This window comes from Limanda limanda, chromosome 17 (assembly GCF_963576545.1).
Source record: "Limanda limanda chromosome 17, fLimLim1.1, whole genome shotgun sequence".
Taxonomy (NCBI): Eukaryota; Metazoa; Chordata; class Actinopteri; order Pleuronectiformes; family Pleuronectidae; genus Limanda; species Limanda limanda.
Window position 1 is genome coordinate 14,968,477 of NC_083652.1, and position 62,253 is coordinate 15,030,729.

The 62,253-nt window shown below is 43.8% G+C and overlaps 5 protein-coding genes across 7 annotated transcripts in view; 2 read left to right on the top strand and 3 right to left on the bottom strand.

The window, feature by feature from the left end:
• Positions 1 to 994, bottom strand: part of usp7 (ubiquitin specific peptidase 7 (herpes virus-associated)) — a 20,947-nt gene extending 19,953 nt beyond the window's left edge. Inside the window, exon 1 of one of the 2 annotated variants that reach the window (XM_061089487.1) lies at positions 572 to 994. In XM_061089487.1, coding sequence (XP_060945470.1) covers positions 572 to 653 — 82 coding nt within the window. In that variant the 5' untranslated portion in view covers positions 654 to 994. The remainder of the gene's footprint in view (positions 1 to 571) is intronic. The other variant, XM_061089486.1, reaches the window with a different exon arrangement.
• Positions 995 to 4,084: 3,090 nt separating this feature from the next.
• hapstr1a (HUWE1 associated protein modifying stress responses a) lies at positions 4,085 to 11,317 on the top strand. Its single transcript, XM_061089500.1, has 5 exons — positions 4,085 to 4,446; positions 5,642 to 5,722; positions 6,221 to 6,288; positions 6,393 to 6,603; positions 7,873 to 11,317. The coding sequence occupies exons 1-5, from the start codon at positions 4,251 to 4,253 to the stop codon at positions 8,187 to 8,189; spliced, it is 873 nt and encodes a 290-aa protein (XP_060945483.1). The 5' UTR covers positions 4,085 to 4,250; the 3' UTR covers positions 8,190 to 11,317.
• Positions 11,318 to 12,394: 1,077 nt separating this feature from the next.
• dctn5 (dynactin 5) lies at positions 12,395 to 15,490 on the bottom strand. Its single transcript, XM_061089505.1, has 6 exons — positions 15,328 to 15,490; positions 15,053 to 15,121; positions 14,700 to 14,818; positions 14,351 to 14,462; positions 13,496 to 13,598; positions 12,395 to 13,414 (listed from the first exon to the last, which is right to left on the bottom strand). The coding sequence occupies exons 1-6, from the start codon at positions 15,373 to 15,375 to the stop codon at positions 13,317 to 13,319; spliced, it is 549 nt and encodes a 182-aa protein (XP_060945488.1). The 5' UTR covers positions 15,376 to 15,490; the 3' UTR covers positions 12,395 to 13,316.
• A 720-nt stretch (positions 15,491 to 16,210) lies between these two features.
• Positions 16,211 to 18,467, top strand: ndufab1b (NADH:ubiquinone oxidoreductase subunit AB1b). Its single transcript, XM_061089508.1, has 5 exons — positions 16,211 to 16,412; positions 17,295 to 17,414; positions 17,528 to 17,615; positions 17,992 to 18,108; positions 18,197 to 18,467. The coding sequence occupies exons 1-4, from the start codon at positions 16,239 to 16,241 to the stop codon at positions 18,081 to 18,083; spliced, it is 474 nt and encodes a 157-aa protein (XP_060945491.1). The 5' UTR covers positions 16,211 to 16,238; the 3' UTR covers positions 18,084 to 18,108; positions 18,197 to 18,467.
• A 5,738-nt stretch (positions 18,468 to 24,205) lies between these two features.
• On the bottom strand, positions 24,206 to 54,346 carry LOC133022634 (trinucleotide repeat-containing gene 6A protein-like). 2 transcript variants are annotated; one of them, XM_061089484.1, is made up of 26 exons: positions 54,117 to 54,346; positions 50,516 to 50,567; positions 45,921 to 46,019; positions 39,583 to 39,899; positions 38,921 to 38,968; positions 35,997 to 37,979; positions 35,665 to 35,863; positions 35,066 to 35,550; positions 34,820 to 34,951; positions 34,470 to 34,697; positions 31,977 to 32,168; positions 31,663 to 31,826; positions 30,983 to 31,060; positions 30,654 to 30,821; positions 29,482 to 29,598; positions 28,794 to 28,931; positions 28,480 to 28,587; positions 28,168 to 28,360; positions 27,910 to 28,056; positions 27,637 to 27,807; positions 27,407 to 27,547; positions 27,141 to 27,248; positions 26,792 to 27,022; positions 26,574 to 26,659; positions 26,324 to 26,463; positions 24,206 to 26,018 (listed from the first exon to the last, which is right to left on the bottom strand). In XM_061089484.1, exons 5-26 carry the CDS (start codon positions 38,964 to 38,966, stop codon positions 25,670 to 25,672), a joined length of 5,604 nt encoding a protein of 1,867 aa, XP_060945467.1. In that variant the 5' UTR covers positions 38,967 to 38,968; positions 39,583 to 39,899; positions 45,921 to 46,019; positions 50,516 to 50,567; positions 54,117 to 54,346; the 3' UTR covers positions 24,206 to 25,669. The 2 variants fall into 2 exon arrangements, with proteins under 2 accessions (XP_060945467.1, XP_060945466.1); XM_061089483.1 differs by lacking the exon at positions 54,117 to 54,346 and adding an exon at positions 52,116 to 52,311.
• Positions 54,347 to 62,253: the final 7,907 nt, after the last annotated feature.

Sequence of the window (62,253 nt, forward strand, 5' to 3'; positions counted from 1 at the left end):
CCGATAACTCCCTAAATCTACCCCAAAGCCTGCACTAAAGCCAGATTAATTAACCTAGTGATGGATCAATGTTAATTGCAGGAACCACCATGTTGTCTGCAAACATTCAGATCCTCGGCGATCCGCGGGCCTGCAGCCCACAGGGAGCATGTGCAAGCGGCGATGATTTGGCAAAGTGCATCTGATGCGTCTTGTTATTGAGTTAAATCCTGAGCCCTTTGCTCAGAAAGAAAAAGACAGTGACCGATGTGAATGAGTAGTTTCTGGGGTCTGATCTCCAGCCTGTGTGGATACATGTCGTCCCCGGGTTCGTGTGCAAGCAACGGGATAACATGGAGCAGAGGATACACAAGCTCCGATTGCTAATAACGCAAAATGAGGTCAGCTGCAAGTCTGCTGCATCGGACGCACAATCAGCAGAATGCAAGCCGGCTATCCTGCCTAGCTCCGGGCCTTCGTGTTTACTATAAAGTGCAACTCATCCTGCACACATAAAATATCGAGCTGCTTCATAATTTAACATGTGAACTGGATAAATTTCCCATTAGGTCTTCTTAGCACCAGGACTCACCTTCCATCTCCATGTCCTCCGGCTCACTGAGCTGCTGCTCGCCGGCTTTCTGCTGCTGCTGCTGCGTGTGGTGATGGTTCATGTCGGCAGCTGTTGTTGTTGTTGTGGTGCTCGTGGTGCGGGGCTCCCTGCTCTCTCGGTTCCCCTCGACCTGGTCCAGGCTCGGTTCGGCGGCGGCGGGGACCCGGGTTCTGGGCTGCTGGCGAGGAGGCGGGGTGGCGGACAGGTCGAGCCTCGGCGGCCGGGCCTGCTCTGCTGCGACCTCGGCCTTGTCCGCTGTCAGCGCCGGGGAGTGAGGCGGGGGAGCGGGTAGTGAAACGCGGACGTATTTGCTCGCTATTCGCCCAATCTCGGCGCCTGTGGTGGGGGCGAGTCGCTGGCTTGACGGCGGGGGGTGGGATGGATGGAACCGGGGCTCCGAGGACAAAACAAATTAGCTAAATCAATCCCGTCTTTACCCCGGGAAATGTGGGGCAGAAAGACGACCTGCAGCCCGACGAACAAATACCCTGGTGGTGGCTAGCGTGGAGGAGCTAGCTGAGTGGCTAGCGGGGAGCTAGCTGACCCTGGGCAGCCAGCGAGTGATAAAGCTGCAACAACAATGAAAACAAAGGCTCATTTGCAATAGGACACACAATCTCAACAACTTCCCTGGCGATGTCCCCAGTCCGTGTGCTCCTCCGATTGTCCCTCGTCTGGGGGGGAGCTGGGAGAGAAGCTATCCATTCAAACCAGTTTCCAATACTGGGGAATAGCACTGCTGTTTAATTTGTGTGGAAGTTAGCGGAGACAGAGCTGCCGCGGCCCCGACATGAACCGAGATATCCCCCGCAGAAAGAAACCGATCAACGACGCGACGCGGCCCCTCGGTGCATTCCCAGCTAAAGCCCCCGTGTGTGTGGAGAGGAACCCTAACCCTAACCCGGTCGTACGACGGTGGCCTGAGATGTGTGGCTCTCAACCCGCGTCTCCCGTGTGCCGTGATGTGCTGGCTTCTGAGGGAAATCTCAAAATGGCGGTCGCGCTCTTCTCTGAAATGTCACATCCGCATGGAGATCCAAACATGGGCCCATCCCCGGCCAGGTTCACATCCCGAGTGGAAGAGTACCACCGAGAAGAGGCTCCATGCATGAAAAGGACAGGGATTGATATCAGAGAAAATAAACTCATGCACTGGAATAAGTTCATTTCGTTTGTAAGAGCTCAGAGCCTTGAAGCAAAACATTAATGCGTTTATTTATTTATTCCATTGAAGTTTCCTGCAGCATGTTATTTATTTCCAACGTGTAAATATTATGGTATGAAAATACTGATTATTTTCTAGAACAGTTAAAAGAGGCCATTTAATATACCACTGCTGCCTATGTTTGTCTTTATTTGATTTTATATATGTTATATCTCTAGTCTTGTGTTTTAAGTTTTGCTCTTTCACTGTTCCACTTATTTTTTTGTACTTTAATTGTACAGGCTACGCTAGTATACACAACTTTGTATAGCTTCCGTTATTTATAATAAATCTGTATTTATATCTGGCTTCAGTACTCTGTGTTCTACTTGTGTCTTTCAATCTCCTTATACTTGATAAGATAAGATAAGCTTATATATTACCCATTAGATCAAATGAAAATACATATTTGTAACCATTAACATTGCAGCTTTTCACTGTATGATTTTACTTCTTCAAGTAAAACATTCATGCGTTTATTTCTTTATTCCATTCTAGTTCCCTTCAGCATTTTATTTATTTCCAACATGTAAATATAAATAAGAGGAATTATACAAAAAAGTAACAAAAGTAAGCGGAAAAAAGTAATATTTACAAACAGTGGCAAGGGGGAAAAACACTTAATGACTTAATCTACATATTCATAGTCTAGTGAGCTTTGAAGAGACTTAATAGCTTCAGCCATCCGCCTCTTTCTGGATCATTTGTAGCTATTAACACCAATTTATCTACACTTATTTTGTGTATTCGATATACAGCCTGTTCTGGTGAGGCTCATTAAATTAGTTCTCAAAGGTTTCCAGGGGGCTGCTTGTTTGTTTAGAAGTATTGTACTACTATAGGTTATTTTCAGATAACAGGCAACAAACTAGGCACTAATAGATGAAGCACATTCAAAGTACTTGAATTGTGGGTCCATCAAGTAAAACCTGCAATCCACAACATTTGAAGTGGGGTCTGTAATTGACAATGATGTCTAATTGTTTTTCCTTTGTGTAGGACAACAGACAACCAACATGATTTGTCCCCTCACCAAGACAGTGTCTCTCTGAAAGTTACTGGTCCAGCCTTTAGCTAATCCTCATCTGCAGTGAAGAAACCAGAACTGCGTGGAACTGCCTCCTCTTCACATCCTGTGGCAATGGCACCATCCAGTGGATGAATCCAGTCAGACGCTGTCGCAGTTGAATTCTTCATATTGTCTGGCTCACTCTGGTTTGTTTCATTTCACTGAGTGTTGTTCATTTCATACCAGGAAGTTATAGAGCTTTTCCAAATTTAGGATATGAAAATAATAATTATTTTCTAAAAGGTGAATCATCTCAATAGACTTCCAGACAGTTAAAGGATGTCATTAAATATACCACTACTGCCTATATTGATCTTTATTTGATTTTATATATGTTATATCTCTAGTTTAAGTTTTACTCTTGCACTGTTTTTCCCTTCTTTTTTTGTACTATAATTTTACAGGCTATGCTAGTCTACACAACTTTGTATAGCTTCCGTTATTTATAAATAAATCTGTATTTATATCTGGCTTCAGTACTCTGTGTCGGTTACTCGTGTCTTTCAATCACCCTGTACTTAAAATACTTGTAAAATCAACATCTCCATTAGCACCTACTTCTTTACAGTGACAGCTTTGTAGTAGTTCTGGTGGTGAGACTTTCCTCTTAGTACAGTGAACTTACTCTCGACTCACTCTGAACTTTTATTATTCATATGCTCTTGTGTTTGACTTTTTGGTGTGTTACTGGATGCCTCAATCAGAATCAGAATGTATTTATTGCCAAGTAGGTTTACAGGTGACCTACCTGGAATTTGTTTTGGTTGAATGTGCAAACAATGACCATAAAACATAAAAACGCAATAAGTACTACACATAAGAAAAAAACAATATATAAAAGATATAAAAACTAAAGTAAAAAGTAAAATAAAATGCAAAATGCAAAACAGGATCTATATATCTATCTATCTAACAACTATATTAGCTCAAAGAGGAAAATAATACAATTGTAATATTATATTATATTATTATCTGTGCTCTCTTGCAAGCTTTAGTTGTGGGTCATTTGTACCGAGCTTCTTTTGTGTCAATGCTGTGACAGACGAAGTGCAGCTCCAATCAAATTCAAAGAAAAGACCCAAAGCCCACCCTCACGGCCTCAATTGACCAATCCACGTTGGCATCTACAGGGAGGGGTGGGACTAGGCGCATAACAGGATAGTGTGCGTTGTATATATAAACCGACATCGGCAACTAGGAAAACCAGTGAGCTAAGCGTCTCCTCCCTGATGCCACCGCTAGCATAGAGGAAGCTTATGTTCCAGTGCGAACGAGTCAAAACTGTACTAATCGCCATTCTCCTCCCTCATTACTCTCATCACGGGCCCGATCCACACGATTCCACCCAGATTACACGAGCTCCTCCTCGGGTGCGGCTGCGCTAAATGGAGGAGAAGAAGGAAGAAGGGGACTCGGAGATCCAGGAGCACGGACCCGAGCACTGGTTCTCAAAATGGGAGCGGCAGTGCCTGGCCGAGGCGGAGCAGCGGGAGCCGAGCGAGGAGGAGGCCGACAACGACCAGGAGAAGCTGTGGCACCTCTTCCAGAACTCCGCTACCGCCGTGGCACAGTTATACAAAGGTCCAAAAAAACCAACCCCGTGTCTTTGTGTGTTAGTTGTGGGTCCGGGGAGCGGGGTCGGTACCGCTGGATCCGCCCGCGGGCTTTGGGGGTTAGCATCCGGGCAGTGGATCTCCCCGTACTGACCAGTAGCAAGTTAGCATCAAAGCTAGTTAGCATCCAGGCAGTATACCTCCCCGTTACCGTCCACTGCCACCAGTCAAGGCTGCCTGGATGCTAACTAGCTCGGATGCTAACTCGCTGCTGGTCAGTACGGGGGGTAGCGTTTACAGCTGATTTTGCAATACTAAATTTAGCTAGCTTTGTGCTATCTAGCGACAAAAAAAAACAGTGGGGGACTCGAACCTCCGCGGCGGACTCGAACCTCCACCAAACACAAAGCTGGACTCGCACAGCCGAGTGTCCCCGGGATCACAGGGGACATCTTTTGTCAGCGGAGTCCCCTTGTTGACACCAAGTTAAAAGAGACTCAAGCTAACGTAGCTATGCTAGTAACAAAATGGCGATGGTAACAACAACCGTAGCTACGCGACATTCCCCAGATGACAGTCTCTCGAAGGCTGTCACCGCCACGGTCCATTCCCCCTCCGCGAGCCGGTCCTAGAATAATGTCCCTTTTAAAGGGGGGACAGTCCCGCTGTGGGGGGGTTTGTGTGGATGTGCTTTTTAAAAAACACCCGAGCTGCTGAGTGAGCAGTTCTGCAACGCGTTATAAGCACAAAATGGCGAGTATATTATTGCTTCGATGTGGAAGTGTGTGTGTCTGTGTTGTGTTGTGGTGCTCGTGTCCTCGGACTGCAGCAGATCCAACACGCCAGCTCTTATTTTGGCGAGTCCTTTCCCCCCTCGTTTGGCATGTTTGACATGTCTTTGCAACTTTCCTGCTGAGGCCGCAGTTAAGTTGGCGTGTCAGTGCTTTCCCACCCAGCTAGCCATCTAATGTTAGCGCTAGCCCACAGTTATTTTAATGCCCCCCCAGAACCCTGTCCCTGCAAATGTAGGTGCAAGACAAAATGGCGAATGGAAATGATCTTCACCTCATCCTCCATAAGCACCGGACCCGTCGCCCCTTCTTCCGCTGTGTTGTTGTCTTCTAGCTCTCCAGTGTGCTTGCTTGCTTGCTTTATTTATTTTTGATTTTATTTGCTTCGTGTCACGTACAGAAACCAACCACATGTTCCCTTTCCTCCCACAGACAGAGTATGCCACCAGCAGGGCCTGTCACTGTGGGTGCCATTTCAGAACGCAGCTACAGCAGTTACCAACCTCTACAAAGGTATCTGCCCACGTCACCCTCCTCTTCTGCCTGCCCTTGTGCTCTTGAGCAGGATTCACTGATGTGCCAACAACTACTCCTTCTGTTTGCGTTTCGCTCCCATCAGAACAGGATCAAGGCTGTTACTTGTTAATTCACATCTCTTTCAAAGGGCCTGTTAGGGTTTTTTTGCCTGTCAGTAAAATATTTTTTCTTCTAATCAAGAACATTTTGATCTTTTTGTTAGATTTACAATTAACATGTCAGGATTTGAAGATCCAAGATTATAATTTGTTGAGCTAGTGAGGAGTTGATCATTCCCTCTGGAGGTTAATACACTATCTGTTGAAAATCTGATCTGTACAGAATTAAATAAACTATTAATTAAAACCCACAAAAGTCAAATTTAAAAGTGTCTGGATCCGACCCATTGACACTGGTAAAGGAACCATATGTTAGCACTTAATTTGGAATACATGATTTGACGCTGGTTATTTAACGTTGTCTCCCACCACGCAGAGAGTGTGGAGGCCCATCAGAGAAGCTTTGATCGGGGAATCCAAATAGGCCATCAACGCCGTAATAAGGTGGGTCTCATTCTCCCTCTGCATCTTGGAAGACACCTCAAGTTTTCGTAGATCTGAAACCGGCCTGCATTAGGTTTACAAAGAACTCTTGCATTGGATTTCAGGACATGCTGGCCTGGGTGAAAAAGCGCCGGAGAACCATTCGCAGGGAGGATCTCATCAGCTTTCTGTGCGGCAAAGCGCCCCCACACAGGAGCAGCAGGGCTAACTCCCGGCTGGCCATGGTGGCCCCGAGTCGAGCCAATTCACCATCGGAGACGGGCTCGTCTGTGGAGGCAGACCTCCAGCCCTTCAGGGAGGCCATAGCACTGCATGGTAAGTCTGATTTAAGTATAAGTTTCGCTCACAGCTTGGACACTAGTACACATTCTAGACACCTTAAAAAATAATCTTGATGACACTGGAGGGAGATACATTGTCGGACAGAAAACAAGTGGTACCACTGGTGTTGTTGTCTTGGTGTGAACTACAGGATGTGAGTTAGCATGAGAGTAAATTAGTTTGTTTGTCCTCCAGTCATCATATCTGCCACGTGTGGCTCAGAGATAAGGGCATGTGAGTGCTGACCAATGGTGAGAGAAGGCCTCACTTCTTTAGACCCTCCTGTGTGTATGTGTTTACGAGAGCAAACATCTCATAAAACCAAAAGCCAAGTGGGTTTGTACATGCAACTGTTTCCATTTGTGATTCAGCTGCTTTAAAAACTCTCTATGAATATTCAGTACATAATCTGAAGGACCTCACATTTAAAGGGGCCGGCTGAGTGTAGCTGGGGTTAGGGCAGGTTATGTCAGGCATTTGGTGGTTAAGGTTACAGACACACAAGTTCCATCTGTGTCAGGACATTTCAGTCTGTCTTTCTCTGTTATCAGATACCTTTTGCCTTTCACTCGTGATGTTTGTGTGTGTCAGGATTGACCAAATGATTTAAATTTACTCATGATCTTTAAAAACAAGCTTCACCGTGAACCCTTTACATACTTGAGGACAATCAGACGCCGGTTTCATTCCTCAGGTCAGGGATAGTAATGGTTTCTTGATCGGTTTACCATAGTGTGGTTGGAAGCTGCACCTGTCCCTTGTTAAGTCACAGGCACTGCAATCATGTGTGCTTTTATTGCCTTAGGAGTCATTTGGTTCAGCCAAGTGAGGACCTGTGTTTTTGTGAGATGGCAGCTCCAAGTGCTTTCCTAACAATGTCTCTCTGAAGAAACACGAACTTCATGACCCACGTTCTTGTCTAGGATCCAGAATAGAGAGTCTGAGCAAATGACGCTAACAAAGGCTAGATGATCAAAGCGCTGATTACTTGCTGTGAGCTCACTTAACTACACATTTTAACTTAATGAGTATTGGACCGATGAATCCCTGATGTGTTTGCTGGGTCGTGCTTCACAGTTGCTTTACTCAAACGAATCCACAAACATGGCTAAAGATATGAAACAAGACTTATCAGTGTAGCGATTTCCCTCAAACCTGTGACACAATGCTATGCTATCTTGAAATCGAACGCCCCATCTGTCTTATTTCTCCATCCAGCGTTGCTCTCGTCTCATTCTCCTCTTCGTCCCGTCCCCACTTTAGGTCTGAGTGGAGCCATGGCGAGCATCAGTGTGCGCTCCGGTGCTCCAGGTTCTCCCACACATGTGAGCGGGAGCAGCAGTAATGGAGGCGGTGCTGCTGGAGGTGGTTCTTCTGGCGCTGGGCCGGTGTGCCGCAGCAGGCGCAACGGGCTCCAGGACGTGGACCTGAACACTTTCATCTCAGAGGAGATGGCTCTGCATCTGGACTCTACAGGCTCCGCCTCCGCTGGAGGGGTAGGAACCAGGAAACGAAATTCCACCCAGTGTAGTGATGTCATCACAGACTCTCCTACTCACAAACGTAACAGGATGATCTGATCTTTTGCCTGCCGATGTGTATGAGAGGGTGGGGGGGAAGCTTTCACAGCCAAGGCAGGGAGAGGTGGGGTGGAGGGGCTGATGTGTGACAGATGCGCAGATGGACGGACTGACGCTTCGGATGCCTGGCTGTGGAAAAGAACCCGGGTTGAAAATGGGTTCAGTCTAATCAGATGTTGGATGCATTATTTTCCTTGTCTCCTTTTCCGACACTATTACTACAAATCACTGCTCTGCAATCGGGACACTGTGCGTGAGAGAGACTGGGAGGACTGGTCACCGTCACACACTCCCCAGACACTGCTACCCTGGAAAGGAGACAATGAAGGAACCAACACGTTCTGGGATGCAGACAGTTCTCAAAGGGTTGAAAATGCACTGTGCTGCTTTACAAGTAAAAGCCACTTGATCCTTGACACATTTGTGCCCTTCCCTCCCTTAACCTCACTCCTCCTCACCCACCACCTTAATAAGGAAGTGAGGGCCATGATCAAATCATCTCACTCAGTGAATCAAGTTGCTCGCCAAATGTTGGACCCAGCTCGATCAGAGACTCAGCTCTGTGTCAAACAACCCAACGGTTTCTTTCTGTTACTTCATCATCACAGCTCTTAGTTGACGTTGCCCGTCTGGTGGAGCTAATTCGCTAATTCGAGAACATCTGTGGCATCATCCTGCCTCATGTGCTCGTAGCCAGCCACATCTCTCTGGTTACCAGGCCGACGGCGCGGAACTACCAATAGCAGGCTATTGATGTTTGGACATTAAGATCTTATTTCCTGCTAACTACTCTGCTTCAACGGTGACTTGATTCAGTTAAGCCAGTCACCATTTTTGTTTTTAAACCACCAGTGTTAAACATTCTTTGCCACTGTTCTCTCCACCTTGTTTTCTCTCCTGTTTTACGTTGTTTTTGTTAAGGATAACAAAGGAAAAAGCTTCTTTGTGGTATAGCTTCACAGACGGCCTGTTTGTTGACTGTGACGCCCTCTTCCCCCTCGACCCTGAACTTATTATAAAAGCAGCTCATGTTTTATGTGATAGTGTTATTATTCTGATGAGTTGCAATAAGGATTTTCTGCACTTAGCTTTCACTTCCAACTCATGCAAATAAATCGGCTCTTCCTTTGTATCCAAGTTGTAGCCTTGTCCAGCCCTAACAGGTCCACACATTGATTATCTGTCGGTGCTCAGAAGAAGTCATAACGTGATGTGATTAGAAACAGAGCTGTCGCGCACCGTCCTCGTTCACTCTTTAAGAAAAGTGATCAGGATGTGGGCTCAACCTGTGCTCAGAGACTCTGGGGGTTTTCTTTCTCTGAATAATGATCGAACGTACTGGACGATAATCGGTGCTGTAACGGAAGCATAAATCACAGAAATGTTCTTAGGAAGGTAGCACTTCTCAACAGGGCAACCAAACACTGAAGTTGCTGGCTGATCGGGCTGCAGTGTTTGGTCGGCTGTTGGGGAAACGGTCTGCTTTTTGTACAAGGGGTGTGTGCATTAATAAGATGTGAATGGGTTTGTTGTTTATTGTTTTTGTTTAGTTTTTTTAAACTTGGTACAGGATGATGCAACTCGGGATTTAGTTCTTGAAATGGTCGTTGCCTTCTGTAAAGGAGCAGAGCCGGAGACACTGAGATCACACGAGTCAGACACGTGGGTATATATAGTTATTTGTAAAGTAATATAAACTGGTACTGTGTATGTGTGTATATATATATATATATAAATATAAATATTTTATTATTAACAAAATATAATTGGAGTTAAATCTTAAAAAACTTGTTTGTGAAGTTGGGATATGCTTTCATGTTGCATAGGAAGCTAACAAAGTGTAAACAATGACAGTGTTGACTAGATATTAAAATCAATGATGGATATTTCTAGCGATGCTCTGCTGTAGTAGTGATACAGTGACTTTCTGCCTGTAAATGCCCACTGGAGCCGACTCGTGTGATATCAATGATCTCTTCCCTCTTCTCCTGACTTTCGTTGACTTGCTCACTCCCCCTTCACTTTTATAACCTGGAAACGTAGGTTTTGTTAAGTTGTATAAAAAGCATGCCAGTTTTTAACTTCTGTTACATTTTGGTCACAGATTTCATTTTTATTTTCTTCTTGCATTTACTTTGGCTGTTTATACACGTACATGATCGCTGGCTAGTCGGTGAAAGAAAAAGAATCGGGCTGAGAGTTGTTGATTGTCAAATGAAGAGTTCTGCATATTTTTTATTTTTTCTGTTCTTGCATAGGAGTGTAAAAAAAAAAAGAAAACTGAATGAGACTGAAAATATAAACCTAATATTTGAAAAGTGAGATTTGATTTGTCTACACACAGAAAGCCTCTGATTGCTCTGAAGGGCAACAATAAACCAGGGTCTAAATTTAAATCAGGTTTTAGGCAGCGTCCGCCATCACAGGTCTAGTGACTAATGCAAAATAGGAAGGATCTTGAATAGGAATTAAACCCCAAACGTCACATTTAGAGTCGGTGAGTTTGGGATTCAGACTTGAGGAGGCATCATGGCAGCGAGAGTCTGACACGGTTAGAATCCTGAGCACTGACCTGACCGCCTGTCCCGCCCAGCTCTTCATTATATCAGAGGAATGCATTAAGAATATGTTTTATTTCCCTTCGACTCTTAACTCGCTCTCTGATTCTCCTCGGTAGCATCGCAGGCTGAAACCAAACCAGTAGCTGTGACCTCCCAGTGTCTGTTGTATGACAGCTTGCTGGTTTTAAAGGGACGAGGAGGAGGAGAGTGCCGATAGAAAAACAGGAATTCACTAGAGTCGGCTGTGAGCAGGGTGGTGCAGTCTTTCTGAGCCCACTGTCAACCCCCCCCCCCTTCCCAACCCACTGATTATTCTGGTTATGAGAGAAGGGGGGTGCACTTTGTGTTTTTTCTTTTCTTCCCCTGAGCCAATCACAGGCCTTCATTCACATTGTTTCAAGAAGTCTGACTCATGCCACGTGTCTCTGGAGCCAACACTATTATTAGCTGTTTCTTGATACTTATTTGTTTAAAAAGTAATAAATGGCTAATCTATATACTTAACATTTAATTGTTGGTATGATATGTGGTTCACATTGTAAAAGAAATAAAACCATTGAGTTGCAAGTGGATGGACTGTTTCATTAAAAAAAGGAAAATGTTATAAGTTTAGTTTTATCTGTTTTTTCTTCTCTGAACATGTGGGACAAGTTTCTTCTATTCATGAAACATCAGTATATTGAATTTGTGTGATCAAAAGACGTCTAGAGACTCAAATGAGACAAGTCTGAATATGTCCTTGTTATTTAGAGGAAACTTTAAGTTCTGGAGGTACAAATAATACCTCCCTGCACTGATCACTGTTGCAGTTGATATTTAGAAGTGAAATGAAATACCCGAGTTGTGCATTTGGGCTATCGAAGGTCAAAAGAAATGATCAGACGAGGATCAGCGTTCAGAGAGCAGCTCTGCTGCAGGCCACTAGGTGGCGCTAAAGGACAGCAGTAGAAAGTGTGATGACGTTGTCCCTGCAGGACTTTTGCAAATGTTTCATGGGGAAAAGAAGGAATTCAAGGAATAATAATAAAATAAAACTTATTATTGGTGAGAAACACTAAATATAAAACTATCAAGGTTATTTAAGTGGCTCAGAGGTGTTTTGTGACATCTTGTACACAAAGTTGTTTACATTCTTTTCTGACTTGGTGGTAGGATTCTGTCTGAATCAGGAAAGAACTTGTTAAATGAACCTGTAACTTTTTGATTCAGATCCAGGACTATTTCACTTTACTTATCATTAAGATATATTTTTCTACATTTTTAGGATTTACAAGGGAATAATTTATGGATCGGGATTTAAAAATCAGGCTTATTAATGTGACTGATATCTATGAGCCTGTGCAATTTGTTGCAGCTTGATTGAATTGAAGGGGAACTGCTGGGCCATGTCGCAGGTATGAGCTCTCCTGAGGGACATTCAAGTTAATTTTTAAATCTTTATCTCTGCCTTAAACAGTCTTTTCCACTTCACCAATCACCAATTTACAATATCCAGAATAATGTGATAGTCATAAGAGTTGCATGCTCGAGCACATAAACATTGCAAACACATAATAGAATCCACTCATGGAAACATTGCCAGGGGTCAATACCCCACATATTAAAAGAAGAAAATCTCAAGAACCGAGTCAGACTCACACAGGGCAGATTTTTAAAGCATTTCTATTTATTTATATGCTTCACTATTTGAGTTGTTGGCTCTGGCTCTGGTAATGCTCACAGGAAGTGAGAGAGGCAAAGCACAGAGGAGCCAGACTTCAACCGCAACACTTGATTTTTTGAAACACATTGAAGTAAAATCTCACGTCATATTAAGAATGACAAATTACTTGGGAGGTGAGAGCAAATAAACATGTTCTTCAACATTAAAAATAAAATGACAGTGACTTAAACAGTGTAGTGCTGATCTGTGGATATGAATAATGCACCTGTACAGTCGACCTCCTCAAATACAGCTGCTGCTGCTTTGGTCCATTGATGTTTTACAGTATCTTATAAGCTGTGTTCCCACATCCTTCAAACACCTCCACCCTTCACCTTCTATTCTCTCCAGCTCCTCCACCTCCACATCTTCACCCACTGCCGCTGACAAAGAGCGACAACTTCCCAGACAAGGGCGTGTCTCTTTCTCTGGGTTTCTGTGAGCACACCGACCAGGAGAAATATCATAAATAACCAAAAAATAACTTGTGAAGAGCAAAGCATTCATAGGAAACCAAAATATACTGAGGAGTTTTTATCTCAGACAAGCTGGGGAGGTAAACATGAGCGTGTTGTTTGCAGTTTGATAACAACCCATTGTCTTTCCAAATTTAACAGACTGTCAATCTGGAGCTGCAAACACACAAACCGCCTCCTGCAGCTTTACCAGATTCCTTTAATTACGAGCTTTCCACACACATCATATATCTTAACAGGACCAATTGTTTTTCCTTCATCGGAGAAGCTTGAGACCTCCGGGTGATGATGAGCAGAAGGTAAGCTCTCAAAGTCCTTTTCAGTCTGACAGTCAGGACCCAGCCCTGAGGGGAGGGGGGGACCCTGCTGAGGGTTTCCAGTGCGTGTCTCAGATCTGACTGAGAGGCAGGAACTTCTGGTAGTAGCTCTTGGTGACGTCAATCATCAGGTCCTGCGTGCACTCTGGGAGCTCTCCTGAAAAAAGACCTGAGAGAGACACAGATTAAAACAGGTGAAGACACACAGGAGGTGGAAGGGGACTTGTGTGTATGTTGGCTTCATGCTGACCAGGGCATCCAGAGAAAACTGTGAAAGGTGGCACCACGGTCTCAGGAGGAAGCACTGTGTTGTCTAGGATCTTGCAGCAGTCCTTCAGCACACAGCGACGGCCCTGAACGCAGCACACACAGTGGACAAACATCTACTGAGTCTATGTGTCATTTGTGCAGTGGAACATAACCAGTGGTGCTGGTGGTTCAGAACAATGTAGAGCAGCAGTTAAAAATGAAACGGAGCTGATTGGGTTTGTACACAAAGTTTGAATTTCGATACATGTACCAAGAAATAGTTTTTAAGATTACAAGATGTTATGACGTTGATAAGAATCATTTTTAGGATCTATACAGCAAGTGTCAATGTAAAGTGCTTGGACTTAAATTAACTTGTTTAAGACAGAAACTCATCCTTAACATTTGAGTGTTTGACACCCTTTGACATCTCTAATGAGCCTTTTTCCTTTTTTATACATATGCTATGGAGCACTCAAATGAAAAATAACTAATCAGACATTTAAAACATTTGTTAGTGAACAATTCACAGAGTTCTGCATCTGTTTCACCACTTTACATTCAGCTCTTCCTCATATTAGCAATTAGAATGAAATGTAATGTGACTGCTGGAGCCAGGCTGCTAGTCAGCTACACTTACATTAAAAATCTAATGATACGTGTTTCTTTTCATATTCCAACAGAGCTCTGTGTCTGCTCACTGAAGCTTGTCAGCAGTTTCTTGTGGCTCCGATTCATCTGAACATGACTAACATGTGACTGTTTCACCAGAGGCAAGAGACACTGAGCAGATTGTGTCTCTCTTCACGCTCTCCATTTTCTGTCCTGGTTGTATTTCTGTTTCTATCCCACTCACTATGACACAGTTCTTGCCGATGTGGACATAGGAACCGATCTGAGCTGCGTTGACCACACAGTCCTCCTCGATGAAGACGTGGTCTCCAATGTGCAGCGGGAAGAACGCCACTCTGAAGGGAGACACAGAGAGGTGACAGAGTTTGAGCAATCAGGAGTAAAACACACTATATACAATATGTACACAAACAGATCACTGGTTACTACATCTGCAACATACTTGGGTTGCAGCATGCGAATACTGCAACCAAGCAATATCACTAATGCACACGTGATGATTGAGGTTTGAATCATACAGACAATAAAACAACATGTTTGTATTATTTGTGTTAGGAAGCAGGTGTGTTTACCCTTTGCTGAACTTTTTGAACGGCGGTCGAATCACACTCCGGCTCTTCACCACGCAGTGTCTGCCCACCCGGACATTAGCCAGGTCTCCTCTGATGATGCAGTCGTTCATGACAATGGTCTGGAGGACACACACACACACAAACAGACACACAAGAATATCATGTTTACATCCCAATACAACTATAATCCAGCACTATTCGACTGATCAAATCTAAAACATCTATGTCTCTCTTATCTGATTTCACTCACTGCCTTGACTTGAATTGTATTATTGTGTTTATACATGCTGTGTTGCAAAGTGTATTATCACTATAAACCAATGGCAGCAATGTTCACTGTACTGGTCCCTTACTTTCCCATTGAGGACGATGTTTTGACTCCCGCACAGAACCGACTGTCTGCTCACTTTGTTCCCGGAAGCCTGAAACACAAACACACACACAAACATCGGTTAACACGTGTAGTTATATATGTCTCTGTGTGTGTTTTATTTCTGTCTCATCTGAGCACAATGAAGGTTCCAGTGAGTCCAATAACACGCCCTGTGCAGCCGCCGCTAGCCACACAGCTAGCGGCTAGCAGGCTAACACACAGCTAGCGGCTAAGAGGCTAACAACTAGTGATTACCGTCTCGATGTATTCCGCTTTGTTGTACAGAAGCTCGGACAACTCCATGGCTCCGAGTCGGGAGGAAAACACGAGCCAGCGACGATTAATCGATCAAAACAAAATCCTCTATGGCATCGATGTGTTCGGGATCTTTTCTGTGAGACGTCAACTGACTGCGATGGCTGCGTCCCCCCCCCAGACCCGAGGAGCCAAGTGCAGAGTAATCGATTAATAAACCCAAACTAAATAAACTACATTTGTTCTTTTTATTCTGAGGATGATAAACAGTTAAATACAGTATTAAACTATCCTGGTGCTCTAAGACATAAGGCTGCTTAAAACACAAGTTTATACACTTGCTTTCATTTGATGTGTTTTTACTGTGTATTTATATTACCTTTATTTTGCTCGTTCATTCATTTGTATTGTAATATTAATGCCTTTATGTGTTAACGTTTTCGTGTGACATTTTTATTCATATAATGTAAACACTACCTTATTGCAGATTACGTAAACGTGGTGTTCTTGCCTCCTGCATCGTAATAACGTTGTGATTTATCTTATATCTGCGTGTGTTACTTTGCTGTCAAACCACTTTGTAAACTCTATTTTTAAAAGGTGCTATATAAACTAAATGTGTTGCTATTATCATTAATCTGTAGAATTATTCTGCGCTCGATTGGTTTCCTCCAGCTATTTAGCACGTTCTTGTTTTACTTTTTATTAATTAAAAACAAGATAACTTTCTTTATTTGGAATAAATATATTTGCAGTAAATGACTTAAAGTGTAAAGAAAGTTAACCAAAAAAAATTAAAAAACACGGAAGGAGGATAAACACCTTGTGTTGTGCGCATGCGCGCCGCGGAGCCCTTGACTCTGCTTCTTCCCCGCGTTGCATGCCGGGAGCTCCAGTCACCTCTCTCCGTCATGGCGGCCCGTGTCCTGACGCAGTGTCTCCGCTCGCTGTCCCGGCCCTCGCTGCGGCTCTGCCCCGGAGCCCCGGCGCTCCGAGCCGCTGCTGCCGGCCCCGCGGCGGCCCCTCACCGGCCCGTCTCCTTCTCCGCCGCCGGCCGGAGGCCCCGGTGGCTCGGCTGCAGCCCGGTGAGTCCCCGGTCACCCTGAGCCTCCGTGGGCCTGTGACCTACCGACGCCTTTCAAATGTGTCCCGGTTCACCTCGTGTGTCCCGGTCCCGCGGCCCCGGGGGGACGGTCCGGTCGGTCCTCAGTGATCATCCACCGGGAGGTCGTTTAATCTACCGACCGGGAAACACGTCGTTCTAATGCGGGCACATTAGCCATGTTTTGTTGTTTGCTAACGAGCTAACGAGCTAGCGAAGTTGACTTGAGTCCATGGACACATGTGTTGTTTAATTTTGTGTCTGCTGCACTTTACAATCGTTCCGGATACAGACAGACAACCGTCACACAACAGACACACAACCGCGTGTAGACAGTGTGTGGGTCACTCTGCTCAGCTACGTGAAGCATGGAGCTCAGATTGTAAAACCGTGTAATCCTGAGAGGTTATTGTGTTGTGTTTAATGTCATTGGGAAACATGATCATTTGTGTTGTGTGTGTGTGTGTGAGTCAACGGAAGTCAGGCAAATAGTTAAAGGAAAACACCATCTCAGCTAAAGAGTAAAAACTACAGAAACACAACAGACACACACTCCTCTGCGATCAGATCCCTTCATTATGGAATTCACAGCTTCTTTTAAATTTCCTTCTAACAAAAATCTTCCAGCTTTTACAGATGATTGACATTGACTTTTTATTATTAACCTTGAGAAACCCTATTTATCAGATTGTTGTGTTTCCTCTGCACATAATGGATCATTTTATTATTAATCAAGTTCTTTGTCACGTCGTTAAGAATAGATCAATATAACTTAAGTGTATTATTATGAGCTAAGTTTCTTAACAGACCCTTAGAGCACAGTTTGGTGTTAGCTCTGTTTCTGACTCTCTCTCCCCCCCCCCAGGTCTCCTCATTGGGCGTCCTGTGCCGACAGTATGGTGACCTGCCCCCCCTCACCATAGAGACCATCAAGGGTCGCGTCATGTACGTGCTCAAGCTCTACGACAAGATCAACCCTGAGAGGGTGAGTGGGTCCTGACCCTAACCCAACACTTTGACCTCTAACAGGGACTGGATGGTTGAGTGTCACTATCGTTGTGTTTGCGTAATTTATGTGTTGATTTTCCTGCTCCTCAGCTGGTGACATCCTCCCACTTCATGAAAGACCTGGGTCTGGACAGCTTGGACCAGGTGGAGATCATCATGGCCATGGAGGACGAGTTCGGTGAGTGACTTGACTTTGACTCGTCTGTGCAGCAGCTGCTCGCTCAGGAATCTCCCGGTGGAATTCTACAAATTGACGGTTTAGGGAGGAGCTTTGAAAAGTAGAGATGTGCGAGTTACTGCTCTGAAAAAGGAAATTAAAAAGCAGGTTAATTTACTTCCGGGTCAAATGACTCAGGTTTTAATCAGCAGTGATGGAAACACGCTAATTTGGCAAAACAGCGAAGAGTCAATCACATCTTTAGCCGGTTTAACAGGACTCCATTTGTACATTTTATTTCGGGGTGTGCTGCCTTCAAGTGCAGTTCTAAACATTAAGAATAAGAGCCGTAGTTTGTTGGGTCTTTTCCTCACATTGTGTGTTTCTTCTTCCTCAGGCTTTGAAATCCCAGATGCAGAAGCAGAGAAGTTGATGACTCCTGAGGAGATTGTCCAGTACATCGCAGACAAGAAGGATGTTTATGAATAATCAGTTCCTATTGGTCACTACAGAGGTTCGTCTCTCTCGCTTTACAACACACACACTCTCCCTTCCCCCGTCTCTCCTCATTATTTAACAGTATACATTTCTTTCTCTTCCAGAGTTTGACCCCAACAGGATCCACGCAGGAAGTACTTGTGAAGCAGACGGACGCCACATTTCCCACTTCCTCCCTCGTCCGCTCTTCTGTCTGTTGCAGGCATCGTTGGCGTCAGCTGCCGTGTCTCGTGTTTAACTGTATTTAATGAACATGTGCTTTAGGAGAGAAAACAAAATAATACACAAGGTTATATCACACGTTGGATGATATTTGTTTTTTGGTTCCGATGTATAATTTCTCATGAATAGATCAATAAAGACACATGAGGTGTACGTTTGTGATGTGGCTATGATGTGTGAAATCTATTGTGCTGAAACAACTCCAGTGGGCAAAGTAACTTATGTACTTGCAAAGTGAGAATCAGAATTTGTATTTTATTAAGATGAAGAGAGTAACATGTTTAAAGAACGGTTAAGGCGGGTAATAAAAAGGCACACACGAGTGAACTTTCCCAACAAACAATAAATAAGATAAGTGTCTGGAAAGAAAGAAGTGAATACTACATTTGTCCAAATACATCACCTTTAATGATAAATCGCTCATTTACAATCAGCTAACGAACAATTAAACTGACAAGCTGAGCAAAATTAAATTATTGTGGACAAGAGGTAACAGTAAGACGGGGAATAATGTGTACAATCTCTTAAGTATGTTTGCAGAACTGTAGATGTGTAGTTTTGAGGAAGAGGCCATTTGCTGAAGGATGGGTGGGAGTTATGGTTAATGTAGGATGCAGTGTTCTTACAGACGGACCTTATTCAGGCCTCTGCTGCTTTCATTTGGATTCTTATATTTTATCTTTCTTATATATGGTTTTAACCAATACAATGTTTGCCCCCTGCTGTATCTATCAAACCCCTCCATCTTAGTTGATGGGATAAGCGAATAAACACATCTCTAAAAGATGGTTTCTAACATTTACGAAAGTTCGGATCTAATTAGTTTTTGATGATATAAAAACAAGTGGAGACGTCATGTTTGACAGCTGAGGGTCAAGCGTGTACATTGATAGGACCTGGATCCCACGGTTGCTTCTGCGAATGACGGAGCTCAAAATCCCCAAGATGGCAGTGTTCATAACCGGGATGTTTTCAGCATCACTCCTGGATATTTGGAGGACTTCATTCCATTTTATTTAGTCTATGCTAGAAACAAAATCCTGGAAGTTTAACCGGCAGAAGAAACGTTTGATTACCTTCACAGATTCAAGCTTCTCTTACAGTTTCACCAGGATGAGGAGAAATAAGGAGTCCAGGACGTGAGCACAGTCATTGTTAGTCTTTTATTGAGGGTTGTACCCAAGTTATACAGCTTTGTATGCTGGCTGCAGGAGCCAGAGGGTTACAAACAGTAATCAGTATACGAGTACAGCCAACAGAAGACCTACTACCTACTACTCTACACCTTAGTACAGATTCTCTTAAGAGCACTAAAATCCAGAAAAATAAGGAGAAAAAAAATACATAACAAACCAAGCAACAAAAGGAGAATAAAGAGTAAATGAAACCAAAAATAGACAGACAGCATCAGAGGAGACATTCATTATTAGAGCACACTGGAGTTGGTTTTCTATACCTTGTAATATCAGGCGTCTTCATTTTTGTCAATTCTTATACCCATACAAATAAAGATTGTCCTTCAAAAAGTGCAGTTTCCCCCCGAAAGTTTAAGATAAAATTCTTTGATGACCAGAGGAAGACGTTTGAAAATAAAAAGGTACTTCCTGTGTTGTTTGTACGAGAGGAAGACTTCGCCCTCTCATTGATTATAGACACTGTACGTTTATATTTCTCATATATTATATAGTTTCAACAGTCTCCCAAAGCAATGTGCATAATAGGTTTACAGGTGAATCCAACTACACACTGTGGATTGATAGAATCTCTATAAAAAACATTGTAGTTGTGTAAAATTTGCAGTTTCCACGGGCGCCGCCGCCCCTCAGCCTATCGAGGGGCCGGCGAGCTGTGGAAATAAAGACATGGACTTTGCAAATGTTAACCTGTCCTCCTCTCCTGCTACAACTGGCCCGGCGGTTGCTAGGTAATAAAGGTTTTTTTCAGCTTTTTATTATTATTAGTACGATTCAATGATGGCACAACATGTTTTTGAGGAATATTATTGGGAATCCCATCTCAGCTGTTTATTTTTAAAAGGTTTTTCTGGTTTTTATTTAAAGAAAGCAACAAAAAAAAAACAACCCAAGGTGGACATGGAAGCCTGGGTTCAACACTCCACTGCATAGTCTCTCTGAGCAACAACCCCCCCCCCCCCCCGTACTGTTCCCACCCGCCCTCCCACATATCACCCCGCCCGCCCCCCCACATCTTTGTGCTGGTTAGACTAAAGCTTTTCAGGGTTTGTTTGTGTGTTTTCATACTAAATGTAAAATGACAAACAGCAGATTCTCACAGTTTTTTTTCTCTTTTGTTTTTTGTGTTTTTTTTTTGTGTGTTACAAAAAAACAGCCTTCGCGCTTTTGTTCGACAGTAGGAGCCGTTGGGTGTGTGTTATGATGTAATGTAGCATTTGCTCACAGGATAGTTAAGTCAAGAGAAAAACAAAAATCACATTATTTTTCTTAAATATTAAAAAGTAGTAGAGTATCACCAGCCAGCTTCCCTCCTCTTTCCTCTATCCTAGCTTCCTTCCTTCCTTCCCTCCCTCCCTCGCCTGGCCCTGTCGGAAGCTGCTTGGCAGCCCTGGGGATTGTACATTGCTCGTGGTGGTTTTCACTTACTGAAAAGATTTTCCTCACATCATCCTTTTGCAAATGACATTTTCTTCAAGCATTTAACATTGTCCAGCTTTTTAAATACACACACACACACGCGCAAACACACAAAATAACAAAGAAAAACTCAATAAAATCATCGATCCCTTTCCTTCCCTCTTACCCTCCCTCCTCAATTTGGCATGATTCTGTGTTTGAACACAGTTTCTGTACGAGACTGGGTTTTCACTCCTCCCACACGCACACACTGAACAGTAGATTGGACGACAGCTACAGAGAAAGATCAAGCTGGGAACCAAAAGGTAACGTGAACATCAATGGGAGGCGGTTTACAGACATTGCTTGTCCCTTCTCTAACAGCAGAGCAGCCTCCTCACAGGAGGTTTCAACTTCTCCCAGATCAGCACTAGGAGAGGAGCGCTGCCAAAATCAGAATGAACGAAGTGTAAAAGAATTCCATCGAGAGTGGAAAGGGAATAAAGACCATATTAGAGTTCACTCCCCCTCCCGACCTCCTGTCAGTTTTGTTTCCCCTCTCCTGTAGTTAAGCTTAGGAGTCGGAGAGGGAGCAAAGAGGCAAAGTGCAACCCTGTGTCCCTGAAGCGCCCGGAGGAAGCAGCTGATCACAGGTCGCCTGAGTCACCGCGGGCAAACGAGAAGCCTTGTTTCAGTCGGCCTCAAGATGCGAGCATCTCCACGGCAGCGGCAACCGTCTGTCACCGTGACAACCAGGCACAGTCAGGACAGTAGCAGAATACTTATTCAAAATACAATGAGCAGTGGTTGCTTTATTTCACTTTTCCGCACAATGGCTCCATGTTTTGAGGCTGATCAGGGGCCGGAGATCCAGGCTCCGGTCGCCCTTTGTAATTAAAAACCGTTTGCAGCTACATTCTGGCTCAGCTCAGGCGGCGTGGTCACCGCTCTGACCGGCCCGCCCGGCCAACAGGGAGAGGTAAACCTGGAGAGGGGGACAACACCCCCCTCACCCTTCTCTCACTCCCTCACCGGGATAAACAAAGCACCATCGTCTCTTTAACAGCAGACACACAACTTAAGAACACTTAGCCACACACACACAAGTTGTGAGAACACTCCTCTACAGGGACCCTGCTCTTACCTGGTGTGGAAATACCCAGGATGCACTGATAACAAATTGGAGAAGTGAATTCTCTGAGTTCAATCCGAGCTGCTTTGAGCTACAGATGTTTCCTGGGCCACCGACTCATCTGACGTCCTCTTCAAGAGGACCAACACTCATTCAGTCTCAAATCAGCTGAATTTTGTCCATAAAGATTCACAAAGCCCACAGAGAAACGTTAGAGTCAAGGATTTGGGTGATTAGTCTGGAACATGCTGCTTCCTTCAGGCTTGAAGCAACATTCGTCTTTGCAAAGGTAAAATAATGTTTGTATTCATTTGCATATGGTGCAGTAAAGTGAGGTCCGATCACAGGCACTGTGACACTTGATGCACATGTGGAGACACATTCTGCAGATTGAGTTAGAGGCCAGGGAGTGAGCAGGGCCACAATGCATCCCCAGCCCCCCCCCCCCCAACCCTGACATTAACCATTACAAATAAATGTCTAGCCTTTGCCCAACAACAGTCTGAACCCTCAAACAGCCCTTTGAGGTTGTGAGGACTGACCAAAATGTGCTCACAACGATGGTTTCAAACCTAAAATTTGTCCACACAACCATAGAAAGACATGTACACACAACCAGACACACACTACCCTGTCACAACACTGATGCACCCTCTCCCTCAGACAGACCTGAAAATTCACACAACAGCGCCACCGTCTGTCCGACCGGCCTCTCCTCCAATCCACCAAGTGCAAAATCCAAGGCTCCTCAGTTCATTTTGTCAAATTAAGTTAACTCAAAACAACAAATGACAAACATGGTTCAGATGTTCCACTTGCTAACAGTCGTTAAACAAGACAAAAACACATAAGATATATTTATATATTCATATATAGTTTAAGCAAAAAAAAAAAAGATCTGGAATTAAGTAAACTAATCTTTTGTATAATTGAATTATTTGGTAGAGAGCAGTTCAATACTGGCACACAACACTGTCAAGTCTGGCTAATACTCAAGGTTCTGTCTCCCTACGTAAGCTTTGAAGTTGTTAAATATTCACGGCTAAACTTAAAAACACAACTAAAGCCAACATGTTTAGTATTTCTGAAATAAAAACCAATATTGAAGAGGGAAAACACACACGCACACACACAACAGGCTTAACACAGGATAATTACACGATGAAGAAAAAGAAATTAAGGTCCATGGCTTCGCTAATGCTGACTTCTCGTGCACGCACTCTCTGAAGCGTTTGTTTTTCCCCGAAAAAATTGTGCATCATAGTTACTAAACAATCACTGGTATATATGTAATTCTGTAATTCACACGTGTATTTCGTTGACAAACACTGATGGATCTACATTCACGCTAAATCGCACACATGACCACGACTCCCGCACGCACGCACGCCGACCCCTTCGCCCGCGGCGGGAGAACTCACGTCTGCCAGTACAGAGCATCCACACACACACACATCCACACACACATCCAAACACACACGATTCATCAGATCAGGAACTTCAGATGAGTACCCCCCCCTCCCATCCCCACACCCAAAAGGAAAAATAAACAAATAAAACATTTCAACAATACAATCATATTCTATTTGTAAACAGGTAGAAGCCACTTGACTTGTTGTTGCATCTTCGGACACAATTAGGATCAAGGCAATGAAATGTGGACGACTTTTGCACTGTTAAAAATATTATCTTCAACCAAAACAAGAGATTTTTTTGAGATTTTTTTCTTCTTCTTTCCTTTTTTCAAAACACCATTTGTGGCAATGAGAGCGATTCAAAAAAAAAAAAAAAAATTATAATAAAGGAAAAAGAAAAAGAAGCAAGTAATATTTGTCATTTTTGTTGTACTCGATGAAACATTTAAAACATTTTGAGACACGGGAAAAAAGGAAGAAACAAAAAAACAAACGCCTCTCAGTAGGCCATGTGAGAGGCTACAGTATGCATAGATACAGATTCGCCCTTCTCTTGGTTTTTAAATCCGACAAGAAAACATCTTCCACTGACAATCACACACTCACACAGTTAAACACTCCCCACTTTTGATTTTTTTTTAACATCAGTGGAGTGGAGGAGTGGCGGAAGAGGAGGAGAGAGGGAGCGTTGAGTTTTCTACAGCTCGCCCTCCACAACCCCCCCCAACATTAGGACCCCCCCCCCCCCCCAAAAGACAGCATATTGAAAGCAGTGTGTTGAGCTTCTCCAGCTTAAAGCAGTTATTTGGCAGAGAATTTTTTTTTTTTTTACAGACCTATACATCGTTTTCAGTGCTAGAAGTTGGATTTTCCTTTCCTACAAGGAGTAGTAGTTTTTCTTTTTATTCAACTACAAGGGGGGGAAAACTGGCTTGATTTCCTGAGAACCATTGCTGGTTATTTAGCAGACAAAGAGGAATAGTTCAAATAACCAACGCCATGGCCAAAAACACTGATCCGAATTCCCAGAGTTACAAAGCATCATCTTCATCCTCAGTAAGAGTGTAAATTTTTTCTTGTTTTTCTTATTTTTTTTTAAAGGTTTTTTTTCAAGTTTTTTTTAAAAAGGATTTTTGAATTTTTTTTGTGTATTTTTTTTATTTTTGTTTATTCCATCTTCTCTTTAAAATGAAGAATGAACACACGTTTCGCCTCCTAAGTCTTGTAAACAAGAGGTTGCGGTGTGGCACCTCCAAAACATTGAAAGCCTATTCTGAAAGTGCTGTTCCCCACCCTGCCCACTAGGGGGCTCGCGGGAGGGCTTGCTAGATAGACCCCGCCCCTATATTAAGGTGGGCGGGGTTTGCTAGTCCCAGCTGCGGCTACAGTCCTTTGCACTGCAGAGCTCAACGTTCTTTAGTTTTAAAACAAAATTGGTGCAATACTTTTTTTTTAATGTCACTTTTACTATCACCAGATAATCCTCCTAAGTCAGCTTTTACTCTTCTTCTACTATCTGTTGATCTTGAACTCCACGACAACGCAGTAAGGTAGGCGTGCCAAGGCAGAGAGGAGCGCACACATACTCATTCACACACGCAATCACACACACACACACACACAAAGTACTTCCACACACATGCGTGTGCACAGGTATACACACATACGGTAAGGACCTCAATGAGTAAACAGCTACACTGGAAAAACTGGCTGCTCCCTCTATATTGCAGATTATATATACTGAGAAAAAACCACATTCAGTGCAAAGTTAAAAAAGCTCATACTCCAACATTGTCAGCAAACAAATGCAAAAAAGAAAAAAAAAACAAATAAAAAGAATTGGAATTCAAATAAACATGATGAATGAAACAAAAAATATATATATATAATAATGAGCTCGATTGAAGCTTTTTTCGGTCTGAAAGAGCACTACCTGGAAGCAAATATCCATCTGTTCACATTATAGAATTGGCCTGCATGATTCAAGTATTCCGACTGATATGTTTTTGGGCTAAAACAAAGTGGACATATGTGCAGAGAGAGAAACGTAACTTGTATTCCACAGGGAGACCCCGTTTTGTTGAATATCTTGTAAGTGAGAAAGAGTCCAACTAGTGCCTTTGTGTTTTTAACTACTTTTTTTTTTTCATTTTCTACTGCTGATTATTGATAATTCTCTACTGACCCTTCCCCTAGCCAGTTTGATTGGCAGGCGGTTCACATGGAGTCCCCACCCCCTGTCAGGTGATCCACCGGGAGGAAGGAGCTGATTGGAGAAGGGCTGCTGATCCTCCCTGCCTCGGTGCCACTTGGGTTCCCCCACAGGCTACTGGAATAGTTGGGCCCGCCCCAGAGGGAGGAGCTGTGTAGATCGCTGCTGTTCCACTGGTTCGGTTCAGGAGCGCGGCTGGGAAAGGGGTGAGACTGATCCATTCTGGTCTGAGGGGAGCCGATGGCCTGCCAGCTGGAGGAGGGAGTGGCCAATGACTGCCCTTGTGCAAAGAAACGGTTGATTTCCTCCTCGCTGGCAAACTCAGCCAGAATAGTAGTGTTCCCCAAAACACACCTGCAGAGAGACGCCAGATGAGAGTGTGAGTGTTTGTCTGGAGTTTCTAACCATCATGTGGCCACGATTCACGATCAGTGAGTTTATGTACATAAGGAAACAAGTTAGTCACAGAAATCAGAGAAACACACTTTCCCTTGTTGAAGCAAATCTGTGTTTGCATGAAGTTAAACAATGAAACTTTCCTGCCGCTGATATCTTCAGTAGTTTTAGAATTTTAGAAATGTTCCTAAGTGGAGACCAACTGTGTTGACCTATCATTTGTTCTGCTGTCATATAAATATCTTCCTGTTTGTGGAACTTACATGTGCAGGCTCTTCTGGGCCTTGGCGGCCTCGTCCTTGGTGCTGTAGCATACCACAGCGTTACCATGTGGCAGGTTGAGGTGGAATGTGATCAGAGGGCCGTGCTGCATGCACAAGGTCCTCAGGGTAGAGCCGTCAATCTGAGGGGAAAAGAAACATCCAAGGTAAGTTTTCTAATAAATATCCTCACTTGAATTCTTGAAGTATAAAAAAGACACTCAGTGTAAGTGTTATATTCACGAGGAAGTACCTGAGGTGTGAGATTTTTCAGAACGAGCCATTGGGTTCTCGCTGAGCTGCTGCTGCTGCTGCTGCTGCTGTCACCCCAACTGGAACCTGCCAAAGCACATAGTGTGAAATTATTATCAGCTGAAGCAAGAAAAAGTATCTGCAAAGGCAGTTGACAACACTTATACAAACTGATGGTGTACAATATTTAAATGCAGATAGTTTTTCACAAGCTCTCACCAGGTGTGTATCTGGACTCAGTGGAGCCCCAACCCCCCATCCTCAGGGAAGAGGCATCCCAGTTAGAGGAAGCAGGACTGGGCTTCTGGCTGGTGAGGCCAGGTGGAGGTCTGGAGGGGGCTGCCACGGACATCGCCTTGGGGGGCAGGGGGACCTTCCACAGCTCATGGGCTAGGGAGGAGTTGGACACAGGACCGCCACCGGGAGACCACTTTGACTCGCTGGGTCTGGCTGCAAGGTGGAGAGCAAAATGAAACCGTTTTACACCTGTCCAGACTACTTTCACAGATCTGAGAGCAGTCTGTCTCAAACACGGTCAAAGGAAACAAGACGTCTCTGAACTACATACCTGAAGTGCTTTGTGCTGTACTGGTGAGGGAACCGCTGTGGCTGGAGGCACGAATGGATGACCAGGCACTGTTAGAAGGCATCGTGGTGTTCAGTGATGAGGATGGCCCTGGGAATGAGGAAGACGAGGGTTAGTGTTTAGGTTGCAGCAGCAATAGCATCCTCTAAAATCTAAATACTTAAATCTTCTGAGGAGGCACATTACATATCCCTTGATGAAATGTTGTATTGTAGAATAATATAAGGTTATTCTCATGAGTGAGCTACCGTTGTTCCTGTCCCTGAGGTGGTCTGTGTCACGGACGGTGTTGATGGAGAGGTTGTTGATGACACTACCGGGGGTCACATAGGGGTCAGTCTCAGGGTCAATGTTAGGGTAACCTTTCCAAGGCTCGCCGGGCCGGAACTCTGCACACAGACAAGCAAATACACAGCGATTAGCATAAGCTAAACACATTTTCTGCTCTTCATGTTTGAGCTTGTGAAAGCAAGTCTACCTGGGGGCCAGGCGACAGTGTTTCCAATGGGCGGGGGGGAGTTGGCACGGGGTGGCCAGCCATCGCCCACCGAGCCCATTGATTGGCCGGGAGGACTCAGGGCAGATGGGCCAGGAGACAGGAAGTCATAGAAGGGAGAGTCCTCCAGACGCAGCCCAGACGACATAGCACCTGAGGGACAAATACACACAGACGGTAAAGATATACTCCGAAAATATCAACAGGCCAGTTTGATGCTACAGCTTTTAACGTCATCCTCAGAATAATCTGTACCAGATTTGCTGTTCTGCTCCATAGGCTCAGTAGCCCACAGTTTCTTCATTCTGGACTGGGGAGGCTCTTTGTAGCTCACAGATCCGCCAACACTACTACCGCAACCAACACCCATGTCCATGGATACATTCATGTTAGAGTTCAAGCCTGACAGAGGAGGAAAGAGAAGAATTTCAATATATGGTGGAATCTGACCAAAAAGGTAGTTTACATAGTCAAACACAAGTGACTGAAAATGACTGATAGTTGCAGACATACTTAAAGGGAAGTTGCTGAAGGATCCAAGAGAGGAAGCATCCTTCTGCATATCGGGTGTATTGTGGGACAAGTAGTTATCCAGGTACGGTTTGTGAGGTGGGGGTTGTTTGAGCAAAGAGGGGTCCAGGTGCCGTGAGGGATCCAGGTGCCGTGGGGGCTGCATCATCGATGGAGACGAACCGATAGGACGTGTCTAAGGACCGGAGACAGGAGGTTATAGGATTCAACACCATTTACAGACACTGTACTGTTTCATAACTTTAATTGTGGGCGTAGTGAAGCAGGACTCTGGAGAGATCTTTAGACACACACCTGTTCAGGCTGTCGTCCCACGGGCATGGCTCTCTGGCTCTGGGCCTTCTGTTGCTGCTGCTGTTGTTGTTGTTGTTGCTGCTGCTGCTGCTGCTGGAGGAGAAGACGCTGCAGAAAAACATGATTGTTAAAAAGAACTGTAATCAAAAGCTGTATTCTCTCTCTTCAGCTCAAAGAAACAAACATTTGCCACCGTTGTATTGAGTTTTAGGAAAATATGGATCTTGTCATTCACAACTATAGCTTAGTATAATTCTAAAGGCCACATGGAAAGAGGTACATTTCTTATATTTTCACTTGTGTGTTCACTCTACCTGTAACTGGTTGATCTGGTTAAGCTGCGACAGCTGGTTGAGCTGGGAGAGTTGGTTGAGCACAGCTACCTGCTGAGGTCCAAAAATAGGGTTCAGGCCTCCGTTACCTCCTGGGTACTTCAACAGGGATGGAGGGACCTTGAAACAAACAAGACTCTGGTTTGAATGTGTATTCTTCGACTTGATGGAAAGTTATCGGCTCTTATACGGACTTTCACAGGTGTCTGACTGTTATTTAGACAAATTCATATTTAGACAAATACAGAGATAACTAAATAAGTTCCAATTGCTGCCGCTGCTCAGGATCAGGGCAGACGCAAATTATGCATCTAGAATTCTTGCACTCTGCTGTATTACACTGCCACATGTCCTCCCTCCTCACTGCCCTGTGCTTACTTTATACGTTAACAATAAACACCAACACTAATCAGATGGTATTAGTATCTGAACTGTCAATTATCCATCTCAAGGCTCATAAATGTAAAAAGGACACCATCTGATTTGTCGATAAACAAGTGCTGTCTTGAAAATTCTTTGAAAGTCAATCGGCAAACATTTTAGCTATTTCAGAGACAAGACCTGACATGGAAAAACAATGCAGCCAACAAAAATAATGAGCAGGAGATACAATTATAAGCAATGTTTGCGTGTGTGTATCTGTGTGTGTGTGTCTGTATAGGCATGCTACCTGAGAGGGCAGGATGGGTGGAGGCACTTGGTTACGAAGGTTGGGTTGGGGGGGGACTTGGGACTGGGGGCCTCGGCCCTGTGCTACGCTGCTGCCACCCAACATAGGGTTTACATTCTGAGCAGGGGATACACAAAAGCAGGCATTCTTAAAATTGTCTATTTGCAACAACTTGTAATTCATACTGTTATGAAATAGACAGAAAACCGGTTTTATGAAAACAGGCTTTTAACAGTTCAAAAAGTTTGATAAATACAGGAAATATGAATTTACAGGCAACCTGTAAGAACACCATACACGTAATATGTGGTTTAAAATCATTACAATATACACAAGATCCATCTTAAAACCTAAACACATCACCCTCCTTCCACACTCACCCGTCGAGCAGCCCCAGGACTACAGTGGGCAGGAGACTCGGAGTCGAGACAGGGGACAGGCTGAGCAGAATTGGAAGGGCAAAAGCTCATACTTTGATTGGAGGAGCGCTCATCATAAGCAGAGGGAGAAGCGGATAGCTGCAAAAGCAAGGCCAAGTGCGCAGCAGACGGCAAGCACAGAGGGACAGGAAGCACATCAGCAGCCAAAGAAGGTACAGAGAGAGAAGGAGAGAAGCAGGAATAGAGTTAATTTTCCCGGGAGGATAGAAGATGGAGGAAAAAGAAAGAAATGTAACAAGAGAGAGAAACCGTGTCGAAAAAGCACCAGAGTAGAAGGAGTGAGATGGGGTAAGAAAGAAAGAAGTGATAGAGAGGATGGGAGTCAGACAGAACAAATATAAAAGAGGCAGAAACTACTGCAAAAAGAAAAGCATAGCCAAACCACTGCAGCTATGTACAGGACGACGAAGGGGAATAAGTCATTACTGCGTAATAACACAACCCTTCTAATTAAGCACATAAGGGGTATTTGCAGGTAAAGAATTTGTAATAATAAAACATACCATCACCTAGTGCAAAATGAAATATTCCATTTCAAGTTCCCTCTTAAGATGCAGTGTGTTAGAACAACCACTGTGGGGCGCAACAGGGCTGAGTGAGCACTAACCAGCCAGACATTTGCAGCAATTTACACACATGAGTCTTCCCCAGACCAAACTCATGACCACCACAGCGGTGGGGAGATTAACCTCCATCTATAGTATTGCCCTGGAGGTTCTTGTTTCTGCTCACCTTGTCATAGTAAGAGCTGCGATCCATGGGAGAATCCTTGTGGAGCTGGTGTCGAGGCCCAGGGTTCTTCCCCATAACTCCATTGTAGTCTCCCATATTGCTCATGTCCATGCGCTTGTCCTGCACCATCCCCGCTCCAGTCTTCATGGAGTCGTCGGGAGAGTCTCTCTGCCGGAAGTAAGACAACAACATTTAATCATAGACATAGAAAAGCATAAAAGATGCATTTACTCATAAATTAGACTCGTTCACTCCTAGTTCTTGACAGTTAATAAAGAAATATGGTTAGATGCAAGTAGGTACAGTAAATAATGTGAATTGGCACTTACAGGAAAGTTCATGCCACTGAACTGGTTCATGAAAGGTTTCATCCAGGGTTCATCCTGTTTGTTGACTGGTTTGTTCATCTGAAACACAGAAGAAAAAACATTTCATAATGACGTTGCTGGCTGAGACAAATGAGCGGCTATGTCAAATTTAAGGCAGCTACAAGAATTCTTAACTTAATCACAGTGTTGTTTTCTGAAGCTATGTTCTGATAAATGTTTATCTTCCTGATACCTGGACTTTGTGTATCTGCTGATAAAACATACTGATCTGATACCAGTGGATTAAAAAATGTGTAACAAGTTACCTAACGTTTGTTACCAACCTTGTATGGAACCTCTTATTGCTAGTGTTATAATTGGGCACACTGGTGCCACCCATGAAACTTAAGTTATGCATGTGGTACAAGTACCCATTGCCAATAGCTCCGGTTAATGCTAAACTACTGATACCTTATTTCTTTGCTCTAAAAACAGAACTTGCCAGTGGCAGTAGAGAGAGAGGAGAAGAGATTTCCAGGAAAAGAAAATTGCAGTTTTATCTTGGTAAATCTCAAATACTTTACAGAAGCGGTATGGAATCAGTTGATAGATTCGGGTTCTCGCCGACCCATCATTTTGGGCAGTGTCAGTAAAACTCAAGCTTTCTTTACTTTTCATGTTGCAGACAGAGGTGAACTTACCTTGTTTAGGCCTCTTTGCTTGTAGTTCCAGGTGTTTTGGTCCTGAGACCTGTTGTCCTGTTGGCTGTTGCTCCACATGCCAATCTCCACCTCTTCTTCCTGGTCCCAGCTATTGCCTGACCCATCCTCACCACACCATGTCTCCATGGGCTTGGGACCTGGAGCTATCAGAGAGGAAGGTAGCAGGAAGAAACTGAATCAATCCATAAACTGTATTTGGTCATCTTACTCATTGCATGCACCTCCGACAGGGGAAATCCTCTGTCCTGCACGTCATTTGTCTGATTAACATCTTCTTTCATGTGTGCACTTACCAGACTTATGCTGGCCACCCCAGCCAGGACCAGGCTCTCTGCTCTCCCTGCTGTCCCTGCTGGGTTTTTCCCAAGTGCTGTCGATGGGCTTCCCCCAGGCGGACGTCCCGTTGTCCACCGACACGGGTGGCGGAGGGGCGGGGTCCCTCCATGTTGAGGACTCTTTCTGCTGCTGATATTGCTCACCCCAACCTGAAGAAAAAAGAGGGAGGCAACAGTCAGAGGTGGAACGAGGGTTTGATTATTTGTAGGGCATCATCAACGCACCAATGCATAAAACCTTTCTTGGAAGTCAACGGACATTTTCACATTTAAAACAATGTTTCCTGATCATTGTCTTTCTCTGCTGGAGGGAGCTTCATGAAACAGCCTAGCTCCTAAACCCAAATAACCCCGTGTCAGCTTGCCTATGCAAGTGGCCCTACAGTGTTATTTTAACTCCTGTGGCAATGTAGACATGTGCATTGGTCCCTATACAACTTCAAATGTGAGACTATGTGTGTTCAAGTGTGTGTACAAGTTCAAACAGCTCCTGTTACAGCTGACCACCCAGGCCCGATACTTTCTCCCTCCACAGGAGGCATTTGGTGGGATGCCAGGGATACCTCCCCACAAAAATAGGACATATCATGGGGTGGCCTCTAGCTCCAGTGTCCCTCATGTGACTGGGCACACTCGCACACAAATTCAAAAACACAACAGAGACCTGCATGAACACGCAGCTCACTCGACAAACACTGTGACAGACAAACTGACACATCCATCCATGTGTTATAATTTGCTCACTCGCACAAACAGGGTTGCATGTGCATTTTAGTGTTATTTTGTTGATGTTAAAACAAGATAATGTGATATAATATTATCTATTAGCATCTCACAGCATTACTACATTGCTGGCAGGTGGAGCTTTAGTGTCACTGGAGGGCAGTAGAGCGATCAGCTATATTGGCCAACCTTTTTCTTGTTGGTTTGTGTGTGCATTAGCATGGTTAATATGTTATAATACACAAAACAAAGTTAGCCTGCTACTTCTTAACTTGCTTCGCGTGCAAAACAAATTCCAGTTTTTTTTCTATCACGTTTTGATTTTGCAAGAAATGGATTAGAGTAGTTTTGCTTATGTTGTTGCATCATGTCAGACTTAATTGTGAAAATCAGTGGGATAAAAATTTCTACCTGAAAGAATTTTTGCTGACATTTGCCAAAAATGCAGAAATGTTTATTTTTTCCTTTGATTAAGATGAAAATAAGAAATGTTCAGAGTTTGTGTCATGGTTGATTAAATATGACTAACATATGACATATTGACTTTTTCTTTCTTAGGAATTATAGAACATTTAAGAATTTGTATATTTGTATGCGCTAACAGCCAACTGACAGATTTTTTGACAATTTGAATCTAAAATGATCCTTTTGTGCCAACAAATTAAACCAAAATTAACAAAGATTTATCAAAAGCCTCCGAAGCACTTCTGTTAGTACAGTAGCTGTGTAGCTCACCCCACCCTTCCTGTCTGTTCACATAGCATCTCCAGTTAGTTCGCTAGACTAGCAACCCTGAATAACCCTTGCAGCCACCCCCCCCCCCCCTCAGCCTACTTCTACAGAAAAGCAACCTTTTTATTTTTTTCCATCTTACATTGGAACTGTTCCTATTACCAAGTCACCATAACTCCTCTATCACTCACACTCTCTCGCTCTCTCTCTTTTGTCTTAAACCCAACAAAAGCCTGTGTTTCTACAGCGACAGAATTGGTGGGTGAGAGAGAAAGAAAAAGGCAAATGAGGGAAGAGAAAATCGATGCTCTTAGCATTCCAAAGGGATGACTCAACCTGCTCCACAAAAAGCCCTCAACACAGACAACACTGCAGGGAGGGAGACGGGAGAGAACGGCTGCGTGCGTTTGTGTCCTCTCTATCTTTCTGTGCAAATTGTGTAAGCCTTTGTGTACAATTGAGTTTGTGTGCATTCACGAGTCTGTACAGTCACAATCTAAATCCTTTTCAGACCTTATTCCAGCTATGTCAAAAAGAGCCTGTGGGCGGGACTTTTTGATCCATTCTTAAGCCGTACAGGCGTGCATGTACATGCCCGAGCCGTTTATACCCAGGTTCAAGTCCTAGCCTTTTCTACCTCGTAAATTAACTAAAACAAAACAGAATCTTTTAAGTGCAACCCAGATTCACTAAATGTCACAACTGTACATCTGAGAATCAACAGAACTAGGGAACTGATGGAAACACTGTCATTCAAGAATGTTGAAATGAAAGCATCCCTCCAGGCTGAATACCAGGAAATCTGTTGTAATCAGGCCTAATATAAACAGCGAGCCAGTGTGAGTCAGCAGTGAAAAAGATTCATTGTTTTCACATGTACACACGTGTTACATTTGATACTCTATTATTTGGCTTGAATAAGCAAATTAATTATTAGTAAGTACGTAAATTCAAACATACGGCTGTACAACTGCCTGCACAAATATCCCAACTTACCAGGATTGCAGTTTTTCTCCTGGGCAGGCGGCTGCATGGGCTGGGGGGGATGCATGGAGGTGTGTTGTGGGTGAGGGTGGGAGTGAGGGTGGGGGTGGGGGTTTGGGTGAGGGTGAGGCTGGTGCTGAGGGGGAGGGTGAGGCTGGTGCTGAGGCGGAGGGCCCTTGTTCTCCTGGTCAGATTGGCCGGTCTTGTTCCTCATGTTGACAGATCCTACAGGTTTCTTGCCTGGAAAGACAGTTGAATTCAAATGTTTTGTCATCAGCTTGAATTGACAATCGTCAGCTCAAAGGGAGAAGTCTGGAATTGCATCTGATTCTTGGTAACAAAGAAAAAGATAAAGTGTTTACCAGGTTCTCCCCAAGCTGCGGTGCCATCATCGATCTCCATCCTGCGTCGTATGGACTCTGGAGAAGGCTCTTCCCACCCAGAAGACACTTCCTCTTTCTGAGGTCCTGTGGGTATGGGGCCGCCCTGCCAGCCTGATGGGAGAGTGAATAAAAGTGCAAGAGTGAGTAATCAATTTAATGTCGTCCCACTAATCCCAATAATCTCTAAACCATGCAACTAGGTGAAACGTGGTTCCTCACAATTACCTGAGGGCCTGCTGGAGCCTTGGTTGCCTCTGGACATGTTGGGTTCGGGACCCTTTCCCCACTCGTTGGAGGGCTTGGGAGTCGTCTCACCCCAGTTCTGGGGCCCGTGGTGGCTGTTCTTCTGCTGCTGCTCACCCCAGCTCTGGCTGTTACTCTGAGAATTGGGTTTGTGGGCTGAGTCGCCCCAGTTGGAACCTTGGTTTGAGGTACTCTGATCTTGAGTATTTGATCCTCCACTCCCGACCCAGGTGTTGCCGCTGCTGTTGTTTGTGTTGGCTCGGCTTGAATCATTCCAACATCCAGAGCCAGAGCGGTCGCTGTCGCCTTCCCAGCCCGCTGAGCCAGCAGTTTTTTGGGGCTCCCCCCAGCGATTGTTGCCTCCTCCTCTGACACCTTCTCCACCGCCACCCCACCCTTCAGTTCCATTACCACCGTTGGAACTCCAGCCCTGCTGCGCTTTGGGCGCATTAGTCCAGGTATTGGATCTAAACAAAAACAATTATGATCAGTCAAACATAAACATCAGACAATAGTTTTTATGATTAAAAAGGCAAAGATAATGAAATGAGAGCTGGAGAAAACATAACGGTGTTAATCACCTGTCATCTTTGTTATAGTTGTTGCTCCATGTGTTACTATTGGTGTTGCTGCCCTTGTAGCTGGATCCATCATTCCAGCTACTCTGCCCACCACCTCCACTCGCTGAGACTTTGTTGTCCCAACCGGAGTTTGGTCTCTGGTCTCCCCAGCCAGAACCTCCTGCATCCTGTCCTGAGCTGTTCGGCCGACCACCCCAACCTGAAAATAAATGAAAGGGAGTGGGTTATTTTTTTTTTCCATTTTCTGTTCTGCAACACCTGGTCCTGTTATTCAATGTATTGTAAATATCAGTACAATTCAATCACACAAAGGTTTATCAACATATCAATACCTCCAGAGGGCTGGGAGGGAGCTGCCGGTCCTGCTGTGCCCCAGCTGGAGCCTCCACTGCTGTGCTTTCTGTCATCTCTTCTTGGACCCTGGGGCTGATTGATAATTGGAGAATTCACGTCCCAGGTGGTGTTTTGTCGTACGGGAGTCTGACCCCACCCGGTGTTGGACAGAACACGGGGGTCCACATCGACCCGGGGCGGGGCTGATACTACTGTTGGAGAATGGGTACCTTTTCTGCGGTGTAGTCCTTTTGACTGGCTGTCTTTGTCTGAGCTAGATTGACCTCCAGAGCTTTCTCCACTTCCCTCACTTCCTCCCGAGCGACCCCAGCCTCCAGTGACACTCCCTACGCCTTGGGTTCCACCTACTCCACCTCCCATACCCATGGCGTCATCCTCTAGGCTCTTCCAGCCATTGTTGGCTGAGCTTCCTTTCTGACCTACAGCATCTGTGCTGTTACCAGGAGCTGCTGATCCCCATTCTCCATTTGACATCTTGTTGTTTGTTGTGGAAGAGGACGATGAGGTTGAGGAAGTAGATGATGCGCTGCTCCCCCAGGGACGAGGGATCCCTGCTGGAGGGCCCATCGTAGTTTGGTTCCCATTGCCTGGGCCTGTAGAGCCTGGGATTTGATTGGAGCCAACACCCCAGGACGAGTTGCTCTGAGGCTGGTTTGGATTATTGGCAGGCCCCTGGTCCCAGCGCGGGGCCCCAGTGTTAATGTGGTTATTATTACTCTTGTAAGCAGCGGTAGAGGAGATTTGGGGGTTTCCAGCCTGCAATAAGGCAGGATTTTGTGGGTTCACAGTGTCTGCATTTGGGGGGCCCTTGTCTCCAGGGTAGGTAGTTGCGCCCCAAGGCGTACCGAAGGCCCCAGCAACCCCCGGCTCTCCTTGGGGGTTCTGGGGGGCTGATGAGGGGTTTCCATTGGCCAGCGGACCCCCATTCCCTCCTCCAATGGAACCCCAGGAACAATCTCCACTGAGTTGGGGTGAGGCGGTAGAGTTTGGTGGACTAGAGGTCATTGTGGCATTAGTAGTAGTAGTAGTAGTATTCATCATAGTGTTATTTGGTCCATTGGATTCAGTGTTAAGGTTGGTAGACTGCAGGCCACCATTTCCACTGTTGCTGCTTGCTGTACCATTACTCATATCAGTGACTTCCATCATACTGCTGTTGTCTGGAGCTGCCATGCCACCCCAGCCCAGCAAAGGGCTCTGTTGGGGGGCTATACCCAGTTTGGAACTTATCCCCGGGGGCCTTTGGGACCCTGGGCTTGGGGTTGGATTCTGGGGCCAGGCACCGTGGTTGGCATTTGGGTTTAAAGTGTTTGGGTTTAACCCTCCGTTGATGCAGGGGGTGCTTCCACCTGTGGTAATCATGTTGCTGCCTGACTGGGTGCCCCATACACTACTGCTGTTGACGAGCTTGATGTTGTGGCTACCCATGTTATTGCTGCCAATACTGCTGGACCCCGCCACGGAGTAGTGGGAGGACCCTGTGATATTGTTATTTCCAATATTTGCTCCTCCACCAGTAACCTGGCGACTGTTGCCGTTGCTGTCTCCATTCACAGAAACGCCAACCATCATTGCAGACGTCACCGGAGAGGGGGAAGAGGCCGTAGAAGACACAGAGGAGGAAGCATTTGCTGACATCATCATCACTGTTGTCACAGCAACAGCAGAGAGGTTTTTCTCTGAGCCGATTGAGGAGCTAGAGTCAGCGTCCATGCATTCTGATGCCAGCTCAGGGTCTGATCCTGACCCACAACCAGAAGAGGAGGAAGAAGAGGAGCAAGAGAAAGAGGAAGAGGAGGGAGGCCAGACAGAGGAGTTGGTTGAAGAGGGGATGTTGGGTTTGTCGGTACTTCCGTCCACTAGGACTTTGCCCCAGTTGCTGTTGCTATCAGTGCTGCAGGGAGAGCCAGAGGACCAAGGGGAAGGCTCATACTGCGAGTCCAAGCCAGGATGCTCCAGACCTGGGAAGATAAAGGGTGGACATGGCAGAGGAAACTATTAGATTGAAGATTTCAAAAAACATTTTAGAATTTATGTATGAATCTAATCAAGCATTCAAGAAAGGTGTTAATTCCACTTTGGTCTACGACATTTAATCACAGGTGTGGCTTAAATTCCCTCTACCATGGTCGCTTTTTATATTTTTATATCCCCCTTCCAACCTTCAGCTGCCCAACTGTTCTGAACATGATCAGCGCCAGGTCTGATCCTGGACACAGCTGCCACCATTTTGTCAACACAGCATGACCCAAAAGCATGCCAAAGCTATAAACTAGGAGTCAGGGAGGTGGAGGATGACCAACAGCAGGAGAGGAGGAGGACATTGGGGATGTGGCAATTATGTGTGAAAAGAGGAACCGAGGATTGGAGGAGGGAGAGGGAGAGGGCAAAGAAGACGAGATGGTGGCAACTGAAAAGGGACATATTTTTGCTTTAGATATAAAGCTTGTCTGCATTTGGCATAAGTCCAAAGGTATCTGGTTTTGCAGATGAGTCACAGTGGCAAGTCTAGGATTAGGGTTACGGAATGTGGGACACTCAAAGCATCCGCTCTGAGGCAGTTTCCTTCAGCTCAGCTCCCGTTCCATTATTTCAATACTAACTTTGATGTAACAATTTATGTTTAGGGTCTTGACCAATCAGTTGCACAAAGTGTCTCTGACTTGCAAAGCCTCTTTCACATGCAGTGCTGCTTATCGTGTTTGTGTCCCACGTCTCCTGTTGTTTACTTTCACACACTATCACTCATTCATCTCTCTTTCCCTCTCTCTCTCTGTAACATCAGTCAAGGCCAGGTCAGACTGTGTCCCCACATTCAAAGCAAACTGCCAAAGTAAGGCACTGGAAGAAAGAATGGAAGGCAGAGGAATAAGGGGGAGGAAAGAAACCCATGTGTCGTCACCTGTTTGATTAGGGGAGTGGCTGACGGAATCCCGAATGGGAGCCATGCCTGGAAACAGAGAGAGGAAAGACTGTCAAACAGGCTTAAGGGGAGTTAGCGACAGCAGGGGGGGAAAACAGACAGAGTGAGGAGTTGTTAGTTAGGACTGATAGGTCATTCACTTAAAATCAGGCAAACAGATAAGAGCAGTGAGAAGAGCTTGCAAGTAGAGAGTATTAAGGGTTAAGACACAAGTTAGCAGGTGGTTATTCAAATTATAATACGAAGAATAAAATATATATTCAAAGTTTGTATCATGATGTCATGCTTAGCAAGACATCACATTAACATATTTCTGCAACATGAATATTGTTTCTGTTTTAGCTGAATATTACCACAGTGATAAATGTTTAGAGCAAACTAAAACACAAGTAGTCACAAACGTAATCATCTAACAGTTTCTTTGTTGATACAATAAAAGAGAGAAGAGGAAACTCATCAGGAGTTGTGGGCAAAAACATTTGAACATTTGCTGCCATTTAAATGCAACCGTAACCATTTCTTTGAATGTGAGCAATGGCAGACAGGGTGCTTGTGCAGGCTGGTGTTCCATAATGCATTTCAAGATACACACGGATCTCCAACAGTGTGCTTGAGTTCTTATCTTCCTTTTAATAATTTACCTGTCAGTGTGGCTTGTGGCTGCGGCTCCTGGCTGTGCAGGAGGGCGTCCCTGGGCTGAGTGGAGAACGGGTGACCTCTGGATCCCAGGTCGACAAAGGGGAGGTCAAAAGTCGAAGCTCAGGAGGACACAGCCTCAAGGGCCTGAAGTGACAAGGCGGGGCTTATCAGAGCGGGCAGAAGGCTGACCAGGCCCCGTTGGCATCGCTGAAGACTGTATGTGTGTTTGTGTGTGCACGTAAGTGTGTGAGCGGGGAGGGGGGGGGGGGGGGTGGTGGTTTGGATTTAGGTCTCTGCCTCAACTTGGTGTGTTCCGGCACTGCAGAGAACAACAGAGAAGAAGACAAAAAAGCAAGGAGGTTGGTTAAAAAAAAAACATACTGCATGGACATTATCAACAACTTTACAGCAAATGATTGGTTTGTAAACCACTTAATAATAACATCGCCATCACCAGTCTAACCAACAGCAGTTTTTCAAGTCTTTCTAGAGGGTTTCAGGCGACTGTGATTAAATCATGTTTCATGCGAATGTCTTAATATTTATACAGTCCAACGGGATTCAGACGAGCAGATGACAGGCACACAAGACTCAGAAGAAACACTTCTCTTGTGTAATTTTTTTCAGGCCTATTTGAAATCTAATGTTATGATTTGTATCACCAGTAAACACAAGACGAGTATGTGATCAGACCACATCATGCAGTCAAGTGGTTTACTTTCTTTTATGAGTTTGTGATAAAGTGACATTTGGAGGGTTGCCTTGGTCTTGTGACAAAGAAAACTATGAAAAAACAGCCGAATCTAAAGTTATCATCACAGATATATTTTTTGAATCCCTGCGAAAGAGAAAACCCTTTCTTCCACTTCCAAAAAAAATTTAAACTGTAGCTTTTCTTTGGCTTTTTTTAATGTCGTCTCTGTGATCAACAATCCCTACCGGCATAAAACCACACACGCAGATGTTTCTGATTCAGATTCAGTTCCCTTGAGTGTGAGATAAACACGTGAGTCAGTTAGGTATGTTGGAAAAGTAGCATGAAGAAAGAGAGTAACGACCCTGCACACCTTCTCCTCTTGAGGGGGAACGATTGTGTACGAGTTGGGACTAGATTAGGGTTATACAACGGGCTTAAAGCTAGCAGCCCTGCCCTCAGACGCCATGGCGAGCAAAACCACTTATCCTGGAGCTGAGAGAGAAGCAGTGAGCAACTGCGAGGAAAAGACAGTAACAGAGAAAGAGGACAAAGGCAGGAATCAACAGAGCGGAGAGGGACACAGACATCCTTCAGGGGAAAGTGGACTAGTGCATTTGACAGCAAGAAGAAAAGTGTGTGTGTGCGTGTGCACGTGCCTCCTGACCTTTTCTCGGTGCAGGTTAACAAGTGTGTTAGCCCTCTGTGCCTGCTGCAGCAGTACACAGGTCTATTTATAAACCCTGCGTTCAAATAGCAACCACTCTGTTGACAAGCCAACATGATAAGAGACCCCACTAACTCCTGTGTGCACAACGAGCAAGTGTGCAGGTGCAATAAAGCATGCATGTGTTAGATGTGTGGAGCGTTTGGAGGAAACTCATGTGGTTTTAATGTTAAATGCTCAGTTTAGATCAGTGACATTAACCCGAGTCCACTAAAAGAAAACAGAATCCAAACATGGCAACTCATATCCGTGGAAAGGCTTTTTACAGACTCATTGCTATGAAAGCTAACAAACTGACCAGACACACTTAACTGAGGCCAAACTCCACCTTTATTAACTCGCCGCTCACCAGCTGAACATGGGCACACAGCCAGCACCTAAACATTCAGCCTGCCAGAGGGCTGCACAGCGGCCGTCTGGAACCAATCAAAAAACAGACGAGACAATGATATCATCATTTCAAAAACCTCATGAGAAAACGGCTCCATATATGAAACACATAACGAGAAATACTTAGGAGGAGAAATTTAGAGCGTTCACTGTGGAATTGACCTGCTCCCTCTGGCAGCTACTTCTTTTTAAAGGGCAAGACTCTTCAAGCAAACTGAGCTGTTTACTTCCTTGAATCTTGACTCAACCTTCCAACATGGAAAGACCCGTCAACCCCAAAGCATCTGATTCAAAGTGCTTACGCAGAGATAAACATTTATCCTTATTAGGCAGTGCAAATTAAAAATGAAGTAGATGTTTATCACTTTACTTTAAGTGCACATTATTGACTGAACCAATGTTGGTTAGTGATCAACACTTTGGGAGAAATTATTCAGTTGATAACAAAAGTGTTATGGCCATTATCAGAAATTGTAGTTTTGAATTTTGATACTATTTGTTAATTAATCAATTTGTATTTCAGCAGTAAATCAAGTATTATGAGGATCAGTAGTTTAAGGTTCAATGCAAAAATCTGTCGTATGCACTAGTTCCATCTTCTCATAGTGAGGATTTGTTATTTTTCTTTGCTTGGTGTGATAGATTCATGTTTTAGATTTTAACTGGAGCAAAGATTGAATGAATTATTCAAGAAAAAAGCAGCAGATTCATCAAAACAATTTATCAGCTTGTGTCTGCATGTCAACTAATATTTGTTAAGTAATCTATCTGGTTTTAATCATAAGCCCTATGAATTTATTTAGCTACAAAATAGTTACTACAACAAAGATCACAGTTCCTTTTAATTATGTGAGATAACTAAAGGGAAAAAGTTAACATTATCCCTCTGTGTGTGTGTGTGTGTGCGCGTGTGAGCGTGTTCACTGCTGCTACTCGGTACAGAGTACAGTTTGTTCCCTTCTCCCTGCTTCTATCTGAGAACGGCTTTCATGAGGGCCCCTGGAGTTGGCAGCAGTTCCACTGCTATCATCTTACAGGCGGGGAGGGCTGAGGGGGGGTGGAGGGACGGTATGGGGACAAGACACAAACACAGCGAGTGTAGCTGAAGTGGAGAAGAAAGACACAAAAGAAACCAGATGATACTGAGGCAAAGTGGAGGAATAGGAAGAGAGTGAGAGCGTTAATCAATAGGAAAAACTGACATTTATAACCTCTCACCGACTTCTTTTTGCTCATGTACGTTAATACTTTCCGAAACGCAGAAACCCTCCTCCCTCCCCCACTGACATCACACTTTAACAATAAACACTAATCAGAAGTGAGGCACAAAATAATCAAGGTCCAATTTTTTTTTAATAATCGTGATATTGATTTTAGGTCATACCGCCCAGCCTTGTGAGGGAAGGGAAATGCGTCTGAGGAGGGACAAAGAGGCGAAGAGGCTGTCACTGAGGATGATGGGAGAGGAATGCAGCTGCAGCTTCGAACATGTATAAAAAGCAAAGAGGTCAACTTCCTGAAGTCTGCAGGAGCCGAAGCCAGTACAATGTGTACTCCGCCCCCCCCCCCCCTTCTACACACTAAAAAGGAAAGAAACAAAGGGACGAGTAGCTAACTTCATGAATCCTTGAATAGTGCTCAAGGAAAAACAGAATTAACTGATCCAAGTGTTCTGGTCCTGTTTTCTACCTTAAAAGTTCCATAAAGCTGGTGAGGAAAATATGGATCTAAATCAAGATGCATTTAACTGACAGGCCCATCTTGCTCGTTCACATAATATCTTGCATTAAGTTTCTCACATGTTCATTTTAGAAATTTGAAATTGATACCAAACCATCGATACATCCCCGCTACAAAGGCTAGTAAATAGAAGACATTGCATATGCTCTCAACTGATTGACCTGAGCATCTTAAACACCAGTGCAACTGAATTATCATCTGAACATTGTGTTCTGCTTCAGGCACTTTTCACGTGTCCGCCTGTTGCTATGCAACTGCAGAATCTATTTGAAGCATTATGCTTTTCCCCCAAAAGTAGACTTATTTTTCTTTTTATAATTTGCATGAAAGTAAAACTCCACCGGCTTTCAGCAACAAACCTGAATGTCTGAAATATATCCACGTATACATGGTATGAAAAAGACGGCTGCAGCTCACATGCCAACAGTGCACGTCTGATAAATGCTGCACCGGAGAAAACACTTCTCATACAAGGACACGTTTCCTCACATCTGATCCTACGTCTGCAGCACTGCCTTTAAAAATCTGCTCCTGCTTCAACACAAGCATTTTGTTACTCCTCAAGCTCACAGACATGTTTAACTTTGCTGGTTTCCTTTCTCTTCTTTAATCTGATTATCTATAAACACGCTTTACTTTTATCTTTCTCTGAGCAGGCCATCTCGAATCTGTTCTCTCGAGGTTAAGTAACTTGTTAAGGCAAAAGTTAGGGAAGACCTTGTTGTCGTGGCAACATTCCTAAACACTCCCAACTCCTCTGGACTTGTCCGACTTAGATTTCATCAGTGCAAGAAGCACACGCCAGTGTTACTCTCTCAAATATACACAACCACTCATCAACAAGAAAGCTGAGGAGAACACAAAGAGAGAGTGACGGGTGAGATTCTGCATCTTTCCTGCTGAGGCTTCCCTGGTTTCATGTGAGACCAACATGAAGGACATGAGGAGGTTCTGTGCTACACATCTGCTTCACTTCCAAAACAGTATGCACTGCGATTGTTTACATGTGCAGTGCGAGTGTGTACACGAGCAGATAGGAGCACTCATGTGGCCCACCGCTGTCCTGTGAACTTTGGGAGTGGTTAGGAGGGGCGACCGCACACAATCCAAACTAAAACTAAGGGCAATGTGCACAAACTTAAGGTTTTGCTTATGACTCATTAGCTGATCTGTCCATTATTCAGTCATCCATTTGATTTCACAGACACCTGCCCACCTCCACCCAGACTGGTAATATTTGCCAGCAGGCATGCCAAGAAACTTTCAACTTGCAGCTTTGAGCCCAGCAGTACATTTACTTCAGACTTATGGGAGTTGAATATGTTTTTCTTTCCAGTGCTTATCATGTATTGCCAAATTCATGTTTCTGCACTGAACTGCATGACTCAGGATTCAGACACTATTTTAAGCACATAGGACTTCTACCTACTTTACCAGTCACACGGCAGATTACAAGCCGGGGTTCACGGGTTATTTTCCCTTATTTTTAAATGAATGAGGATTCCATCAGCCAGGTTTTAATAATATTTTATATCACACTGACAAAGGATAAATTAGAAGCCACAATCAAACCACTGCTTAATATAAAATTTAGTCAAGTTATTAAAGTCAAATACGATCATTTGTTCTGTCAGAAAAACGATCTCCATAAAATGTCACATTCCAACTGGATTCACGACATAACTGAGCTGAGCTGCACATAACTCACGTTACATTAGCTTTTAGACTCTCGCTGCAGTATCAACACCCTTCAGAAGAACAATGATTACTCCTGTTACTGTATAACTATTATCTGGGGGGGAGGAGCTTCCATGACAATAAATGGCTTTGTCCGTTCACGGTCTGGTACAACAGAGAGTTCAACTCATCTGTTTGTAAAGAGACGCATCACCACATCTAACTATGTAGTCTGAGGGTCAGACGAAGTGAAAGACAGAGTAGGACGATGGCGGAGGAGTGAAAACAAAAAGAGAGAGCAATTGAAACTCGAAAGACGGGCTCAAGGTCAGAGATATACGCTATCAGACGTCCTGCCTATGCTAACCATGACAGTAGTCGCAGCTGTAAATGAAGTAGGCCTGTACAAAGAGGAGTCTATGGAAACTGTAACGCAGTTCAATGGAAACACAACTCCGTCACATGGCAATAAGACCTTGAGGGTCGTTAGAGTAAAGCACACTGCACCAGTGAGATAGATAACAGGGACAGGACCCAGACTATGCGGGGAAGATAAAATGTGAGAAAAATAAAAAGATTACATTTTTAAAGTCCTGAAAGCCAGATTTTATTGCCAGATTCATGTCTCTACTCTAAACTGCAGCTCAGAGGCTTGTAAATCTATTTTAAGACGGCAGTGTTCATTTTTACCACCTCCAGAACTATTCTGTTGATATGCAATATTAATCATATCTTTGCTTACTGTGCAGAACTGAAATGGGCCTATCAACACTATGAGAGCTGGATCTTGCTGTTCTAATGGCACAGCGGATATCATAGATAAAGAGCTAAGTGCAGGGTGAACAGAGGTTGGCATCACAGAAGCAACAGATGCTTAATTAAACACAGAGGAAGACTATCTGTATAGTAGCAAATCATTTTAATTAAGTGGACATAGGGCTGAGCAATAATATTTTATTAAGGTGTGGGACCATCTCGTGTTGTGCAAAGTAATGACTCAATTACTGATTAAACAAACTGTAAAAGACAATCACCAAAATCATGTTTCAGTTTTTGGATTTGTATACAGAACCAAGCAGCTCTTGACAGACGTCACTGACGCCTTCACTCACCTTTTGTCCAGTCTTGTATTTTCTTATCCTCCTTCCTCTTCACACTCTCCGTCTCTCTCTCTCTTCCATCCACTGTTCTTCCCTCTATGGGTTTGATCCCTGTGGAGAGGAACAGAGACAGACACCATTACATCACATTGCACAGTATTTACCACAAACTTCATCATTTAGTCATAAGGACTTGGTTTTGGTTTGAGGAGGCTGTGAAACTGCAACCCTTTAATCAAAGTTAATGTATTTTTCGTAAACTAAATATCTTGGTGCTTAGAAAAATACCGACAAAATAAGCCTAATGGTAACTTAAAAATAAACTCCAAAGCTCTGGATGTTTTCCTTAGTTTCTGATGTTTAGTAGATCAAACAAGTTAATCTCTGATAACTAATCACCGGATAATGACCTTATATTATCTTTTTCCCATTCATGGTGCTGAGCTTTGTTCAGACTTTTAAAGAATAGAGAAGTTTCACAATAATTATTATCTATAGTGAAAGTCAGGAATACACCAGTTTATATTGCTTGACAACAACAAGGAACAAGATGAAACACGATTTGAGATTAAGCATTTTATTGCCTTTAGCTTGTTTGAATATAGCTTCTCTTTTTGCTCCCAAACACACACAAGTCAAATACGTTTTTACTAGTGTCCCTATTATTTTAAAATCAGACGGTATAGTTTCTCTGTCTGTGATTGTCAAGTTTAGCTGCACTGGTCTCGGTGGCTGTGCCATTTAGCCTGCAGGAGAAAGTCTAATCCAATAATGGGATTACAGCACAGCATTTACGTTAGCTATAAACAGACAGATGCACAGAGAGGATGAAACTACTCATCATGAATGCAACATTAACTGTTTATTTATTAGGTTCCGCTTAGTTAATTAATAACAGCTGCTCAAAAATACTAACAACAAAAGATTCTGCTTTGATGTTTGATAATTTCTGCTTTGAACCCAGTTAAATCAGCTTTTTGCCTTTATCTGTTGTAGTTAAACTAATTAAAACAAAGTTCCATCATTTTTTCTTCCAACCATCTTCAGACACCACTCTTCTACCTCTGTTCCCATAACCCCCCTCTGTCCTTTCCAACCATCAAGTGCTTCAGCAGATGGCTCCGGGTTCACCAACAACAACAGCAGAGCATGGTGGGGGCCCTCCTGGAGTGCACACATACACACACACCACGGACAGCATCTGTTTATGAATGGACCGACAATTGCCCATCCCCCGACAGCTACAGCTGACAGTGGTGGGGGGGTGCGGGACACTTCCAGTCACCAAAATAAGGAATAAAGAAAACTGAGGTGGAACAGACAATACTTTTTATTTATTTGACCTAAAATCAAAATAAAAGCTAAATCTAAACCTTAAATTAAACGGAAACATTTGTATTTATATTAGACTCTGATTCATGTGGGGGCTTTCCTTAAAGTCATGGATGTAATAGTTAAACTGGAGAGTTGGAACAGATCATATAAAATAAAGCATATCAAAGGTGACACTTCCTTTAAATAATAACTTAAAATAGTTAATCACAATTAGGAGCAATCTATTTTTATGCATTCTGTATTTATATTTGGGAAATGATTCTAAATGTGTTTAATAACTGTTGTTCCCCGTTTGTCTGCAAGATGCATGATGACAGGTACATTACGTACAAAGCTTGGGCTGGTCACTTTCCAGGCAATTGTGGATACAAGTTAATTATAGTAGAGATTAGTGAATGTATTTGTCAAAGTTGCCAAGAAGGGTTTCAAATAGACGTCATACCATTCAGTTAGTGCAGAATAATAATGAATCAAACGCTCATAATTTATATTTTGCCCTGAATTGCCTTTTCAATTCAGTTAAGTATGAAGCTACTTCTGCTCTTGTATCATTCGTAGTGAAGAATGATTCCTCTTCCTCCCACATAATTTTAAATAATCACATTTCATTTGGATTCCTGAGGTGGTAGAGATGAGAAGTCTGAGTCTTCAGACTATTGCATCCTCACACCCTGTAAACGTTGTTTCTCTCCCAGAAGTGAGTCAGACAGTGATGCCCGCGAGGACTGGGTATCGATTGTATTTGTAGCCTTTTGGACAAAGTTGTTGTATTTGTTTTTACACCTACACAACCGACGATGAGCATCTTTTAACACCCTCACAAGGTTTCTTCTATCCCAGCAGAACAAAAACCTGGAGCTTAGTCGCGTGGCTAATTTGCATGTACAACAACGCGTCATTTGCATCAATTTGCATTAGCATGTTCCCACACTGGAGGCTTCGGCCAGGAACGCCATCACTCAATTAGGGAATGACAGCGGGTATCTCCTCATCACAAACAGCTCAACAGGGAAGACTCCTGTGAGGCCGACGTTCCAAGATGTGACATTTCCAGCTTGGCTGCGTTAAATGTCTTGTTTTGACACGCGAGTGAAAAACAGGCGGTTCATTTCAGGTCGCGCTAACTTGACAAAAGGCAATGTGATATTTCTGGCTGAATAAGAAATTCAATTTTGCTCCAGGCAGAGATGGGGGGGGGGGGGGGGGGAGTTGCAAATCAGGTCTTATCTCATTTTACTGAAATGCAATTTTTAATTTAAATGATAATATAATTGTTTCTAATTGAAGGAAAAGACAAAGGCATGTTATTACAGTTTTGAATCCAAAACTATTACATCAGCGGTATAAGTTTAAAGTCCAAGTTTCATGCACAACAACATATTACCCACAATCTTGACTCTAGCAAGGTGTTTAAAATTTCCCATCTACACTGATTAACTGATAACTCCAAGTAAAATTTTTAACAGGTTGCATAGTTTTTTTACCTGTGCAGATCAATTGCAACAAACAATTGTGAGTGTCCTGGTCTCATGACCATCTGCAGGTGTGGCTTTACTGCTGCTCAGGGGCAATGGTCAACTACCTGACTTGAACCTTGCAAACAAGGAATTCATTGCACAGCACTGTTAAATTATCATCACAAGTTGGCCATGTAAATATGGAGTCATTTTATTTACATTTACGCTGCAGCAGCTTCAGCCACTCTACATATTTTAGAGAATAATAAAAAGACGTGTAGAGAAAACGGAGCCAGACAACAGCCAAAAGTGAAAGTGAAGCTCAACAAAGCATTGTAACACAAAGGAACTAACACTAGACTCAACTTATTACACAATGTTCCGTCACTGTTATATTTAAAAATTCAACAGGCCCAAAAGCAATAAACAGGATATGTGAGCCTGTGAGGATGGGGAGACACAGAATTACTCACGTATGTTTTGCTTATGAATAACTGAAGACACGCAGAGAAGCAATGTTCAAAACTTTACCTATTCAGTAAGCCACAAACTGTTAATGGATTACATTTACAATATTTGTTTACAAATTGCTAGCTGTAAACTATAGGACAGAGCATATTTTGAAAACAAAAGTAAATCCGATTTCCCAAACACCAAGTGGAAGCTGGAATGATCTCAGGCAACACTGGACTGTTAGCGTTGCGTTATTTATGGAACAGAATAGAAATTCCATCTGACTCATGTGAATAAACATCGAGTTAAAGTCACACTGAGAGAAACATTTTTAAACTGATGTAAAAGAGCAAATGTAAGATGCGGCAAATACAGTTTGATATTTTATATCTATGTGTATTAACATTGTCACTTGCACACTCACAAAATGTGAAGCATCTTTCCTCGAACGAACCAGCATACACTATGAAGCAATTAGCTAAACAAACCATGAAATAAAACAACTGTATTTGAACAGAAATGCTGTTGACGTGTGTCAAGAGCATGAAATTACAACTTAATCATGAAAAATTACAATTCAGGATATTGTGCACCACAGCAAGATTTAAACTGATTTCCGATCAGAAACCTGAATATGTTAGAGCTCAACTCTCGGTATAGGGCGATGGACTCGTTGTGGCCCATGCCTCTATTGTGTGCGTGCATGTAGACCAACTATATGAACACAATGAGCTGCACAAACACCTCTCCACACACAAAACATCAGGACCCTGGCTTGTCATTTAGCGATTTTAAAACAGCAAAGCTTACTCAGCACAATACGGCCTAGACCAACCCAGACCCTCCAATTCAATTCAAACGGAACTGCATGTGCTTGCATAAGCAGCAGCTGCCCGTCCCATGTCCCCATGTCCCCCTGACCCACACACACACACACCCCTCCAGCAGCCCAACACATACAGACACACACAGGTTCTGCTTTCATCCAAGTATCTGAAATGGTGATATAAAGGTAGAGATCTGTTTCTGAAACACTTATTTATCTTGTTTGTTGAAATACTCTTCACGTCCCAATTGCAATCAATTAATAAAGTTATCTGGAAGTTAAAACCTGTGTCTATGGCCCTCGTAGGACTGTAATAAACACAATCAATATCATTTCATTCAGTACAAATGAAAAGATTGGTCAGCGTGCCAGCAAGTCACGGAAAAGTCAGGTGCGTGTTCATGTGGGTCGATGGGAGGAGGTTGTGTGTCAGGGTTGTAATTTCCCCCCAAATTGTATCATGCTCTTGTTGGCTTGTCTAGGATTACCAACCCTAGCTTTAAATTGATTGTGTGTTAATGCTGCCACAAACTCACCTGTTAAGATGCTTCAGTTTCTTTGGTGGCAACAGCTTCCGATTCCAAATCTCTGAAAAGAAAACAGATAAGAAGGTTAATCTCACAGAAATGCAAATAAAAAAGATAGCCTGGCATGTGGGTTTAGTGGGTTTATTGTGATTAAACAACTCGTCACGGGGGGACAAACGAGAACAGGAGCGAGGCTTGCACAGTCAAGCTGCTGCACCTGAAGTGGTAAACACATAGTTGCAATCTAGTTCATACTAGGTGCACCTCCGCCCAGTTAATTTTGCAATGGGGCCAATCATTTACACACACAAGCAGTGAGAGTGTGGACGAATTGTGGGTTGAGTTAAGGATTTCGACAAGGTGGTGTGGAAATGCAGGTTAAACCGCATAACAGGGTAATGCATGACCACGGGGACCTTAAAGCTCGTGTCCTGCAAAGTGACTAGAGAATGTGTGTGACAGATAAAGACAGAAAGAGAGAGTGTGTGTTTGTGTCTGTTTGTGTGTGTGTGTGGGTCAGAGTCACAGATCTGGTCCTGATCGGCCATTATCTCAGCTGTAGCCTGACTTACAGCTTAACCAACATGGCTTCTCTCTCGCTCTCTCCTGCTCTCGACTCTGGTATTTTTCCAAGCGCAGGCGAACACACAACAATGACCTGAACTGTGCACACACCTCGGTTCAACAACACAACCACAGGTTTCAGTTCAGCGATTGTGTGTCGTCGAGTGTAGCAAAGCAACCGGGGGACTGGGAGCCTTTTACCCGGGGAGCTCCGGGCTCACCAGCCGCTGCCTCTCCGCCGACCGAGGCGGATAAACGCCCCGGTCCAGACTCCCCCAAACCCCGCAGACTTAACGATAAATTCACGGTGAAAGCACCATAAACCTTGCGTGTGTTTTTTTTTCATGTGAACCAATGCGTCGCCCCCCAACCCCCCATATAATAAAAAAGCAGCGCAATCCGCCGGCTTTCACCGCCGAGCAACCTGCGTCGTCAAATTAGCATCAGTGCTAGTGCTAGCTTGGGAGCTAACGCTGCGAAGCTGGCTACGTAGCTTAGCCGGTGTAATTTAAAAAACGCAGCGGTGCATTTCAGCAAACACGGGGATGCATATCGTCTATAAATATTGAAAGAAAGCTGATTTTTTGTTAAATTAATGCGTTAATAGTGTTAGAAATACACAATGTTCCAAACAGAAAAGTGCGCACAGCTGGCTAGCCAAGGTTAACCCAACTAGTTAGCGTTAGCACAAGGTTAAGCTGCCTACAAATTACAAGAGTGACGTCTGGAAGTCCTCGGTTGTCTGCAGCAAAACTACCCCCCCCCTCGCCATTTTTTTATTGTTGCTACCAAATGCGTTTTAATAAACAAATTTAATAAACCTGCAATGCAAAGCGAGGCGCTTCTCGCCCAAGTTGTGCTAGCTAGCTAGCCGCTAACTAGCATAGCCCAGTCACGGCTAACCAAACAACAGCGGCAGCTCAACTTGTCTCCACCGGCCAGCATAACCCCCTCCTCCCCCACAACCACCACCTCCACCCCCCGGTCCTCCTGCCCCGGCTCGACGACCCACAACCGACCCGAACACAAGCGGAACCGAGCTCACCTCATCGAAGGGTAAAGTGCAACAGAGTGGAAAGGACCGCCGGCGGTAAGGCTAGAAGAAAGTCAGCTCGTTGTGCAGCATCTACGACGGGAGGAACTCGTCCTGCATGATCGCCATTTTCTTCGCTCGCTGCTGCTGCTGCTGCTGCCTGAGACCTTGTTTCGCTTGAGCTCTGCTTTCCCCTCCTCTGCCTCGGTGTGTGTGTCTGTGTGTGTGTGTGTGTGTGTGAGGCAGGAAACACGTTCACCACTTCCTCTGACTGACAAAACCAAACACAAGCAGCAACACAAGAGAGAAGGTGAATGTGAAAGCAAACACACAACACATTTTTTAAAATGTTGCACAGAGGATTAAAGTGTGTTGATAGGATTTAAACAGTGTGTTGTTTAATCGGTTATTTTAATTCTCATTAGGCTCTGGTTCTGCATTACTCCGTTCACATTTTTAATTTTTATTTATTGTACTATACACTTTATTATTTTATTTGTATTACCACATTTTTTTAGATTTAATACTATTGTTTTATTCACTGTATTATAATATATTATTTATTGTTGATACTCTTATCTTGGAGCAAGCTGGCACAATCTTTTCTTCACAAGCAGGAACACAAGAGAGAAGGTGAATGTGAAAGCAAACACACAACACATTTATGAAAATGTTGCACATATAATTAAAGTGTGTTGATAGGATTTAAACCGTGTGTTGTTTAATTGGTTATTTTTATTCTCATTAGGCTCTGGTTCTGCATTACTGTTTACACTTTATATTTTTATTTAATGTACTATACACTTTATTCTTTTATTTGTATTACCACCTTTTTTTTTAGATTTAATACTATTCTTTTTTTCACTGTTTTATTATATATTATTTATTGCTGGCACAATCATTTCTCTCAGGATTAATCAAGTCTTATCATATCTTATTAATAAGTCTCTGCCCAGAAAATCACAGTCAAAAATACTGAGGTCACGAGTCCTCACCCTCCTCCTTATGATTTTACCTTATTTTTATATTTTATCCTCAGTAAAGTTCTGGTGAAACTGTATTTGTTGTTTTCAATGCCCAAAATAAATGTAAACTCACTGCAGTGACAATCTTTCTACATAAAATGTGTGAAATAAACGATAGTGTCCTGGATAATGCTTAATTAAATGTCTTTATGTTGTTTTCTTCTTATTTCTTTTACAGTTAAGTATCATTTGACTCTGTCATACTTTTGTTTATTTATTGTTTTTTCTTTTATTGACAGTTTCTACCCCTCCTAACAAAAGCAGTGACAGATGCATATTGTACTGTAAAAGAAAGGTTGACCGACAAACCACACTGGTTGAAACTATAACAGCCACAGTTGGGTAATTTATATTTAAACTTATTCATAAGCATTATTTTGTAATGGATTAGAAGTAGTGGAGACAGGGAGGTCACTGTCAAATCTACCACATCGACCCATGTGATGAAGTGTCCTTGAGCAGGGCACTGAACCCCCCCACCGCGTGTCTGTATAGTAGATCACTCTGACCTCCCTTATTACCCAAGGTGAAATAATAAACTTTTTGCCAGTTATATAAAAAATCTCATTATAACCTCCACACCAAGGAGGCTTTGATTTTATTGCTGTTGGCCAGTTTGTTCGTTGTGTAAAACTACTGAACTGATTTAGTTGAAACTTGGTGAAGGGTGCCGTGCAGGTCGAGGAATAACCTTTGCAGTGGATTCGATTAAGATGTAGATCTAGAGAAAAAAATGTTTCACTTCCTGTCACATTGAGAGAGAAGCTGTTTTTCGACATTTGTGAATCTCCCCAAGAAATAATGCAATGATCTTTGATTAAAAGTAATTTATATGAGAGTGTGCATGTAGATGCATCTTGATTGAAGTTTAAGGTCTGTTGAGCCTTGGGAGATGGATGCGCTTCACCATTCGAGTGCCATTCTAGTCATTGTGTTTAATGATGTAAGCTTTGACTCAAACTATAATAATAATAAAAAGGTAACTGACCTGTGTGTGTTTGCTTTAAGCCCAATATCAAAGCTCCACAGAGCAGGAAACCCAAAAGCCTCAGAGCTCCATGTCGTAAATCCCTCCGCTGTCTACGAGGCGAAATGCAAATGCTCTGCACGTCGCTGCTGAGTTAACTTGTTAATGTGTCATGATGTGAAAGTGAAAACATCTATAACGCACACTGACGGGCAAACGAAAGAATTTGGAGAATTTCAGCATCTCTGCTCCGTTTTCTCAGGCCTGTCGCAGCCATCCATGCGTGGCTTTGGTTTGTGATGTAAGAAAACAAAAAGTGAAGACTTTAAAAGAAGAGAGATAGAGGTTTTTGGGTAAAAAAGAGCCTCCGCCTAAACAGCACAGAGACATAAATACAGTGTGGAATCTGCCAACGCTTCACCAGCGAGACAAAGGCGGCCGCTGCTTACAGGAGAGACCGGCACAACGTGTGTGCAGAGCAGTGACCATTGACCCTCCACTGGCAAAAACAAGCCCCAACCTTGTCCACAAATTACCTCCCTTATCTGTGAGGATTTGGCTGTGAGGGAGCGGGAAGCAGAGAGAGATCAGTATGGTTCATTCACTGCCAGGTAATGATTTTTATTGGACCAGGTATCAAAGACAGCAAGATTACACTACACTGTATAAACAAGTGTAAGCTCTCTGCCCCCGGGGGACAGCTGCCAAAAAGCCTGGTTTCCCAATAGATCCCTACTGCTGTTGTTGTGTTCGTGGGCAACAGGGAATTCAAATATAATTGGTCTCCGAATGGGAAAATATCCAGTTGACTGTCGCTGCAGTTGTCTCCCTGTCGTCGCCCATTTGTTTGAAGTTCCTATTTCACAGCTGTTAAGACATAATTACAAAGCCAGACAGAGGGAGGATTTCAGGGGGACACAGAGGATGGTGGCTCTTAAGCTGGTGACATGAGACCTGGGAAGAATTGTCATTATTTCTCCCGCAACAGAAAAATCAAGCAGAAGTGAAAGAGACCTGATGAGAAACGCATGAAATATACTGTGAAAGCTTTTAGATCACGTGGAGGAAAACAGTGTCTCTCTACTGCTGTATGAGAAAGTCAGATGTCAGAAGTGATGACGTCCAGAGTTCAGTGAATTTGATCAAATATATATTTGCATTATTTTCACCACATGTTCTCCATAGATTTACTGCATCCATGTGCAGTTCAGCCGTATGCGCTGTGGGAAGAAACCACTGACATGATGTAGTGACACGATGGCAGCTGGTTTGAGGCACTTTGACACATGCATGCAAAGAAACCCCAGAGCTCAAGTCATTACATGCAAATACAGCTCAACAGTGGGGTTCCAGAAGAACCAAATCCCATTCATTTTCTGAATAGAGATTTTGATGATCAGCCACAAGCTGGAGATTCTGAATCGATGTTACTTGCTCCTGTAGAAGCCACAAGAGCTTAGTGTATTCAGATCAGGCCAAGGTTTAATCTTACACACACAGTTATGCCTTGGTAAATGGTAAATGGTCTGTAGTTATATAGCACTTTTAGAGTCCTGATGACCACTCAAAGCACTTTGCAGTACATTTTTTATTGCCATTCATCCACACACATTCGTACAGTGTATCTATGGTGTTCAGTATCTTGCCCTTCAAACCGCCCACCTTCTGGTTAGAGTAGGACCGCTCTACCCCCTCAGCCACAGTCGCCCAATACACACACACACACACACAAGTGAGCACGCCCCTACAACATCCTCAAAACATTATGTACATTAATGCATGTGCACACATTTACATTTTTTGTTAGATTTCTTGTTTTATTTTGAAGGGAAGCTATGTTTGGTATGTCCATAATTTAGCTAGTTTCATCAGTTTATGTATTTATATATGTATCGTGTATGCATGTTGTATTGTGTATGCATTTCATACACACATGCATGCATGCAAGGGCGGATACACACACACGTAAAAACATGCACACACACACACATAAAAACACACACACACACACATGCAAGCACCGCTCAGTTGCAGCTGCAGAAGTTTGGAAGCGTGTTAAAAAACGTGACGACTATTGTACTGGGCAGAAAGGGGCCATAGAGAATTGGGCTGAAATGTGAATGTACAGGAGGAAAAGGGAGAGTGAGCAGGGAAGAGAAAGTTAGTGAGGAGAGATTATGTGGAGGGGGGGGGGGGCAGTGTGGGAGACAGACTGACAGACAGAAGAAGGTCAGAAAAGAGATTTGCATGTCAAGTAGTAATAGGCTTGTCCTGAGTACAGACACGCACACAACTAAGCTGCAGTGTGCATGGTGCTGCAGTGTGTGTGTGTGTGTGTGTGTTTGTGCGTGCATGTGCAGTGTGTTGTTCCTCCTGTGCCTGCCAGCCTAGTTGCCTCACAGGCACATCCCTGCTTGTGTCTCCTGCCTCACTCATGAGTTCTAAAGCCTGTGAAACAACAAATATATGTTTGAGCATGTCTGGGACTTTGATGCCGCTCAGCCTCCTTCTTCCCTCTTTCTTTGAGTCCGATCCAAATCATTCATCACTCGTTCAGACTGCCTCCCCCATCCAGTCCACACTTACCATCACAACCCCTTCATTTTCACATTGTCCCTCTCTAACCTCATCATCTTCTCCCTGCCTCCACCCTCCTCCTTCACTTTCCATCAGCACACGCACACATACACACACACACACACACACACACACACACACACACACACACACACACACACACACACACACACACACACACTGACTCATGTGCTGTCCTCCTTTGCATCCTTCCCTGCATGTGATTCTTTCCGCTTCTCTGCAGCGCTGCAGCGATTAGTCAATGAACTAATTAGCTGAAAGAAAGAAAAATCATCTGCAGCAATTTGTGTCATTAGTTGTTTTAGTCATGAATACGTTTAGCTTGAAGTGCATATGCACACATTTGTGAATTGGCCTGGTGCTACTCTCCAAAACAAAACAAAAAAATCACGATGCGCAGAGAGCGGAGAAACATGAGACGCTCAAAAACCCAAAAGCAGCACAAAAATAAATCTTCTCCTCCTTCTCATTAAAAATAATTATAGAATCTTTTATTGCATGAAATAAGCTCTGTAACCTTTGCAACAAGGAAATCATGATCACAGTGATTCTCTGCTGCACTTTATCTTCCTTGCACCTTGGATTAAATACTTCAACACAGCATCATGATATGGAGACTTGGCCCTTTTCGTATTTGTTGGTGTTATTTTATGTAATTATATTTTTTTATTTTTGGCCTGTGGGTGTTTCCTGTTGAACCAGTGGTCCGCCAGGCTTTTATTATTATAGGAGAAACCCAGGATGAATAGTCTTCCTTATTTAAGAAAAAAAAAAAAAACACTATGTAACCAAACACTATGTCCTACTCTGAAATCCTGCAAGTTTTGGGCTTGAAAAGATGATGTTTGGTATATTTCACACTGTGAAAAATCCCTTTAATATACATTTAATAACTCAGCAAACTTTTCAACCTTAACTTGAGACAGTGTTTAGACTCAAGCCCGACAGGAGCTACAATCTTTGTACGAGCATCGTCAACAGAAGTTTCATTTTATAGTGTTTAGGGTCTGATATGAATTAACCCGGATTACAGTTTTTAGTTTGTTTTGTGGAACAAAATGCATGAGGGTAAAATACCAGAATCTTTTTCCCATTTCATACCAGAACATGATATTTTACTTTATATTTCTTCATCTCTGTCTTCTACCTGCCTTGTGCCCCCCCCCCTCGCTCTTCCAGCAGTAGAATGGATTCATTGTGGTTGAAACCCGCACGTGATCTTTAACATCCCCCCCCCGCCCCTTTCACCTCTCGAGGCATTCACACACAGACATGAACAACAAGCTGAGTAATAACTTAATCCATCAGCTGTGTTGCTTGTGATTTCTTTACACGGCTGACTTCCATTCACCCTTGCAGACTTTGTTTTGCAAACGCACAACACATGCACGTGCAAGTAAATCAGCGGGTGCATTCCATCTCTGCCCCCATAATCCATCACCACGCCTTGAATATGCAGATGGTCTTGATGCATTTCCTGGATGACAGCGATGTATATTCAAACATACCCCTTTATTTAAATTCCCTCTCATTTATATTCATATCACTGATCCAGTGCCGGCCTGGCTCCTCTATTACTGCAGGAACTCGTGCAGATCGGTGGGCAGGGGGTGCACTGATTGGCTGATCTTCTTGCCGTTCATCCGTGGTGTACGTGTATTACTGTGCACAGAGAGGTGACGCCGGGCTGACGAGCAAACACACTGATGCACCCTGTGCCAGAAAGAATCCCACAGACACTTTAGATCACACACATGCAGTCACATGCTGAAAGTCTGCACCTCACCACGTGCTGCATGAGGCCATGAAAGTGGTAAAGACAGCCCCGGCACCCTGGGCTTGTTCATTCAGCGGAGTGCATGTGTCTGTGGGGGGAGATGTAGGGGGAGGGAAGATGAAGTAAAAGATGGATGTCCCTTTGGCCTGCTTGTCGAAATTCGAAGGCCAGTCACGCCAACACAAAATGTTTTAGAGCCAAGGCTTTTCTGCTCGGCTGTTACTTCCTCTGCGTCTTCAACTTGCTGAATATACAGTGTGTCATTTTTTTTCTATCAGTGAATGCAAATCAGTGCTGCCTATGTTGGTCAGTGTGCCAACGGTCTGCCAAGTTTATACAGGGAGTGAGGAAGATTTTAAGAGCAGGGAGAAGCAGGCAGAGCCACTCAGAGAGATGGAGAGAGACAGATACATATGTACAGCGGGAATAAGGAGGAAAAGTCAGATTTCACTCTGAATGAAGCAAAACCTCAATATACATCACACACAGACTGATGGATGATGTGATTCCACTTTATCCGACTATACAGAAACCATAACGCCGTTATCTTACGCATTCAGAGTCAGCATCTGCTCAGTAGCGACCAGGGGAAGTCAGTCTCAGGTTTCACTCGTAACGTTTCACCCCATTTTACTGCATCAAATAATTAAATCTAATCTTTAGCTAAAATGACAGACACCATCTTTGATAAAAACTGATTTATTGAATTCAAGGCTATAAAATATGAGGTGAAATGTCATGATTGACAGCGGAGACTGGCTCCTGATGTGTGTATCGACAGGTCAGTGAAAGCACGACTCAGCACCGTGAACCCGACGGCTCAGACTCCGGCTCCAGGTGACGTCACTGGTGCAGGACGGCGACAGTGGGACTCCAGCAGCAACAGGAATCTTCATTTAGATTGAGCTACTTTGTTATTCATATTGTAACCAATAAATTAAGAAACACAAGACGTTTTGAGCTGCTAACACTAATCCTAATGTTTGCATTGCATTGCTGTGTCCATTGATTGATTTTGTGAAGTTGAAGTTGCTCTATGCTCATCATTTAACAAGGGATAAAAGTCATCAGGCCAAATGCCACTGAACCTCCTGACCTGTCAGTGATTTTGAAAACGGTACAAAGTTTCAGTTCTCTCCTGGGCCTTGATGCAATGTGTCCATTGTCATGGACAGAGCCCCGGCCAGGCCCTTTGTCAGCGCTGGGCCGGCAGACCCCTTGCAGGGAGAGGGCGTGTGTGTAACTGCAGTTCAAAGTGTGAATGACAAAGAGGAGAATGATGTGATGGGAGGAGAAAAAGAGACGGGCACAGGAGATGAGAGGGGGAAACGGAGACAGGGAGAAACTGATGGAAACCTCCGAGAGCTCATATCAGGACAGAGAAGGATTTAAACGCATTGAATGATGCATCTAAAATTACATCTAACATTTAGCTACTGGAGAAGTCTCATCAAACTCTGAGAATCCTGCGTCATATCTCAGCTGCACTGTTGTGTGTTTCTGTTGCAGAGGAAAACAAATCAATTCAATCTGGTTCAGAGGATGGAATTATCGTTCTCTTTTTATATTCTTCTTTTTAATTGAAGGGAATTCAACTTATTCCCTCTTGTTCTTCTCTCTATCCTTTTCTAACACACATATACACAGACACACACACACACACACACACACACACAGACCTTCCCCCATGCACTAGAACATTCTGAGCACACACACATTCAGACACGCGCTCAGGCTGGCATGGGGGTTGGGGCAGTGTGTGTATGTGTGTGTGTGTGCGTGTGTATGTGTGCGTGTGTGTGTGTGTGTGTGTGTGTGTGTGTGCGTGTGTGTGTGTCAATTGTCCTGGCATGCTGCCAGTCTCTTGGTCTCTCATTACCAGTGTGTGTATCAGAGTGTGTGCCAATGTGCGTGTGTGTGTTCAAGTGCGCAATGGGGGCCCACCAGCGTGACGGGCGTTACCATGGCAACACCAGAGCAGGTTCCAGATGCAGTGCATCATATTTCTACAGGACGGTGCATGAGCGTACGCGCAGACACACACACACAGACAGACACACACTGAATTGGCAGCAGACCTGTGGTTAGCCATGCAGATTAGTTTTATCGTGATGGATCAACTCTCATTTAAACATTCATTCTTCCTTTTATTCTCCTCCATTCGAAGATGGATGATTGGTTGCATTGATCAATCAATCATCCCACACAGACACAGACACAGACACACACACAGACACAGACACAGACACAGACACACACAGACACAAACACACAGAGTTCTATTTCTAGGTCAGAATTTAAAATGTGTTTTCCTTTCTGCTTGTATCTGAACCTGAATGATTCCACCCTTGCTGTGGCACCTTTACTGGTTTACTACGAACCACACAAGGTTGGGATATTGTTAATATTACAGAATCAGAGGTGTGATGTCTGTGGACTCTCCCTTTTGCACACACGTCCATCAGTGTGAGTAACTCTGCTGCTGACATAAAGACACAACAACCTATTACACAGAACTGAGACGTGAAGTAAACGTGCAACATTACCTCAGTGAACAGCCTTTGTTAAAGAGGCCACTGGTTGTATACATCGGATCATCTTGTGTTTATGCAAGTGTGGATGTGTGTAGAGTTTCTGTCTGCATTACTTATTCATAACAGCGTAGAGTTACAGTACACACATGCACGTGCGCGCGCACACACACACAACCTACATTTCTCAATGAATGACTGAGGGGATGTGTGCCAATTTTAAACGTCGTCTTTTTGCGGGAACTAATGCGAATACACACAAAGTTGTGTAAAGCCTTTTGTGGAGTCTTAGGTTTGAAAACGACAAATTGGAAAAAGAAAAATCCTGATCAGCAACATTACCCACGACCAACATAACCAGCTCAAATCTCAAGAGAAAAGCCTGATAAGGAAGCTTGACAAAATGCTCCCAGCTCCTTTGAAGTAAAACTATCAGTAAGAGTTGGATTAAGAGTAATAAATCCTCTTAATCTTCTCAGTATATCCATAATCAGTTCTAAGTGTTAATGTGGTCATGCTGTCGCACATTTTCTCAGAAATTACTTGGCAACAGACGAAGACACAACCAGTCATTTCAGCTTCAATGTGCATCATCTTGTGTCTGTAAAAGAATAAAGAGGGTGTGTGGATGTCTGGTTTTCCACCAGTTTCTCCACATCCCTCACAGGAATTTGATTTATGTTTTACATATATTTTTCATCGAGAAGAAGGAGAACCTCCTCAGACGAGTCTCATTAGACCTCGGTAGCTCCTGGGCTGACGACAGGAGTGTCACAGTCAGACTGAACGAGGAGGAGCAGGATCTGTTTGATTGGTCAGAGAGAGAAAATGTGTGGGAGGTGTTGTGACACTGGGGCTGCAGGTCCATCTTACATCAGTGTTTATTTATACTGCTGGATTCACTCCCCTCCACACTGTGACAGTAAACACTTCTCTCACTCTGAGTGGGCCGGAGCTAAAACATTAATCAACATTGTCATATACAGAAATATTCTCACCCCGGTGGATTAGTGAGATCAGGACCAAAAACAAACAAACAAACAAACAGGGACTTCCACCTGACGTCAAAGTATCTCACCCCCTTGATACGAACCACAGTAATGAGATAATCAATGCCAGTTACTTCACCTGTCTGTGGTGTGTGTGTGTGTGTGTGTGTGTGTGTGTGTGTGTGTGTGTGTGTGTGTGTGTGTGTGTGTGTGTGTGTGGGTGTGTGTGTGTGTGCGTGTTAAACAGAGAGCGAGAGAGAGAG

Coding starts and splice junctions, on each gene's coding strand:
- dctn5 (XM_061089505.1), bottom strand. CDS start 15,375: ATGGAGTTGTCCGAGCTTCTGTACAACAAAGCGGAATACATCGAGACG. Junction 14,819..15,052: donor ACATCGTCCTCAATGGGAAA/GTAAGGGACCAG, acceptor TGTGTCCTCCAG/ACCATTGTCATGAACGACTG. Junction 14,463..14,699: donor TTCAAAAAGTTCAGCAAAGG/GTAAACACACCT, acceptor GTCTCCCTTCAG/AGTGGCGTTCTTCCCGCTGC.
- hapstr1a (XM_061089500.1), top strand. CDS start 4,251: ATGGAGGAGAAGAAGGAAGAAGGGGACTCGGAGATCCAGGAGCACGGA. Junction 4,447..5,641: donor CGTGGCACAGTTATACAAAG/GTCCAAAAAAAC, acceptor TTCCTCCCACAG/ACAGAGTATGCCACCAGCAG. Junction 6,604..7,872: donor GGAGGCCATAGCACTGCATG/GTAAGTCTGATT, acceptor TCCCCACTTTAG/GTCTGAGTGGAGCCATGGCG.
- LOC133022634 (XM_061089484.1), bottom strand. CDS start 38,966: ATGGCTCCCATTCGGGATTCCGTCAGCCACTCCCCTAATCAAACAG. Junction 34,698..34,819: donor CGCAGCTTGGGGAGAACCTG/GTAAACACTTTA, acceptor CTGTCTTTCCAG/GCAAGAAACCTGTAGGATCT. Junction 28,361..28,479: donor TGGGACGACAGCCTGAACAG/GTGTGTGTCTAA, acceptor TCCGGTCCTTAG/ACACGTCCTATCGGTTCGTC.
- ndufab1b (XM_061089508.1), top strand. CDS start 16,239: ATGGCGGCCCGTGTCCTGACGCAGTGTCTCCGCTCGCTGTCCCGGCCC. Junction 16,413..17,294: donor GGTGGCTCGGCTGCAGCCCG/GTGAGTCCCCGG, acceptor CCCCCCCCCCAG/GTCTCCTCATTGGGCGTCCT. Junction 17,415..17,527: donor ACAAGATCAACCCTGAGAGG/GTGAGTGGGTCC, acceptor CCTGCTCCTCAG/CTGGTGACATCCTCCCACTT.